The 67,320-nt window shown below is 34.2% G+C and overlaps 7 protein-coding genes and 1 non-coding gene across 9 annotated transcripts; 1 reads left to right on the top strand and 7 right to left on the bottom strand.

Moving 5' to 3' along the window:
* Positions 1-12,423: 12,423 nt before the first annotated feature.
* On the bottom strand, positions 12,424-20,155 carry LOC112521742 (protein HOTHEAD-like). The gene is made up of 4 exons (XM_025130739.1): positions 20,128-20,155; positions 13,679-14,314; positions 13,215-13,606; positions 12,424-13,065 (listed from the first exon to the last, which is right to left on the bottom strand). Exons 1-4 carry the CDS (start codon positions 20,153-20,155, stop codon positions 12,424-12,426), a joined length of 1,698 nt encoding a protein of 565 aa, XP_024986507.1.
* Positions 14,846-19,539, bottom strand: LOC112521497 (SPX domain-containing membrane protein At4g22990-like). The gene is made up of 10 exons (XM_025130392.1): positions 19,422-19,539; positions 19,109-19,229; positions 18,582-18,893; positions 18,396-18,500; positions 17,626-18,080; positions 16,854-17,152; positions 16,328-16,512; positions 15,724-15,914; positions 15,270-15,403; positions 14,846-15,185 (listed from the first exon to the last, which is right to left on the bottom strand). Exons 1-10 carry the CDS (start codon positions 19,472-19,474, stop codon positions 14,947-14,949), a joined length of 2,094 nt encoding a protein of 697 aa, XP_024986160.1. The 5' UTR covers positions 19,475-19,539; the 3' UTR covers positions 14,846-14,946.
* Positions 20,156-21,817: 1,662 nt separating the features above from the next.
* LOC112521948 lies at positions 21,818-27,828 on the bottom strand. Of its 2 annotated transcripts, none has more exons than XM_025130965.1 (9): positions 27,638-27,828; positions 26,887-27,032; positions 26,488-26,575; positions 26,129-26,378; positions 25,060-25,113; positions 24,449-24,546; positions 23,864-23,989; positions 23,267-23,356; positions 21,818-22,324 (listed from the first exon to the last, which is right to left on the bottom strand). In XM_025130965.1, the coding sequence occupies exons 1-9, from the start codon at positions 27,695-27,697 to the stop codon at positions 22,202-22,204; spliced, it is 1,035 nt and encodes a 344-aa protein (XP_024986733.1). In that variant the 5' UTR covers positions 27,698-27,828; the 3' UTR covers positions 21,818-22,201. The 2 variants fall into 2 exon arrangements, with proteins under 2 accessions (XP_024986733.1, XP_024986734.1); XM_025130966.1 differs by having other exon boundaries at positions 27,634-27,818.
* Positions 27,829-30,889: 3,061 nt separating this feature from the next.
* On the bottom strand, positions 30,890-33,919 carry LOC112522164 (UDP-galactose/UDP-glucose transporter 2-like). The gene is made up of 7 exons (XM_025131248.1): positions 33,771-33,919; positions 33,523-33,551; positions 33,221-33,422; positions 32,840-33,082; positions 32,582-32,683; positions 32,014-32,121; positions 30,890-31,129 (listed from the first exon to the last, which is right to left on the bottom strand). Exons 1-7 carry the CDS (start codon positions 33,894-33,896, stop codon positions 30,890-30,892), a joined length of 1,050 nt encoding a protein of 349 aa, XP_024987016.1. The 5' UTR covers positions 33,897-33,919.
* Positions 33,920-35,901: 1,982 nt separating this feature from the next.
* On the bottom strand, positions 35,902-45,192 carry LOC112521976 (THO complex subunit 1). The gene is made up of 21 exons (XM_025131003.1): positions 45,045-45,192; positions 44,824-44,907; positions 42,437-42,511; positions 42,067-42,160; positions 41,704-41,849; positions 41,485-41,556; positions 40,646-40,718; positions 40,492-40,557; positions 39,865-39,911; positions 39,619-39,690; positions 39,399-39,524; positions 39,229-39,294; positions 38,825-38,866; positions 38,551-38,667; positions 38,369-38,451; positions 37,812-37,878; positions 37,601-37,672; positions 37,421-37,471; positions 36,921-36,980; positions 36,686-36,835; positions 35,902-36,380 (listed from the first exon to the last, which is right to left on the bottom strand). Exons 1-21 carry the CDS (start codon positions 45,045-45,047, stop codon positions 36,120-36,122), a joined length of 1,827 nt encoding a protein of 608 aa, XP_024986771.1. The 5' UTR covers positions 45,048-45,192; the 3' UTR covers positions 35,902-36,119.
* Positions 45,193-55,144: 9,952 nt separating this feature from the next.
* Positions 55,145-58,550, bottom strand: LOC112522125. The gene is made up of 3 exons (XM_025131205.1): positions 57,775-58,550; positions 55,913-56,033; positions 55,145-55,816 (listed from the first exon to the last, which is right to left on the bottom strand). The coding sequence occupies exons 1-3, from the start codon at positions 58,519-58,521 to the stop codon at positions 55,314-55,316; spliced, it is 1,371 nt and encodes a 456-aa protein (XP_024986973.1). The 5' UTR covers positions 58,522-58,550; the 3' UTR covers positions 55,145-55,313.
* Positions 58,551-60,506: 1,956 nt separating this feature from the next.
* LOC112522330 lies at positions 60,507-60,609 on the top strand. Its single transcript, XR_003070164.1, has one exon. It is a non-coding gene; the product is annotated as a U6 spliceosomal RNA (small nuclear RNA).
* A 5,225-nt stretch (positions 60,610-65,834) lies between these two features.
* Positions 65,835-66,549, bottom strand: LOC112521152 (dehydration-responsive element-binding protein 1B-like). Its single transcript, XM_025129856.1, has 2 exons — positions 66,060-66,549; positions 65,835-66,029 (listed from the first exon to the last, which is right to left on the bottom strand). The coding sequence occupies exons 1-2, from the start codon at positions 66,547-66,549 to the stop codon at positions 65,848-65,850; spliced, it is 672 nt and encodes a 223-aa protein (XP_024985624.1). The 3' UTR covers positions 65,835-65,847.
* Positions 66,550-67,320: the final 771 nt, after the last annotated feature.

Here is a 67,320-nt window from a genome sequence, read left to right as displayed (position 1 = left end):
TATATAAATAATAATTAATAATTAAAAGAGTAATAAAAGATAAAAGAAAAGAATAACTAATAGATTATATTAATTAAATTTTAATACAAATATTTAAGTAACACAAAATAAAAGAATAAGACAATAAAAAGACAAAAAAAATTGTTTACCTCTTAATAGTTTCATTAAGAGTCAGCTTCTGAATCGTTAAGAGGTGAATCTTCTTTGGTAAAAAAATGTCTGTCTCTTAATGGTTCTAAAATCATCTGAATGATCTTGTATCATGGGTCTCCCTTAACCATTCAATGTCCTAATTTCATTGTAAACAATTATTAAACAATTATATTTTATTTCACATTATATTATGACTTATGAAAGCCTATTAATCATTCAACAACTAAGGGTGTCAATAGTTTCCTCTAAAAAAATTAGTTTAAAAAAAATATTCTATTATTTTTCAAATATTTAGAAAGACTTTTTAATTGAAAACAAATAAATAAATATATAACCGTACCTTAAAAAAAAGAAGGCTCGTTACACTGTTATGGCAGAAAAGCATGTAACGTTTCAAAATATCTCCAGAAAAATAACATATAATAAAAAATAAAAAATAGATTATTTTAAGATTAGTAAATGATAAAATAATAATGGAGGTCTAGTAAGGACTGCATGTTTTTAATAAATTAGTCAAAGGAGGCATACTATCACTATCCAATACACTCCCTCACCATTAGGGGTGAGCAACGGAATCGGGTACCCGTTTGCGGAATCGGGTACTCGTTTGCAGAACCGGAACCGCCTTAGAACCATCGGTTTCGGAACCAGAACCGTCGGTTCCGGAACCATTAGGGGTGAGCAGCGGAATCGGGTACCCGTTTGCGGAATCGGGTACCCGTTTGCGGAATCGGGTACCCGTTTGCAGAACCGGAACCGCCTTAGAACCGTCGGTTTCGGAACCAGAACCGTCGGTTCCGGAACCGGAACCGATATGAGTGGTTCCGGTTCCTAAAATACGGAACCGATTGAGAACGGTTCAGATTTTGGTTCTCAGTTTTTCGGAACCGTTACCCGTCGGGTACCCGGAACCGGCGGTTGTTTTTCAATAAAAAAATAATTGATTTTTTTCAATACCAAATTTATATTAAGTTACATCTTCAAATGACGCGGTCATCTTCATTCTTCATCTACTTTGTAGTTCTACTAAACTACAGTTCRTAATATGTAATCGTTAAGTTTTGAACATTTACAATTATAGTATATAATCGTTAAACTTTGAACATTTTATATTAGTATATTATGGTTTGTAATCGTTAAAACAATATTTGTAATCATTATTCCGTATAATTTGTATTCTTGTTGTATTTAATTTAGTGTTTTGGCAATATTTTATTTTTATTTCTAAATAACAAAATTTTAATATTTTAGGAAGCGGGTACCCGAAACCGGAACCGCTTCCCGGCGGTTCCGGTTCAAAAAATTCAAGAACCGCTCTAACCGGTTCCGGTTCCAATATCTCAAGAACCGCCGGTTCCGGTTCCGGTTCCTATCAAAAAGGACGGGTACCCGCCTATGCTCACCCCTACTCACCATTTGTTTTGATTTTTAATTATATTAATATTAAAAATATAAAGTCTTTAATGTTCTTCTAATTTATATTTAATTCTTAAATTCAATTATTCGCATAGATCTATAAGGTTGCGTTAGCCACCTCTACTATCACAACCGTTGGTTACCACTCAGACCACTATCACTACCACTGTCTACCATCTTCACATCCACTATCACTACCACTGTCTACCATCTTCACATTTTTCCTAGTCATCGTCGTCTACTAGTAGGACGGACCCATAAATTTTTTTAAACGGTGGCATTGTTTGACTATAATAAACAAATATACGGAATTTTTTTCACGGTACACCATTTGACTAAGAAAATGACATTAACATGATTCGAACTTGGGTTTGAGATGGAATAAAAGCCTTGAAACAACTCTACCAAATAAAACTTGTTCTCATTGTAGTTTCAAAATAAATATGGTAGCACACAACAAATTAATACGGTTGCACCGTTCACGAAACCTAATTTTTTACCTTTCGACGGAGAAATAATACGATGGCACGGGACACCTATACCACAAGCCTAGGTCCGTCCATGTCTACCAGCCACTATCGCCTCTATCTCTACCTCTGCCTCTACCTCTACCACCATTGTCGCTGCAACAACCTCCATCACGCCTCGTGTCTACTATATTTACATCCGCCACAGTCACCGTTGTTCACCATCATCGGCTACCACTTTCACCGTCCACCACCAACTCTATCTCCACAACATCAGCAACAACTACCTCCTCCACCACCATCCATCATCTCATATCCTCCATAGTCACCACCGCCTCTATCCCCCACCACCATTGCCGATTGGCAACATCCTCCACTGCGGCTCCGCCGGTTCAAAAGGATCTTCCCGAACGAATAAAACATGTTTCTCGTTTGTATGAACCAACTTTCCCCCCTTAATTACCATCAATTATGTCAATTTTTTCATTCAGATTTGATACTATTATATGTATATACATATACATATGCAAAATGTGTAAAAATGTTTATAAATTAAGTTATTTATATATTTACTTGATTTATGTCATTTATGACTATTATATGATATCATCAAACAATTTTTAGGAGTAACTTGTTTAGTCCTATCATATCTAGTCATGGTCGTACTAAAAGAACAAACAGACAACTTGTCATGTTCAGTCTCATCCAATCTTAACTTCTTGTTTTATCAATCATGTCTGTGTATCAAATGATACCTAATAAAATGATTTTAAAAAACCTTAAAATATTATTATTTTATTGTCAAATTAGTAAAATAAGAATCTAAAAAAAAAAAAAAAGCTCCATCATGGTAGGAATCTTCTCCAACCTCTCTGTGGGTTTCATAGTATCACCAACAACTTTTATTAATTTTTTTTATAATTAAACTAATTAAACAAGAATAGAATAAAATTAAAACTACAAATATCTTTTAAAGTAACAACTCAACTTCTTGTATAAGAACACAAAATATGTTGGTGATTTATATATAAACCCATCATTATGATTATATTTTACAAGAAACCTATTTTTTATAAGAATCTTTTATTGTGGATGTTCTTAGAAGTGTTTGTATTGTAATGCAGTATAGAGTTATTAATGTAATACGAACATATACAAGGTTTGAGCTTTTACCCAAAATGCGACGTCGTTGCAGGTTATTCTTGTGGGAAAAAAATGGGTTTTTTCATTTTGGAGCATAATTCTTGGAACTTAAATAATCTCAATTTTTGTAGATTATTATAGTTTGATATTCTCCTCCATATAATATCTTCGTTTCGAGACATTGAACGTCAAAAAGGATCTTCGTATGAATGAGAAATTAATCAACAAAGTAAGGTATTTGAAAGGGAATGTAAAGTGGGTAAATGGCTATTTGAGTCATCCCACATAGGAGGAAGAGTAAAAAGAAAGAAGGTTTATAAGTAAAAACAATTCATGAGATTGTAAGACTTGTAGCACACAGGCTCTCTCTTGCCCGCACATGAGGGTTACAAATGTGAACTGGAAATGGTTTTGGTTAACTGAACTTGTGTGCGAGTGCACGTCTTGCGGACACGAATGCACACCATTGACCAAATAAAGTTCAGACATATTTTGCCAAATCTTTTTTGTAACTGATATACTTATGGGGATTGATACTTCTCCAACCAGAAAAGATACCGAAATACATTCTGCCTCTTCTTCTTCTTTCTTCTGTGTTAACTACCTGTTGTCAAGGTAATTTTCGTGACTTCTCAGGCTCGACGGTCTCGAAGAACCATTCTTGTCGTTGTATCGTGGGAAACAAACGTTCATAGTGGGGCGAATTTGTTTTAAGGACACTGTGTTAAACACAGGTCTCGGTTCCTAATCAACCTTGTTCGTTCTTTTTTTCTTCGTCAACTAAATATTATATAACAATTCTTTTGTATTTTATACCCAAATGTGATGTGTGGAAAGTGGTAATACAAAGTTTTATAACTCATACAATACAAAATGATGAAAAAGTAACCAATACACATAGGGTCAACTTGCATTTTAGAGACCTTATGTGGAAAATTGAATTTAGCCTTTTTATTCCATATATTATTATTTATTAAAGTATTTGTTATTGAATTCAAGAATAAATCATAAGTTCGATTCGAATTTTCTAGTTGGAACTTGGAGACATCCTATTTTATAAATAATTACTAATTGGTTAAATTCAACCAAAAAAAGATATATCTACAAGAGATTTTGTTGATTTATTATGATTAAACGTTCAAACAAAAATTAGGCAAAAATTGTTATATGAAAATATCTACTATGAAGACATCATGATTCAAAAAAGTTAGCAAAGTCCATATAAAAAAAGTCAATTATGGAATGGACCGGTAACGGTGGAACTTCAAAATATAAAAGTTGTTAAAGCTTAAACATTAAGAATATAGAGTTGAAAATGTCAATTTTGTAAACCGGAAGTGGATGGCTGGTGGAGCCTTGAAAGGAGACGCTAAATGGCGATGGAGAAGGAATCAAGGAATGCATGAATCGACATTGTTATAATATATAACCAAATCATCCTTGAAAATAAAATACAATTAAATTGCCAAAAAATAACTCTTTAACTTGTTAAAATACATAAATGAGAATTGAACCCGAATAGACAAGACAAACAATATAAGAATTAGAACAGTTCACTGACCTAACTGCAACACAAGTTGTGAAAATTAATATATTTTTATACAATTAATTAAATTATTTATATAAATATAAACAAAAATGTCGGATTATGGGCTATTAGGTCTTGTTTGGTAAATGACGCTTTAATACTTACTATGGATTATGGACTATTAGGTCATGTTTGGTTTGCAAGAATGAAATGGATTTGGGGAAATTTGGATTTCAAATCCATTTCAATCTCATGTTTGGTTTGTTGAATTTTCCGGATTTGAAATCTTAAGATTTAGTCTAAGTCCTATAAACATAGGAATTTGAAATTCTTAGGAAGTGCTCGAGATTTCATGGGATTTCATAGAATTGTATGCAGTAAGGTTTTTATAATTATTTTTAATTTATTTATAAATAATGAAATCTAATTCCATTCTAGATCCTACAAACTAAACACACCAATCATTTCAAATCTATTCCAATCCAAATCCCTCCATGAAATTCAAATCTTTTAAAAACAATCTTGCAAACCAAACAGACTCTTAATATTGAATATACGAACAATAATGTCAAAATAATTACGTTTTAATTAATAAAAATATAACATATAAATTAATTAATATACATCACGATAAAATTTAAATCACGATTTATGTAATTCAAAACCATATGGTACGCTTTTAAATTAAAAATTAACCGAAGTTCTTTATCTTTTCTTTTTATAATTAGGCACCATATTTTTGTTGTTATTTTGCATATTTCATTGACTTAATTGTACATAGAAACATATGGACACCTCTGTTTACGCAACTGGTTATTGATATTTAAACTTGTGTTCGAGTCATAAGTTATCCAAACTTATACTGAAATTACTTTTTAAGTCATATATTTTGGATACAGTTTAATTTTTTTATAAACGTAAACCATTGTTTAAACAAACAATCTCTTTCTTTGTATTGAATTGCTGATTACATCCCACTTAAAAAAAATATAACTAAAACAACATTCAAGATTAATGTTATGGATAAAAATTAAATAATAATTTATATAAAAATAATATTTAAGAATTTTTTGTGTAATTCTATTAACGTATTTTTGGTAGGTCTTTGAATACGTTTTAAACTTTCAGATGAAAATGAAACCCACCATTTTTAATTTATCACGTGAATAAATTATAATCATTTAAGAAAACTAGATTAAAAGAAAAATATATACATGTTTAATGAGCACCTAGGTGGGACCATGATACCTTCGCAACCTGATTTGTTTGACCATATTCACTAATCATATGTGATTTGATTGTATAATCACATTTGACGCAAGTATTTTGTATTTCTTTTTATTTACTTTGACCTTATTATCGATTAGAATACAAGTTGGAAAAAAAAATCTAATATAAATTAGAAACTTCTCCGTCTCTCTTATCTGTGTTTTTCCTCATCTCTCCATAACATACATATAAACATATATAACTGAATATGAACTCAAGGTGAACGTATGGTGAACATTTTTTTAGAAATACTATTATAGTTTGTGAACACACTCTGAATCTACAAGATCTGGTATAGCTTGAATATATTGTAAACACAAGCTAAATTAATAAAACTATATTTGAACATACAACTTGTGAATACAATGTGAACCGTATAACCATCCTAGTAAATTTTTTATTAAGGTTGGTTATATTGTGTTCATAATATGTTCATCCTTGTATGCACGATGTATATGTTAATATGGAGATATGAGAGAGAAAGATACGATAATGCACTATTTTTTTGTTATTACATAACGATAATAATCTTCTTAATTATCTTAAACTAAGTAGTGGCTAAGAATGAATCTTACAGATCTTATGTATTTTGAAGTTCTCAAATGATTATATATAAGGGACCTTCTTTGAAGAACCCATGAAATTGTAATAACCTTGAGAACTATGCATCAAATGTAATTTCATATGATTTTTTTCCATCTAAGACTATAATTTATAATATTGATTATTATATATTTGTTTACCAATGTGTTTGTTTCAAATATGTTCGATTCACAATGTGAATCTCTTTGGCATGTTTATGAAACAAAAGTTCACGTAAAAAGTTTCACATTGTGAAACGAATACATATGAAACAAATACATTGGGAAACAAATATATGTTAATCAATACATTAAATATTATATTTAGATGAAGAAAATCGTGTGAAATAGGCCTCATTATAAAAGCTCTCATGGATTTTATAATTTTGAAATTCTCAAATAATATTCATATTATATTCGCCTCGGACAAACACCTTAATATACCTTTTAGCGATACCAAAAATTATTCTGGAATATTTCATTCGACAATCATAACAGAATATATTCAAACATATCAATTAAAACAAATATACATAAATCAATAGTAAAAAATACGATAATATTATTTACCATTAACAAATAATTTCATCATCATATTTTTCTAAACATTAGTTTGACTCAAGTGGTTTATTATCAAAATTCGAATACATTTTATGATGTTATTTGTTTGTTGTGATAATGTTATGATAAATCAAAAACTGGTGGTGATCACATCTACAACCATCGACTCTGTCTTTGTCTATTCATTATATGATTTGCAGTTTTTTTTTCCATTTTATTCTTGTACCTCTTCAATATTCCTAAAAAGGTAAATATTTATGTAATATTTAATGTTCTTTCAATCCTTCTACAACTATGATTTAAAACTATTGTAACATTTTTATAAATCATAAGTCTTCTCATTTGAACTGTTCAATATATATATATATATATATATATATATGTGTGTGTGTGTGTGAGAGAGAGAGATATTATTATGTTGAGGAGATATTTAACGACATCCCAACATTGTTGAATGGCTTCATGTACAATTGTGTGTTTCAATTTAATTATAACTTTTAAGAAAAGAGAAATAATTATGTAAAGGTTTTCCAACTGAATTATTGTATATATATGACTTTATATAACCTTTTAAAAATATACCAATTACAATTATTTTATTGTTAACTATATACTAAATCAATTAAAAATATCAAAAACAATAAAGTAGCCTTTTGTTATCTCCATTTAACACGGAAAACAATCTTGTATAGTTGTAAATATTGGTGAAGAATCGTGTGAGAAACGAGGTTATGGTGAGAAGTGTGAGAAGGGATCTGAATTTTAATCACTTTAATCTCATGATGATTCATGAATTACACTTTAAAAGAATTGATTCGATGCACCTCATTGATATTGACATTCAATTATGATTGATACATAGATGAGATGTCTTCTTACGCTTCTCATCATAACTTCAATTCTCACCGAAACCCAGCCCTATAAATAATTGTACATCTTTAATAAGGTATCAAAATCATAGAGTTTACAAACCGGAAAACACCCGAATTTGAATTTTGACCGTAAAAATAGAACTTTTTAGAACAACATAAACATTATATATGGGCTTAATCATTTGAGAACTCCATATATTATGGTAACCCTGAAATTTTTTAATCCTAATTAAGGTATTGTTTCACATGAATTTTTTTCTAATCTAAGACTAACATTTAACGTATTGATGAACATATATTATTTTACAATATGTTTATTTCACAAACAAATTAAAAAAATTCACATTGTAAAATAAATACATATAAATTAAAACAAAACATGTTATAAAACAAATATATGTTAATCGATATTTTAAATCTTAATATTAAATGAAAAAAAATCATACAAATATATATTAAATATATTAAATAAATACGCTTCTCACCTTAAATCTATACAACTCAAATATCATACAAATATATATTAATTATTAAAGTTATGACAATTTCATTATTTAAAAAAAAAAGTCTTTTCTTACGAATATATAAAAAGTTTGTTACCTACCTTATTTATGCATCTCTAATAATTTTATATTTATATATTTCCATGCCTTGACTTGGAGCAATAAAGTTAAATGGGAGTGGTAGTATTGTAATAACGAGAAGAATGAAGGGTAATAGTGAGCAAAAAACATATATTTATTTAGTTTTTATTTATTTATTTTATTTCTCACCAACCATGAATGTTGGGGTACATTCATGACTCGTGATTGGAAAAGTCAAACATTCCACCCAATCTTTTACGATTTTCTTTCAATATTATACCTTTTTTTCATACTAAATCATATTCTATTACAAAGTCGTACGTCTTATGAAGTTTAAAAAAACACAATTTTATCCAAAATTAAATATAAAAATTAAAAATAGTATTAAATAAAAGTAAAGAGTATTAAAAAAATACACCAATTAACACCGTAAAATACAGTAAAAAGATGGAAACATACAAAAAAAAAAAAAAAAAAAAATCAAAGCCAAGGAAGTAATCTTAGTTCACGGTAAGCCCTATTAATAGAAAGTGTAAATTGAAAATGCAAACACTCTGCTTACTTAATTTGTTGGGAATACGTATAATTGGTTTTTCAATCCGTAATCCTATAAAAATGGATCATTTTATAAGACGTTTCAATACCCACTTGAAAACTCAGACTTGAATCTTGACGAAACAATGTGTTTGTTTTACGTTTATGCTAGTACGAGGACTCCAAATTAGGAAACAAGTGGCCCAAATGGATGCTTGTAGATCTTGTTTCAGCCAATGTGAGGAAATATTACCCCAGGTCTCGAAAGCCTAAAATTTCTGATGTCGAGTCTCACAAATCAGTGATGATGTCTCACTATTGATAGAACCTGTCCCAGATTTATTTTGCAACCATACAATTTGCAATCGGTGGTAAACTATCTTTGGTGCTTAGACAAAACATATTGTCCAAATCCACGCTCCTGCTATCCAAAGCATGTGGATCAAGACCCTACTGTACATGTTGTGTCACACTAAAGTACGAGATTGTTCTATTGAGTTTTTAGGTTAAATTCAGTAACCATTAAACAAATATTTATAATGTTTGTTAAAAAGAACATAATATAAAAAACTTACTAGTAAAAATCAAAATTTATAACCATAAGTAATGTTATTTATAAATAATGAATCATAAATTATATATTAATAACAATTAAGATAATTAATATATTTTGTAAGACAACGAATCGTGAAAAAATATGAGTTAATGTGAGAAATGTAAAAAAAGATTTGACATTTGATCATTTTTAATCTCATCCCTACTCCATGAATTACGTTTATCATGGGAATTGATCTGATGCACCACCTTAGTTTTGATCTTCAATCTAAGGGTGTGAATCATTTTTTATCTTTCTCATCATAGTTTTAATTTTTGCCGGAACCCAACCATAATTGGCATTTTTTTATCTTTGTTAAAAAAGTATATTAAATAGTTAATTTGATTAAAATTACAAAAATATTATTTTTATATGTACGATTTTGCTAAGATTAGGGTTGCTCAAAAATTCAACCCCATCAACTAATCCTATCCAACTTCAAACAATTCGGTGTCTAATTAAGTTGTAAAATATTTAAATCGTAGGTAATGGATTGGAATTGGGTTACAGTGACTATTTGAACCCAACCCAAATCGATTAACCCGATATCATTTTATTTTTTGTATTTAATATGTACATTAGACAATTATATATATCATCAAATACCCTTTTCATATACATATATTTTTAATCTATTATCCATCTATATATAACTCCGTATATATGTTCAGTAAATGTGAACACACACATATGCCAATTAAGAAACGTAGTTGAATGTGATGTATTTAAGATTTAAAGAATATGGATAAGCTGTACCAAATGATTGATGATGAAAAAAGAATTACGAGTAGAAAAAACAACATATTTAAGGTTATAAGAATATTTTGATATACCAAATTATCAACTCGACCAACTCGTACAGTTTAGATTGTGTTAGTTTGTACTTTAATTTAGATCGAATTATGTTGGATCAAGATTTTTCAAACTATAAATATTAAATTAAATTATTGAAATTGGTTCAAACCGGTAAGTATAACCCACAAACACCTCTAATAAAAATTGACGAGTTTTAGAACAAAAGCGTGGTCCACGTGAAACATGCACACGATTAGCACGTGTATCACTTGCTTTCCCCACACTTAAAAGTTATGAGCCTTCTAATTTTTTCCTTATTTCTCCTTTAAACCATTAAATCCATAGAACAACTATTTGTATTGTAGATAATAACTAATAAATTATTTTAAAGAGAAAGTTAAAATAATAGGAAGCTACTCAAAACTCATATAAAAAGCCTAATCTATTAATTAAAAATCTTGCTTTAATATTATTGATACGGTACGAATTTTTAGTTAGAATTTTAATACTGATTTCCATTTTCAATATAATGTTTGTGTATTTTGTCCAGAGTTGAGCCCTGGTATTTTATGGCGGACTTAAAAAGCCACCTAGGGGCGCGATGCAACTCTCTCTAAGGAACTCGGCAAAATAGCCTCGTACGTTACTTCGGAATGTTTGTGTATTTTGTATATCCGAGCCACAAATTTCTGGCTGAACTCCAAACAATGATTTACAATATAATGTTTGTGTATTTTGTATATCTACCTCAAAAATGTAATAAAAAATCGGGGATTTTGAGATCATTGGTCCCAACAAGCTATAAACTTCTAGCTATAATCCTAAATATGATTTCCGATCACAATGTTGGCATATTTTATACATCTACTCCAAAAATATAAGACAATAAGGAAGTGTCTATATCATGGGGCAACTATACACCATATACAAAAGAGGGTGCAACACATAAAAGACATTTTTCTTCATCATACCTTTGACTTTGCACGATATACAACTGTACATGCTCGATATGAACAACTATTATTGATTGTAAACAAAGTAGTCAAAGGGCAACTCTCCTTTGGCAGTTAACTCTTTGCCGGAGCCGCCAAAACTTCTTGATTCAATATCAAGATTGTTCTTTATGTAACTCCAAGTATATAACTGCCATGAAGGAGAGGAACCCTGTAACTGATTTGCTTAATGGATCACAAAAGGTAGCATTCGTGTTATGAGCATTAAGAACTAGCACACTTATAGCTTGTTTATATGTGTTTCTTTCACCGTATAAACCACTGAAGAAATAGCATATGCCTATGCCATGGGTTCCTAAGGTTTATGCCATGGATATTATCCTCCATGAAAGCTAAAGCTCCTTCATTTAAAGAAAAGCGTTAGATTCTGTTTGGAGCATGATATTAACATTTAGAATGTTCTTCAAAGATGTATAAAGCAGATGGTAGGAGATGCCATTAAGAATCGTTGGTAACACAATTTTCAATACATAAATGCGGAGTTTTAGTTCAAAATAATTAGGTTATTATGAAAAAGCTTCAATAATTTAGATTACAAGCTATAAAACGCAAAAATCTACTTGTATGTATCAAGAATCATCTTTAAAAATGTTGCAACATGATTAATACTACTTTTAAAAGACACAAGAGCTACTATAAATACATATCGACTTTCAAATAGTTGTTTTGGTCTATTTAGTACTTGTCCCCGCGCCCTCCGCGGGACTTGTGTTCTGAACATGTTGTACATATGCTAAGACCCAATCTTGTGTATGCATAAATAACTTACTCTGGATCATTTACAAAAAATAAACAATAAACATTTTTCAAACTAATATACAAAAACTTGTTTAGTATGGTTGCAAATATTTACAAAGACCCTAAACTAATCGCTAAAAAAATTAATGTAAATAATGTGTTTCTAACAATAAATCAGGTTTTTGTATGTTTAGAAAATACTGTTCCATTCTGTCCAGGTCTCTCGTACAATATCTTCATGCCCATGTACCTTCCAAGCATCATCACGGTAGCTTGAGGATTAGTTCCTGGAGAATAATCAAAAGTTGATCCATCGATGACCCTGAGAGCATCGACACCAATAACCTTATAATCACGATCTACCACTTTATTAACTTGACATCCGCCGTGATAATGCCATATGGTCATTACCGTGTCTTTACAAAACTGTTCTAACGACCTTGATGCATTTGCATGTTTAGGCAACAGATTAACAGGTGCATTAGCCGTCATGTTAAGAAGAGTAGCGATTGGGAGGTAATTGTACCGAAATCTTGAAAATGATTTTGATTCTATTACTTTCTCGATGATTTTGATCCCTTGAACACATCTTTCTAGGTCACTAGGATCTTTAAAATAATTAAACGTGACTGTAGGATTGTCATTTGGATTCAAAGACCGAAGCTCAAGATGACCCCGTGAGAGCGGGCCCATAATCTTCTCCAAGATAAATCCACCCACGAAAGCGCTTCGTGGGAGGAACCTCATTGCCTCTATTGCTCTGTTCAATGCTTCTTCTGTTCTTTGTTTTGGTGGCACAGTTGAAAGTTGTCCGATCTGAAAATATTAAATGAAATTGCATTAATCTACATAATTCATTTCTTTGTTAGACCCCGATGTGACAATTACGGGCTCTAATATGCCCGATATGATACTGATGTGCTTCAATTTGGCTTATTATATGTTTCACAAGAAAGAATGCATACCTTCGGAGAAAACATCCCAAAATCTTGAGGGCTTTGAGTCTCGCTAGCAAAGTTTTCACCACTCGCACCCTCAATATAGCTTCCATTGTGAGTGATACCAACTACTTGGATGAGTGACACCTCAACGGGTCTAGGAGAAGGAACAAAAACGGCATTCATCGGATTATCGGACATCCCTTGGCCCACCAAGGGTTGGTCCAAGACCACTGATATGTTATGGGCCTCCAAGTGTTTCTCTGGGCCTAGCCCACTTAACATTAAAAGTTGTGGGCTTCCTAATGAACCAGAACAAACTATGACTTCATTATAAAGCCCTCTCGTTAAATAAGCCCAATGGCTCAGCCCACTTGCATCTGTAAAGATCACCCCATTTGCAGTTGGCTTTGGTTTCCCTACATGCAAAATTACCAAAAAGGTCATGAATGTACAACTCTTTAATGCATATTATATAACAAGATTCTTACCCTCCGTTGTAAATAATATTTTTTGAACAGGTGCATGAAGTAAAACAGTGAGACCATCAGGGTTTGCATGATGAAGCAAGTCAGCAGATGAATGCCTATGCCCATATCCATCAAAAATGGTGCCACCAACTTTTGTACCGTACAAGTGGTCAAGCGTGAAGCCATTATACGGCCGTATTCCGATCTCCACCAAACTATTTCTCACCGCCGACTGCCACTGTCTCAACGGCGGCTGAAACGCCACCGCCCGTTCAACCCACCGGTAAGATTCGTTGACCAACTTGGCATCCCAACCGGCGCTGGTTATGTATTCCGAACCGGCACGTGAGTAAAATCCGGCGTTCAGGGAACTACCGCCACCGAGCACGCGGGCCCTGGCGTTAATGACGCCGTCCTCAGAGACAAAGCGTTGAGAAGGGGATTTGTGGGAGAGGTCGGAGAGGGCGGCTCCAAATGCAGATAAGTGGGTGATGTTAGGGTTGCCGAATGGAGAGCCGCCGCGTTCGAGGAGGAGTACGGTGGAGGTTTGAGAAAGAGTGGCGGCTAATGGGCAGCCGGCGGTGCCTCCTCCGACGATAATGTAATCGTAGTATGCCACCATCGGGGCTACTGTTGCTTGGTGCATGAAAGTAAAGCCTGAATCTTTGAGTCAGAAACCAATTCATTAAAAAATCAAACATCTTTACGTTTTTAAAGAATGAAATTTGGTAAGATATTATATGTATATATATATATATATACCTTGGTGGGCGAAGCAAAAGCCATGAAGGAGAAGCAGTGCAGAGAGATGAGCAGCCATCTTTTCCGACCACCTTGAGGAACCCATGTTCAGTGTGTGTATGTGTGTGTGAGGGCACAACACGAAGATGCATCGATGAATAGGGTTTTTATGGAGATGAAATCCAAGAACGTTGACGGTTTTAAGTTTGGCAAAATCCAAAAGTACAAAGATTTCCTGGTTTTTTATGTTTGAATGTTGTTCACCAAAAACATATCCATATGTTTGTGTTAGATCCGATAATTCTCAAGAAAATCCAAGAAATGTGATACTACAAGCCAAAAATGATTTCATTATAATACATAATATTAAACAATTCAGTTGATTATGAACAATAATATGCCAAACAAATATACAACAAATATATATATTTATATTTATATCAGCTAATTAATAAATAAACCAAACAAGAAGAAAATCTATATATTTCCACATCTAAGACTCGTTGCATTTTAAAGATTTGGACCTCTATGTATGATTCAAATGATCATCAGTATTGAGTGTTGTAGGTCAAACATGTGCCGATGATCGCCAATATGCAGATCGCGAGTGCCGGTAGTAAAGTAACATTCAAGAGTCTATTCTGACCCGCATACCCTCCTAACGTTATGGTGGCATCTGCGATCACTCGAGCGATTGTTCCAGCTTCAGTCGACAGTAGTCCACCGTTAAACGTCCCACGAGATAGACGTGATGACATAACACGTGAGAGAAGCGACAGATTCACACCTGAATCAAGGATATAGGATTACTCATTAAGAAACAATCTTTAACATGTTTTAAGACAAATTCGACTTCAAAAGATCGATGTACCTTCTAAAACTTCAGCAGAAACGAACATTATGAGTCCTGATGTTACGTACTGAGTCACGGTATAAGGAACTATAATGTGAAAATTCGCGATAATCCCCAAACAAACCATGATTTCGGAAGCTAGTAAAATTTGTCTGAAACACAAATAAGGTTAGACGATTTGCATCGGTTTCCTACTATATGCTATTCAGAGTCAGAAATGTCAACAACAAAATTGGCTTTATAGGATGTCAAATATGTCTAGTGTCATAATGGACCGTCATATAGGTCTAACCAATTGCTCTATAAAAATGTATTTGGGCAGTCTAACAAAAAAGTTTAGACGCTTTTGAAAAGTATTATATTAGCTTTTTTATTTGGACATTTAGACATATTTGACGTCGTTTTAACTGGTATAGTGTTTCCATGAACTGGAAGTAAGTAATTGAAGGGTATAGTAGGCCATGAAATGTACCTGTCTTCGAACATGTTGCTGATATTGCTTCCGACAATCATGTTTACGGGAAGAACAGTTAGGCCGAGGCACACAAGAAATATTGAAACTTTACCGGTTGTCCAATTGAAGTAGTATGAAGTGATCACACTAGATTCTGCCAACAATATCTCCATTGCATACTTCAACATGAAATATATCAACAGTTGAACCTGATCATAATTAATATATGTATATATATCTTGTCAAAATTCATCAACAAATCACCATGTACGTAACGCCCCTAAAGGCTGACCCTATAGCTTCGTATCCCACAATTTAAGGCTTATAAGGAGCTCATAAATCCCATTTTCCATCCATGTGGAACAAGTTGTTACAACAATATATATGGTGTTTAACTTTAACTTTGATATATATATATATATATATAGACTTGGGATCATGTGAGACCAAAGGTTTTTCGTGAGACCCGTAAGACCAATTCTCAACCCTTGGTCAAGGTGTATCATGTTTCTTGAAGTTCATGAAAAATCTTTGAGGAAATGATCTCTTACTATGTTTAACAATAAACACACACACACACATATATATATATATGGTCAAGAAATTTGTATAAAGAACAAACCTTTACGGAAGGTGTGAGTAACTTATATGCTGCTCCTATGGAATTAACGGGTGCACGTGAGTCTTCTGAAGGTTCTTCGCTCCCATCGCATTCTTGATCATCGTTTTCCTCATCTTGATGTGCCTCTGAACCTAAAAGTAGTGGTTGTGTTGGACCTTTTTCAAGAGCATCACCCTCCGTTCGACCTGTAGTAAAGATCCAACCCCGTCAAAAATAAGTGGACATTAAAGTCCATTCGCTACAACAAAATCGACTTTATAGGACTTGTGTTATATAAGACGAAACAATTGTGCTTGATATAAAAAAGTGTTACAATAGGATGTATTTGAGCATCCTAACAACACATTTCTTTGACATTTTCTCAAATATATATAAAAAATTAATACAAAAGCGTCATATCAACTTATTATAAAACCTTTACATAAGACGCACAATTATTTGGTTTTATAAACTCAAATCCTAGTTTATTAGGACATTTAGACATGTTTGGGGTTCAAGAAGAAGAACTGGAATTGGGCGTATATACCTGCACTATATTCACGGTCATCATCCTCGAGAAACGGACGGGCAGGTTCCCTAAATGAAATCCAGAGCCATATCAAATACAATAACCATGCGACAGCCATAACCCAACCAGGTAGTGTGTTTTGGTTAACAGTGATCATGTAAATCTTGAATTCCACTTGTAGTAAACCAGCAAGTGCTGGGCCACAAGCCATTCCAAGAGCACTCGCACTCACAAAACCAGCTGAAGCCTGCATCCGGATCTTCAGAGGTACGCAATCACTGATATATCGCCGGTTCACTGCTCTAGCAGACCCCAGTCTGCAACGAAAACATCATTTTGAGAAAATATTACAACCATTTCGCATTCTCGAACGGGTACATGGGATTGAACAGTAAAAAAAGTTTATTGTCCCACGTTTGACGTGACATTAGAATGGAACATGGCAGGACCTGAGTTGGACAAAAATGCAATTTTTTCTATCCATACCAAAGTTGATGAAACAAAAATCGAGAAGATGTAACTAGTTTGGCAAATTACTAAATTAACCATGTCAAGTTAAAACTCTAGAACCTTCCACAATTCTTTCATCCACCTATCTCAGTCTCCTGTTGAGGTTAAATGGGCTATTAACTTCCAAATAGACTAACGTGTTTAAAGATCCTAACGATTCTGATCGTAACCACATTGAATTACATAAGTGAACATTCTGGTTTCAAAAGCTATAAAACAAAAGGGAGTGATGAATTTGGAGATCATTTGATTTCTATTTCTAGGGAAAAAGGGAGCGTACCCACAAAATAAGCGTCCGAGTAAAAGCACTGTTATGGAGTTCCAATCATAGGCCAACGCATACATGACATTGCCCACAAGAAGAACAATGCTGCTAAAGACTAATGGTTGGAAGTACGATTTGTTAGACCATGCGCTAAAATAAATGGAAGAAAAGATTTGGGCACCAGCCATTGCACCAATCACAACCCCACAAACAGTTGCTGCAGCTCCTAGGCTCATGGAGTAGTCATCTGCTGTTGGAACAATAATGTATGTATTCACCATATAAAGAAACGTATTCACCAAGTTCAAGAAAAGCGACATAAAATGGTATCTTTGATCATCGACAGGTTCTTCTGTAGGCGTTGGTAGTTCTTCGTGCATGATAAGAGCATGTTGTGCTAAAAACGTAAGGAAATTTGTTGAGTAAGATAATCTGTCTACTGCTGCTTTTATGGAATCGATCACAGGATCCTGCAAACGGGATTTACAAATAAGCATATGATGATACTCACATGGACAGACTGGATCTGAGTAACAAAATTGGCTTTAGAGTATGCCAAATATGTCTAAATGTCCTAACAAGCTACTTTATAAGGCGTAAGTTTATAGTGAACCAGCAGAATATGAAGTCTTATATAACAATCCATTAGAACATTTAGATATTATTGACGTCTTATAAAACCAATTTGCTTGTAGTGAACCAGCAGAATATGGTCTCGTTCTTGGTTTCATTTTTCTTAAATTTGTACAAGATTGAAATATTCAAAAATGTGGAAAACGGGGAACCTGGAGAGGACGAGTAGGTTGATCATAGATGGATAAAAAACTCCCTCGACGATCCTCAAGTTCTGCTAGATTTCGAGATATGGCTCCTACCACTGCCCCTAAACCCTGCAAGTTTCGGTAGATTTCGTTCACAATCTAATAAAATTTCAAAACAACCCTTTGATAGCATGGATCCAGGCCATTTACCACATGCTTGAACACTTGCTGAAGCTGGGAATAAGGATGGTTCGCTCGAGTCTTAACGTAGTAGTCGGTAAATCTGTAGCCGAGACGTTTATCAAACTTCTTAAGAATCTTTCGAAGTCCAATTGCATTTATTTCAACGAAAAACAGAAGCTTTAGTAGATCTCTTCCAATGTCTCTATAGGATTCTCGTAAACAGGCTATTTTTGGTAAATCAGGCTCGGTCTGTAGCAGATCTTGTTCTTCTCCAAGGTTTGCTATCCTGCTTGCAAGAAGCCCTTGTTGCTCCAATAAGAAAAGAACAATCTTTTCAATCTGCATCCATCAATTACATACCGAATACCATAAACGTTAACAACCCATCCCACATTGATAGAAAATTAGATTTGTGAGTTCTTTACCAGCTTCGACCATGGTTTTAAGTTGATTCGAAAGTTATTGGGCTAGTCTCCTCCTTTTGATTATGAGGGGTGTTACAACAAAATTGGAAGAAAAAGAATTATTTGCATAAATTAACCGAATAATCATACCTGGCTATCAAGCATTCTTGAGAAGTCTTTGAGAACGTATCTGCGTTCAAGATCTCCCATTTCAATCTGGCGAGCATATTGTTTTACTCTTTTCTTCATGAGCTTGTAATTGATGTAATATCTGATAAATGTATTACCATATAACACAGAATGCATACAGTTAAATCTTTGTGATATCTAATTAACAAACTGTATTTACAACCATTAGAAGTGAACAATTGTGTGTGTATATATATATATATATATATGCTTCGAATTTATCCTAGAAAATGGAAAGAAATGAGAGATCTTTTCATGGAAAATGGCAATGTACCCTTGCCATTCTTCGATTTGTCTGTCCTTCAACTTTTTCCCAAAAGCAACCATCTCTCACTGCATAAAACGTAATAGAAGATAGGGATCAACAATCAATATCAACTGCAAGAAATGAAAAGGAGAACATGGTACTTCCGATCAGAATTCAAGAATCACACACTAACAGATGAATGTTTCGGGTTATCCATCACAATAGTAAGTTCCAGTGATTCAACCAAACACATTTACTTCAAGAAAAAGTACACAAAAAACAAACCACTTGTAGCATTTGAAATTGCAATAAGTAACATAAAATACATTTGGGGATACTAATGCAAGTCCAAGAGTTCCTCATGACTTTGAGTAAAAGAAATCTACAGTTCTTAAAAAGATGTGACTTTTGACAAATTCGAGAAATGTAAATTCAAGAAATCATCCTTCACATGTTTCCTTTCTGCGCTCATTCTTCAAGAACGATGATCATTTATTTCTTAAAAGAAAGTAACGTCAACTATGAAAATTAAGAACAGACTAATAAACAAGCTAGCTTTCTTTCATTTCTTGATTCAAACAAAGAAATTAAACCCACTTAATTAGGGTTGAGATTGAAATACAAGAATCACCCAAAAGCTGATTAAAGAAAACGCATTCTAACACTGAAGAAAATAATCAATATATATATATATATATATATATATATATATATTTATTCAAATAACCGAAACCCAATTCATGAGAAATGATAATCGACATGCAATAACTAGAATTTAACGGAATAGAATGCAAAAGAAGCCTAACCCTCGTTTGGATGAACATCAACAGGAAAAAACAAGCAGAAATTTGGCAGGTTATTGGAGAAGGGATCTGCGAGTGTGTTGGTGCATGAAATTGATCAAAGGATTAGCATTGAATGGGGTTTTCTTTTTAAAGAATAATTGAAAATTAACAAAAGCTGCTGAGATTTGGGTGCATTAAATAGCATTTAGATTTATTAATTACGTTGGAAAGGAGGGAAGGGGATGAAATGGAGAATGGATTCATGGAAGGGAGGATGGCGGAGGTGGAGGTGGAGGTGGAGATGGAGATGGAGGTGGCGCTGATGCGGTTATTCTGTTCGCTGCCTTTTCAAACATTCATCAATCCATCATCACCTTTTGATTATTAATTTGCAATCATAATTCTTCAAACAAACAAAAAAAGGTATACGTTTTGTTTCTATTTAACTAAAATTAACGTTATTTCATGCCATACGAAATAAATATGCAAAGCATCGAAAAACGATTAACACTGATATAGATGATTGTTATCAAGTGACAGTAAGGGGTCGTTTACCTAAATATTTATCCGGTAAGTGCTTAACATTAGAAGTTAATACTGTAGTTTATTTTATTATATAGTACATCAAAACGTATCATATGCAACAATTTACCTATTAAGCGCTTACCCGGGTAAGAGTCGTCACCCTCACTTACCGGGGTAAGACTTTCCATCTTTATCATCGCTCTTACCGAATAAGATTTTTAGCCCTTGTCATATTAATGTATGATGTATAATTAAAATTAGTTAAAATTAATTTTTAATTTATATTAATTAATAATTATTTTTTAACTTTATATTAATTAATAACTAATTTATAATTTATATTAATTAATAATTAATGATTATTAATATTAGTAATATTTGAGTTTATTAATATTTATTCATAATTAATAGTAATGAATAATAATTAATATTAATGAGAGTATAATTGAAAAAAAATGACAATAAACTACCAAAACATTACTCCAAGTAGCGTTTCAATAAGCTAAGAGTCAGAACTTGACACCATACCATCTATATCCAAATAAAAATGAATGTTTTTGTCCAAGATTCCTTACGGCTGCCTCCCGCAGGAGCCCTGGCCATGTTCCCCCCTTTTGTTTTAGCAACTTAATCTGGATCTGTCCTTACGAGTCTCTTTGCATATTCAATTTCTTTTAAAGAATTAAGATACCTAGTTACCTACCATTGAAAAACTTTACTTCCATAACAATATGAAAGAAGATTACCAAAAGTCTTACCGGTTGTTACCTACCTTACCAGATAAGCATAGAAATGACCGGGAATCTTACACGATAAAAAGCATAACAAGGATCGAGAATCTTACCTCATAAGATACATAACAAGTTAAGATTACAGTAAGTGAGAAAAGACTCGTACCCAGTAAACCTTTATCGGGTAAAATAGGTTTACCAACAAATAAGGTAAATATAAGGATGGTGACTTGCAGATAAACGCTTATATGGTAAACATTTGATGAACGACCTTAAGTTGAATTATTATTTTTTTTTTGTAAAAAGGAGATTCAAATAAACATATAAAAATTGTTCATTTAAAATCACACCAGATGTCATCATTGGGTTGCAACCAAATATAACCGTTTAATTATTATTGAATTGCAATCAAATATTTGATTACTCACTCTCCATTATAGTTTTGATTGTTAGTGTCATCTGCAAACTCAACCACGATGCAACCATATAGTAGTACAACATTAAGCAATGAAGGTGCCTACATAAAGCATACGTCAAAAAACCTGGCTTTCTAATTGCATTCAGCCGCAACCGATCGATGGTACAATTTTGTATCTCATCCTAAATGATACAAACAATATGAAAGCGCGGATTTCCCAAGTCGTACATAAACTGACTTCGACTCCACTACCACCATTCTGCATACCTGGTCCATAACGTGGTCTTAGCCATTGTGAACGACATACCCACGTAAGTTATGCACATTGTATCCAGTTGATGGTGCAAACTATGAAGCAGCAGGAGCATATTCTTGAATCGTGGCCGCAAGCTTGTCCCTGTCCTCCTGGTTTTTTGTCCTTATCAAGAAGGTACGTGCAACAACTTTGCTATTGTCATTCCCGTTATCATCCTATAAGAGAAAGATCACCCAAAATTGTTCAGCTACATATGAGAATATGGGGAATCCATTAGATCACTCTCCAAAAAAGCCCTTCATGAGAGAAGAGAGGTTCCTCGGTATATGGAGGAAAAAGGGTCCAAGTATAGCTGATATAGGACTCCAACACACCCCCTCCAATGGAGTCTAGATGGGCACAGCACGTCCCAGAGGGTCTAGAGAGTCCCTCCAGTGGTACACTTTAGCTCTGATACCATGTAAGAAATATGGAAGCCCATTAGATTAATTTCCAAAAGAGCCCTTAAGGATAGAAGAGAGGTTCCATCATACATATATTGAGAAAGGGTCCAAGTGCAACTGATGTGGGACTCCAATACTGCCAACCACTCGTTTTTTAAAATATTGCAAAATTATGGCTGGGATCTATGTGGTCATATGATCAATCTATTTAAGCTGAATAAGCAGTCAATGCAGAAATTCCCAAAAGCAACCTAATATGCATGTTGTAAAGCACCCTTTTTACACAATACTTGCAAGATTTGAGTGACCATAGATCATTTAGGGGCTGTTTACTAAATGCTTCCCGGGTAAGCGCTTACCGGTATCACTTACATTCCCAATTGAGCATGATAAAAACCAAGAATCTTACCCGGTAAGAGGCATAACAAGGACCAAGAATCTTACCGGGTAAGTGAGGAAAAAGACTCTTGCCCAGTAAGCGGTTACCGGGTTTAAGACGCTTACCAACAAGACAACAATCCATTTTGATGACCAACAATGTTACATGATAAGGTAAGTGAGAGGTAATTTCTCTTGCCAGTAAGCGCTTACCCGGTAAGTGTTTGGTAAACAGCCCCTTAGTCCTCTTACAGGTTCAAAGGGGTACATAGTCTACTTGTAGATGGAATTTTGGCAAAATGAGAGAAGATAGTGGTGAAAGTGTATGCAACATACCGCAGTATGAAAAATAGCCACAATTGAATTCTTTTGCACGCTTGTCTTTATGCCTGGATATAACAATGCATTAAGCAGCAATCTTCCCACCTGCCAGAAGTAGCATATAAAATACATCATAACGAATGCAAAAGTTAAATTATAGACAATAACAACAACCGGTGGGATGAAACTAGGTTCAACAAAGGATAAAAAGGATTCAACACGAGCCAGCCATACAAAAGAGCCGATCTCAATAGAACACTTTGCAGATGATTTGAATAGATTTCGGAAGTTAATTAGTTTCGGTAACAAGGATTCATCAATGAAACATAGCCAGCGTGGCAATAACGACACAAAATTCTGACCAATCTTAGAAACTTCTGGGAAAAGGCACAATAAACAACAAAAAGGAAACAATCAAAAAAGAGAAATAAAAAGAAGTATAGATGCCTTGGGATTTGGATCTGAGGATATGAAGCTCAACTCAGCTAGCAGCATAAGAATACGTCAGAAAAGAAGGTACATGAAAGAAGTATAGATGCCATGGGCTTTGGATATCAAAATATGAAGCTAAATTCAGCTAAAAGCACAAAAATACGTTGGTAAATAGCATACATCATTTCTAACAAGAATCGTTGGTTTGGAGTCTTTGGTGCCTTTGGTAACACCTTCTTTGCATTTGATAGACAGTTGTCCTGTTCCTCTATCTTTCCATGCATCTTTATCAGCTGGATCAGTAGACTGAACAAGCAGATGGAAGGGAAAAATTAGAGATAACTACAAGAGCACATAAGGAGAGACTTTGTTTTGTAAATTATTTCCAAAGAGAACACTTTCACTTAGGTATTATATACTTTTGTAATTGTTTTACAAAAAAGTAACATTTAGGTCTTAAATAATATAAATATACATATAATACTCCCTCCGTCCCCAAAAACTGCAACGTCTATTTTAAGGATGTTTTCTATTTGGAAATATCCCCTTTCAATTTGCCTATTCACCCATTAGTAGCCATTTACAAGATATAGGTGAGGTTAATTTTGGTACAGAAGGGGTATTTAGGTATTTGATCTATAGTCGAAAAACTTTCACTAAACTATGTACCAAGTCAAACACCGCATTTTTTGAGGGACAGAGGGAGGATAATATTATATGCATTTGTTATGTCTGAGTCACAAAACTTCCTTTCTCGCTAATTACCTTGACATAAAGCTTACATTTGACTTCATGCACTACCAGGATGCCAGTCTCTTCGGTCTTTTTCAGAGATGGGCTGCTTGGCTGCTCAATTTCGTCATCTGTTTTATAGTCAGCTTGAGGATTAAGAAACCATAAAGAATAAATTGATAGGCCGATATTTAAGATTCATAATAAAAAGAACATTCAGGTTTATGAGTTAAAGTGGAAGAGGTGCAGAAAATACAAGCCAACTGAATAACGAGGTAGCAGGTAGTGAGAGTCTCATGTGATCATACAATTCTATTAAGGTTGAAGGGTAAGTTTTAAATGATGTCAGTAAAAATGGCTTGATGAGGTCAAAAATCTTTGAAGATTAAATACATCATGTACACAAGACAAGACCATCCATTCTTGATACATATAGTGCTAGCCCAAATGACAATTTGTCTCACAAAGCATAAAGAAGATTGATGTCACATGTTTTGATTTAATCAAATAAATATAGTAACAGACTAACAGCATTGGTGAAATGAGAAGAAACATAAATTATCACACACCAAGTTATAATGTGTTCATTATACTTTCATAAGATCTGTTACAAAAAATAAAGTAAATAACATTTCATGTCTTACCACCATCTGCATCATTTGAAGCATCTGGCTTTACAGAAATTGTACTTTGCCCGCCTGAGAGAGAAGGAAAATGAAACAACTTAAAAGTACTGAAACTGGCATGCAACAATAGCTAAACACTATAAAATTTTGAGCAGTTATTAACTGTATGCAGGATAGGTTGACAAGCATCCTTCCAACAATTTCCACATGTCCAAACAAAAATACAAGCTTGATGCTGTAATAACTTTCGACCTTCTCCTTCATGATGACATTAAAAGAATGATCACTACTCATTGTCCTAATATTTTAGAAAATTATTTCGTGAAGATTCAAATCAAAGCTATTCTGGAAATGTATAACATGAACCCCCCCCCCCCAAAAACAAAATGTTATTTCTTGAATTAATTAGTTACAAAATAAGTTTCTGGAATCCAAGAATACAAGCATTCTCCCCAATTCATTTGTACGGATACACAAAATGGAATCCTTGAAAGCATCATACAAGTTAAAAGTTAAAGTTTAAACTCTGGTCAAAGTAAAACACAGACTATCCAATGTCTATCAGAATAAATCCTCAAGCGAAAAGCAAGAAAAGTCATAGAAAATATAAAAAATGTTCTTGCAATTTGATATTTGACAGCAAGACCCTCCTACAACACTTGACCTGTCAAATGAAGAATTCATGCTTTTAACATAAAATCAATGCCAGCAACGTCAAGTCAGAAACTAAAAGACACTGCATTATTCTTATAAAAATAAGAATATCAAGTTGAACAAACTAGGCAATTAATGTGACTTATATAAAAGGTTTGAAGCCCAAAAACGATCACTTGGAACAAATACGAAATATATAATGGAGCTTTGAGGACACAGTTGCTGGTAAGACCTTAAAACTTATAAGAGTCTATTGTTGACTTTAAACTTTATGCCAAGCACTTGAGGTGCCATTCATGAACCATGCTCCAAAGATAATGATCACATAATAAGATGTCATACTACAATCACACCTACCCTTGCTGTAAATCATACTACAAATCCAATTCATGAACAATATAAGATACCACAGAATAATGGAAATAACACCTACCAAATGAAAAAGAGGATTGATTGCTAAAGAGAGACCCGGTACTCCATGAGGTTGCAAAACTTGAAGTTGCAAATACTGGGGTTGTTGCAGAAAATGGAGCCTTCAGAATTTTCTCTTGAAAGGATGTATTTTCATTGTCCTTACTTTCTGTAACAAGTTTCTTTTGAACAGCATGTGATCCATGTTCTAACAAACTTTCACTCTTTGTCGAATTTGATTTAAGCCAGTTGACAACATCACTAAATTTCTCCTATACCAAGATCAACCAAAGCGACTTTTTTAGTTTTCTAAAATAGAAGTCAATAATTCTAATATATGTCAAATACAAATTTACTATTTGCTATAAGTTCAGTTGTTACCATAATGTTTGACGCATGAGTTAGGTAGTCTTGTACTCCATCTTCCCAGAGTTCATCAGGGTGATTTTGCAACTGAGCATGGACCCAACTGCTCACAATCAAAACACAAACTTAGTCGATACTGCCAGTTTAGGAAGAATAAAGTTCATGAAAACCCCAAGTGTTGCTACAAAGAAAATCAAGAATAGCAAATAATATGGGGGAAGACTTCCTATGATAAACAACTAAATTCTAGTTATTGCTAAAAGGGGGTCATGCATGAACTCAACAAGACTGAATTATTGAAACAGTGCACAAATAGATGCTAGTTGCAACTGTCTAACACAGATAACAAATCGAATTATTGAAACAGTGCACAAATAAATGCTAGTTGCAAATGATACAGGGTAAATCACAGACCTTGCAAATTGGTTATTGAGAGCTCTCACATGTTGTCTTGATGACTCGGCTCGATGCATATCTAATGATGGAGCCCCCACTGAGTTCTGCTGAGTTGATGCTGCTCGTTGAAAATCAAATTGTGGTCCTACCATAATTTTTTTACTCTGGAACCACATAACTAGAGTCAGAAATGAAACCAAGATCCATAGAATGAGGAGACATGCATGATATCCAGTTACTCTTTTACATGTACAACATCTAACAAATACAGAAACCACACACTCTGCCTCATGTTACTTCCATTACAGGTAAAACATCTAACAAATCCAGAAACCACATTCAGTGAAACAAAGTTTTGCTACCATTGAATTCTAAGATTAGCTTAATTTATTTTGAGATATGAAGACGCTCACTAGCAAGGGCTCTTAGCAAACATTACATTACCAAATTACCAATGACACCTCCAACCTACAAAAACATGGAAGCAAATATTTTTACCGCATTCAATTTGCTAATTCTAAGTTCTAACATCTAACTCCAGCAAAAAGATTTCATTTCTTTGAAAGTAAACTCAGCTTTGGCATTCTGCTAAAAAAGCAGCCTCAAATTGCAAGAACAAAAAACCGTCGAGAACAATTGAAATCATAGAAACACCAACAAGATCAATCAATTAAATCGAAACCCAAAACTTCACCTGAGTTCACATAAAACCACTAATACTGAAATAAAACATACGCAGAGGCGAAAAAGGAACAAGGGTTTTACATACAAACAAATTATTGGTGTCTACAGTGGATTCTGATACGCCGAGACGCTTGGTTCCTTTCATGTATCAATAACAGATGCCGTTTCGAGAAAAAGAAAAGATTGGATGAATGAAGACGGAATTAGGGTTCTTGTGTTGCTAAAAATACCCTTTTTATTCGCCGTAGATCAAAATCTCGTCTTTCTAGGGTTTTCGTTTTTGATTTTTCAAATGGGCAGACTAATTATAATGTGCAGGTAGGTACATCGAAGTCAATGGGTTTTAGCCGTTAAATTCAGGTGGGGTATTAACTTTCAATTAGATCCGTCGGATCGACGAGATGATGGGCGGCATGCTCACATGCTGTTGTCGGCCCAAATACAAATTTATCATCTACATGGGCCCTTTATAATTAGCCCATATTCATCATGTGTACAAAAAGGAACTCCTCCTACTTTATCACTTTATTCTTTAAAACGGAGATTTTAAGGTTATTTTCAGTTTATTCTTTAAAACGGAGATTTTAAGGTTATTTTCATTAAATTTCTACAAATTGGAGAGAGACAACAGAGGTTGAAAATGAAATTCTTTAAAATTTAGAAAAATATTTAAAAATGATTTTTTTGAAAAAAATTTGATTTATTATTTCATTCTAACAATAAGAATTTTTGGATTTAAGTATTTAAGATAGAGAAATAATATTTTATGAATTATATTAAATATTTTAATAATATAATTAATATCGTAATCATTCAAAATGAAACTAATTTTTTTGACTTTTAATTTTCTCTTTAAAGAAGAGAATTTTTTTTTATTAACCTGGATATCCAACCCGCTATGCGAGCCGACTAATCCCAGGACGATCACCTGCTTTGCAGATTTCTCGGAGTCACCGCATTGAACCTCTGTGGCAACAAGAAGATTTTTATTCCTCCTTAGATTTAAACATGAGACCTTCTGATATTTTTGACCTTTGGAGTCAAACTCAAACCAATCAGACACCACCCTTGTGGACTTGTGGTTAGAAAATTTCTACATATAAAAAAAACAAAAAACCCGAGGAGAATGTCACATTATAAATTTTTAGTATTTTAAAATTTTGAATGGAATTGAAAAAGTATTGTTTGGTTAAATAATTAGATAGAATGAGATTGAGGTGACACTATAAGATTTGATTACTCTCGAAATTTAAGTTTGTGGTATTGATAGTGGTTATATCCCACGTCGACAAAATAAAAGATGGCATAGGGTGGTAGCACGTTTTCTATCTCAAGGGTGAATGGATATGTGGTTTTTAATGTTTTATACAGCTAAGGCCGGATGAAGCATTGATCGGCTAAAAGGAGAGTTAAGGGTGCGTTTGGTTTGCAGACAGGATAGGACATGACAGTTGTTCAACGTTTGGTAAAACATGACAGGACTGGACAGAACTGGTTAAAATGACCAATTTACCCCCAATGGGTTGTTTAGTGTTTTTTTTCCCACTAAATAATCAATATAAATATTAATGTGCAAAGTATAACTTACATTAAACCACTATTACTTGCAAAAATACATTTGCAAAAATATATTTACAAAAATACATGATTTCATAATCAACTAATGATATATGAAAAATGTAAATATAATACAAGCATCAAGAATCCATTATCGAAGCAAATCTATATGCATTCCATACTAAGAAGAAAAAAAACTATTACCAACAAGCACACAATCAATTAAAATGGATTAAATATCAAATAGTAAATAAAATATAAACATCAAGAAAACAATTTGGCTAGTGATCCTATATAGTATCATCACATTCACAAAACTTGGATTCCAAAAAACAAAAGAATTCACCTATCACATGTACAATCACTCATGTAAGATCAAAATCGAATATTTACTACTCTGATCAAGGGAAAACATACAAAACTCATCGAAAACAACAAATTGCGTGTGTGAACCTTACGCAATACGTTTGACGGTGATAAAATCAAGAAAACAATTTATGTAATTTATTAAATTATAATATAATAATTATTTTTTTATAACATAATATATCATTTGAAGTTTTCGTCAAAACAATTAAAATGACACCAAATAAAAAGTTTATGTGGTTTTTTATTTTTATTTTTATCTTTTTTCTACATTATTTTTTATTATTAATATATAATAAATTACATAAAATAATAAAAATATAGAAACCGTATAAAAATAATATTTTGAGGACAGTAAAATGAAATTTAAGAAACATAAAATACAATAAATAAAATTTAAAAAATGAATAAAATTTAAAAGAGAGACCTATTTAATGTTTTAGAAAAGAATTAAGTTTTATTTTGAGGTTATATTGGTAAAATATAAGTCTGTTCCACCTTGTTCCACCCTGTTCCATGGGATAGGGGTGGAACAGTTCTGTTTCACTTTGTTCCACTCTGTTCTTGTCTGTTCTACATAAAATTCATGCCAAACATGAGATAAAGATCCCTATCCTATTATGTCATGTCCCTGTCCAGTGTACCAAACGCATCCTAAAGGACTCGCCGGACTTTGTCATGATGGTTGGCTAGTGGCAGCGGTGACGGTTTCCCTATGGTACGATTGGTGGAAAAGGAAGGAGATGAAATAGGAGTTTTTAAATGAACTTTGATACCATGTAAATCGATAATTTCATTGATTATCAACAAGCGTACATACAAAATATTGATAGAGTTTCGAGGTTATTTTTATGAAACTACCAATTTTTAATTATCGCAAAACAATACATAATAATTAAAACAGTATTGGAAGGGGGTTTTGATTAATAAAAAAAAAAAGAATCTACTCCAATCGATGGGCCAGTTGTGGGTAAGGAGGGATTCGAACCCCCGATATCATGATTCATAGCCACGTGCTCTAATCCTCTGAGATACAGGCCCCACTCAGTGGGATGGGAACGATGATGTTATCATCGTCTATGATTATCTAACATTTTAAGTAAGAAAATTGCATCATGATATCCTTGTTTCGATGTAATTGTTTGATCTTAAAGGGAATCTTCTATAATTTCGCACATGAGGGGTTTTTTACATCCGGAAAACCCTATTCCGTAAGGCAATATTTCCCACCAATTAAACTTCAAATCTTTCTCACTACATATTCATATGAACAAAAACACCAAAACAAGATGAAGCAAACCATCATATATTCACATTACAACCTACCAAAACCTTCTTTCGGCTTAATCTAAAACCAAAAAAGAACGAAAAAAATCAAGAGCCCCCACGGTCAACCCACATTCCGTCACCATTTTTACACCAGAGGTCTCTTTTCATCCTCGCTTTCACTCGTTTCTTCTTTAGGAAAAGATTTTACTTGTTTTACAATGGAATTCGACAATCTAAGCTGTGGGGGAATCTTGTGATCCGGCAACAACTTCATCATGATACCCGCAGCTATCAGGATTAGCCCGATCCCATGTTGTTCAGACATGGGCTTTGTGAATATCACATAAGATAACAATAAAGTTACCGCCTTTCTTGCAGTTGTTACCTATATGAACCATAGAGTCAGGATCACATGAGAAATCTTCATTTTCATGAGAAGGTGGAAAAAGGTGAAGGTACCTTTGTATCAATGTTACGTTATAATGTGTGAAGGCTGTAACATTCGCATGACCTAAAACTGTGTATTGGAAGGTTACATTACATACAAGGATATATGTACCACAAATTCTCTTTAATTTCTCTAAATAGAGGACCAAAAGTTAATATCTCTAAAATAAATTACATTCAACTCAACAGATTCTCTATTTTAGAGATTTCATCATTAATTATATTATTTAAATATTATATAATTTTATAATCTCAATACACTTTAAAGAACTTCTATATAAAATAGTATTGATTCTATCTCATGAGTAAAAAACTCATTTCTCTCTCCTATATGAAAGTTTTAGAGAATCATCTATATTTGGAGTTTCTCTATCTTAGAGAACAAGACAGAGAATCTGTTGGAGCCATATAAAGAACAAAAACTCAATTTTTTCTATTTTAGAAAATTTACCGAAGATGCTCTAAGGATATATATATATACTCTTGTATATAAGGGGTTGGGTCCGGTGAGAAGAAGAGTTAAGGTGAGAGGGATCTCCACCCCTGGATGCACATTAGGATGAGATGCATCGAGATGCACCGGATCAATCTATGTATCAAGCGCAATTCATGGGTGGGTTTGAGATTAAATATGATCAAGGGTCCAAATCTCTTATTACACTTCTCATTTTAACTCTCTTTCTCACACGATCTTTCGCCTATATATAAAGGTACCTTCACAAGAGGGGGTTGTTTTCACCCGAACCCAACCTATTAACCATAAAATGCAACTTTAACATATCCAATTTCACTATGATAAGGGAATTTAGAGAAAGTAGTTACCAAAGCAGTGGTTGCAGCCCCAAAAATGGCAATGAGCGATAGAACAGATACTTGACCGACAAATGTAGCTACAGCTTCAAAAATCAAGACGCCATATACATAAGGATGCTGCACGTTTAAGACCGAAAAACTTGTCAAAAAAGATGATCATGAAATAGTGTAATGACGAAAAATGGTGGTCATTGAGTTGAATTTCTTTAGAACTTTCTTGATATGATAGTTGTTGGTTGATAAGCTAGTTGTTAGCCGATATACTAGTCATGTTGGGTAAAACTAGCTGATAATGTAAAATGACCTACAAGAACATGTAGAAAAATTAATTGGAAAAATATAAGGGGTATAATTGGAAAAAATGTAGCAAAAAGCCCATGGAGCTTGTTGAAGCAGCATTACAAAAGCTAGTTTATGCCTAACCCAAACGGAGCTTTTTCAATAAGCTCAAAAAATAAGGCAGCTTATGGTTGCTATATGCGATGTTTGTATATAAACACTAATCTATTCAGAATATCAGCTTGTACCAGGACAGGTGAATGGGAACATATTAATACCAGTACTACACAACACTTACATCATAACATGATTTCCATGCTTTGAACAGTTCTCCTGTTACAATCATTGGTGGCACCAAGAAAGGCGTGCCCACTATCGTTGAACAGAATAGCATTTCCATCTGAAAAACATGTCAAGAATGCCGAATAATCGTAACTGATTACCCAAGAAGGACTAGAACTCTGCTTGGTTTCTGAACATCTCCAAATCCCATATGCATTTCTAATTCATCTAAGACCCATGCTCAGTTATAAGAATCAAGAAAGATAACACTTACCTGAGTAGTTTCGCGATTAATGGTAAAAATTGCTTCTTGAAAATTACCCAAAAAGGAATCCATGATTAGAGCTCCAGAAACCATCACAACTCCAATAATGCTAAAATTTGGAGAAGACTGGGCATCGGCTAAGGTGAAGAGTATCAAACCAACAACTAGAAGAACAGCAGAAAGGTATTCACGTGGAGGGTACTTCCTTCTCAAGCCAGGAATGAAGGCACCCATGATCATAACAGGCAAAACCTGTGAAAGATTTCATTTGAAGATTAAAACAATAATTTTGATCCAAGTTTCTTGAAAGGATATATTTTGATCCAAAAATATTGTGGGTTTGAAGATCAAACAACTAGATAGTTAAAAGAAAACTATTAAGACATATACCTTTGTCGATTTGAACATGAGTTGTGCAGGATAATTTAGATAAGCCAAGGACCCTTTAGTCAATCCATGAGAACCCATAAGAACCGCTGAGAGCTTAACGTACATATTCCATGGATTCACCATTTGTTTGGGGGTGAATCCCTGTAAACGAATGAGTGTCAAGTATACAAAGCCTTGTATGAACGTGAAGTACCATCCATAGCTGAATTAATTGTAATGAAAATATGTCAACTTTTTGGGATAATATATATCACATATCATAACATTAACTCAGGAAATAAGTTGTTATCTCTTTGATGTACCTGAATTGAAGCCTGTTATATACATATTCCTGCAATAAGAGAAGATATAGGCTTTCTTGAATTATACAATGAGTTTTCATAGGAAACCAATAAGAATGAAATGATGAAACATATCATATCAAGATTGTTTAAAGCAGAAGCCTGGATGGGAATTCAAGCACACAAAGATCGTTGAAGAAATCCCTAAATGTGCATAAATGTATGATTCTATGTGCATTTGTGCGTCATATGAAAGAAATAAAACCAACCTCACAAATGCCATTAACAAGATACCCAAAGAAAAACCCAGAAGAGCAAATGAAAAATTGTTGCCATATTGGTTTATCTGTTAGCGAAATCCCAAACAAAGTCCTTACTTGCTCTTCTCCCTTCATCTCTGTGACAATTTATCAAACATCTAGACTGCATAACAATGATCAAGACCGGAGAATACCCATTTTGATTCCCATACTTCTGACCATAAAAATTGAAAAATCAAAACGTTGTTTCCAAACTAAACGAATTCTTTCAAGTTATTAAATTTCTAAAGAACCACCATCAAGTTTTCTCCTTTTTGCAACCCTCATAAGGAACTCTGATAGGTGGAGGGAGAAATGAAAAATAAACTCAATTGAATTTTCACCTAATTTTATCTCCTCTTTAATCGCTCTTTCTATTGCGATGGAGGGATGATTGCTTGAAACAAGGAGAAAACATCTCCTGTTTTGAAGGAATTTTCATGTTGCATGAACAAGAAAAGAGAGAGAGACCCTGTATTGTATATACATGATCTGGAGGTACGAGAATTTAACATCAAATTAAGAATCTTGGAGTTGGTGTTTTACTTCATATTCATCTATTTTACCTTCAATAGATATAAAATCAAACATAATTAATCAATTTTTTCTATAAAAAAAACTTGTGATATATAAACTTTGTTATAAATAATTGAGGTACACAAATGGATGAATGCATTTTTAATAGTCTTAATAGTACTCGAACTACCTTTTGAGGCAATTATAGATCCTGGGAGACAATTCTGATTGGTCAATAAAAATCGATGTTTTAAGAGGAGGATCCAAAAAATCCAAGTTTTATTGTCAGTTGAATTAACCCCACAACCAACTAGTTGACTACTACTTAATCATATTAAAAACAAGTTATCGCTGAATTTTTTATTAACAAAAGCATGTTTTAACAAGTATTATATGATGAAAAGTGTGACGGTTGATTTTATACAAGCAAGAGTGTGCACAAAACCAAGCCATTCATCAAAAAGATTGACGAGCCTAAGTAAACGGTCTACTGCAAACATTTCATTAAGTGAAACTTCAACCCCAAAAAACAACATAAACAACCTCTGACGAGTGGTATAGCCGGTAGTAGTGGTGCTCATGGGTTGGGTTGATCGGGTTGAAGACATATGAATAACTCAACCCAATGTTTGCGGTTTAAAAATCTTAACCCAACCCACCCTTACAGGTTGGTCGGGTTAGTCAGGTTGGTCGGGTTGATACTTTGGTACATTAAAATATTTTTCTAACCTTGAATATGTAATTTCTCTACTCACAATTTCTTTTTCATCATTAATCATTTGATACAACTTATTTATATTTCTTATGTATATTACATTCAGTTAATTTTCTCAATTTACATATATATGTTCACAATTACTGAATATATATACGAATGAGTTATATAGATATATGAATAGATTGAAAATATAAAAAACATACATGATAGTGTGATTGTCTAATGTATATATCAATAAAAATTAACAATCACATTAAATCCATGATATAAAAAGATATCGGGTTCATCGAGTTGGGTTGAGTTCAAATAATTGTAACCCAATACCTATAGTTTAACAATTTTACAACTCGATTAGACACCAAGTTGCTTCAGTTTGGGTTATTTCACGTTGGGTTGGGTTGATCGGGTTTTTGAACACCCCTAGCTAGTAGGAAAGCTGTCTGATTGGTGATCTTTTTATTTTATAAATTTATTTAAATGATAATCTTTTTTATTGGAAAGTTTTTATGTTTATGTTTTCATCGTCAAAAACATTTTTTTTATTATATTCTCATTTACCAACATTTTATAAAAATATTATTACATTAAAAATTAAAATAAAGTAATTCTATATTAATATTATTGTATAAAGTTCAAAAATATGCAATTTAAGATTTTTTTTATTATGTTATTTTTTGGATCACAGAATTTTATGATATCATTTTTATGGTCAAGGAGTTGTGAAATCTTTTTTCCGTTCATGGTGCATGATACCATATTGATCTTATTTATGTTATAGTAACAAATCAGTAAAACTAAAATAAATTATGAGCTTCATTTGACAGTATAATATAAAAATATTATCTCATTTCAAAACAAAAGCCATAAATCAAAAGCAAGCTCAAAAAGACAACACTGCAAGGGTAATTACGTCCTTTTAACTTAAAAATCTGGTAAACCCCCAAAAAGATGTAGCAATTGGATATGATACATCATATCCCCATCTTGTTATCTTGTTCATCCCTGCAATGATGCTACATGCAAAGAGGGGAGGGGGGGATTCATAATATTACACAGGTTTCACACAAGATAGAAGCTGTTTTTTCTCAGCCCACTACAATTGTATCAACTTCAGCATCGGTTTCGCCTTCGATCATTCCTGGTTCTGGTTCTTGGTCTGGCTCGGGTTCATCGATTTGACCAGGCTCCTGACCACCATCTGTGTCAGGGGTTTGTTTCTGTTGCTCTTCGGGAGTCGGAGTTCCACCTAATGAAACATTTGCAGCATCGGTGTCCATTGGTGCTGTTGATGCTTCAAGATCTGGTCTATTCACTTCACCATCAACCTCACTTGCTGGTGTTGCAATCTTGAAAACACCAAAAATCAGTTTCCCAGAAAAAATGCTCTAAAATATGGGGCTTTGAAATTTCTGACTTTGTACTTCCCTATGTTCCAAGAAAATAGTTGACTTTTGTGGTCAACTTCAAAAAACTGATTGAATGTTTAACTTTCAGGAAACTTCATATAGCATCAAACTTTATGACAATACTCTACAAGAAGCAAAATCCGGGAGTTGAATTTGCTAAACAAGTTATACAAATATTGAAACAACAAAGCACTAGGTTTGACCTGAAAAGTCAAAGTCTGTTCTAATGGGGGGATATATTTCACCTGATTCTCTTCTGCCTGATTTGCAGTGATTTTTGTTTCTTCCTTTTTAGCGCGTTTTGACCTGTCGCTTGGTTTAGCTTGATATTTTGATCGGACATCAGGTGGCATAAGTTCCATGGGCACAACCCCTTCGACGCCAAATTCAGTGAACTGCAAGAAATTTGGCTCAAACTTCATTCCAATATAAAAAGATCATAATTCACAATGTATTTGATTTTTAAACATTAAATCTCACTCGAGAAAACCCCTCCAAATCCTGTCTTGCTGAAAACCGCAGACCTTTCCAGCAGTAAACCTACACAAATAGTTGAGCTTACGGTTTCATACTTCTGCATACATCTCTTCAAGAATAATTAAAATGCATAAATTTACAACAATTTCCTTTCTAAGATGTCCCCTGTTGATCACATTGTTCCCTTCTTTGGCAAAAGTTGAAACTAAAGTTATTCTTTTACCCTCTTACATCATTTTAAATTACAGATGGTGATTGTAATCATGATCCACCAGAGTTTTCCCATTTTTTAACTATTAAAAGGCGTTTTAGGCATCTGATTAGTTGGCTTAACCATCGGATACTTCTATAAAACTGCCAAAAAAACAATGTAATTTGCTGGAACAAACAATTCTAGACAAATTGTGGAAAAGTAAATGCAAAAGAAAAAGAACATCATACTCGACACTTTTTGTTGAAAGCCACAAATTACTATTTACGCTCCATTGGAAACAGAGACTAACCCGGTTGTTTTTGTGGTGGTATTCTGCTTCAATTCCAGCAGATGCATCCATCTGCAATCAAGCAAGAGAATCCTGATCAGATTTATGCACGTAAAATCTCCGAGAATTACTTGTATGAAACAAAACCGCTGAAAATAAAACTTCTTAGGTAAATAAAACTCTGATAATTCGGGAATTTACGTCTTCGGCTAAGGGTTTCCAGTATTCTGTGACAGCAGGTGTGCGTACACGTTGAGAATCAGTTAGAGCATTCTGCAGAAGTAACAAATGAAGATACAAGAATGGTTAAAATCAGAGAATAAATATGCAGTACTCCATAAAATTATAAGATCTAATGGCATTGAAAATTTGTATAAAATGTAAATGATAACAAACTTATATTTTAACGCACCGGATTTTGATCTGCCCATTTCCATAATTGAGACAGTTCTTTATTCCCCAGTCTCCATCGTGGACGACTGAAAGTTACCACAAGTTCAGAAGCTATTCAATATATGTATTGTAGATGAATCTTGTGTACCACCAAGACAAAAATACGACAAGAAAATAGGGATTCTTTACTCAGCATTTCCCGACCCTATCTTCATAGTATAATTACACGAATACCATTATTTGATGCTAAAGCTAGCAATTTTATAAAATTAGCTCTAAAAAGAACTGGGGAATTAATTGGGACTACCCCTAGCTGATATTGAACCATGCATAAAATCGAACCCACTCCATAAATTAAAACAACCCACACTACAAATAACAACAGGAAAATCATCTACGCCTTCACCATGCTTTCAAGTACAGGCCTACAGGGTTTCTAAAAGAACAGAAAAACATTGAAATGGATGAACCTATTTAATTAATGTAGATCATAAGAATAAGGAGAAATCGATGCTACAGTAGGCTGTAACATAGGCGAAGAATGGTCAATGCAAATCATCATTAAAAATCCTGTACCGTTTTTTTCCTCCATCTCGGACGGTTTTCTTCTCCGTGGGCTGTTTCTCGAATGGAGCGCAACCATCACGTTTCCACCATACCTGAAACAGGTTTAGCGTAGGAGCAAAGTAAATCAAAACAAACAAAATAGATCAATTCAAATTCACGCGGATTCAAGGAGAACAAAGAGGGATGCACACCCAATTCCTTTCTCGTTCTAATATATGCTCAATGCTGTGAAGAAATTTTTCTCCTTTGGGTGGAGTCATAACAAGAAGTTGCTTTACTCGTTCTTCACAAGATTTTATCTCTTCCTTCTGCAGTTAGAAATAGCAATTTGTTGTGATGTTTATAAAATGACCAACGCAATTATTACTTGTCACATTTATCCAAATCTCGGAAAAGAATTTGGCAATCCATAAAGATGACCACACCTAATCTAAAAGAACATTGTAATATAAAGGGATCACTAACCATTGTTTCAGACGGCAAATCTTTGTCATTTTTCCCTGGAGCCTAAAACAAATTAGAAACAACAAGATTGATAAGTAAAAAGCATGAGGTTTTACTACATACTAAGATAAAATACTCAACCTACCATGTGTTCTGAAAAGGTCAACATAAGCTAGAACTTGACGGTTGAATGAATTTCTAATGCTTAATCGTCAAACAAGGGATGCAGTTTTCATGTTTCAGTTTTATGTCACCTATTGTTAATTTTATATGATAAATGTTACTTCATTTTCCCTCTTTATTATCTTTATTCTTCCTTTAATTGAGATACCACACACTTTGTGTTGATCTTACCACATGTTCATGTTGTATACGCAACTTCGTAGCTTTTGAGAATGAACCAGTAAATGAAATGCACGTGTTACCTTAAGATAATCAAACATAATAAGGCACTGAACAAGAATATGGCGTCGAAAACTTGGATCCTTTAACTGTAGTAGACGAGAAATGATAAAAGATCAGTGTAACCGAGGTTGAAGTATTTTAAACTGAAAATGCCAATAAGAAAGTTCATAGTTGGATAGAAAGCTCCGACCTCCAGACCCATTAATTTACTGCTTGTAAGATATTTTATGCTGAAGGTTGCTGCTTCATCCTCAAGATTGTCAGCACTACCCTCTTCATCACTTAAAGGTTGAGCTTCGAATGTATTCAGGACTACCTGGATATCTCATTGCAAAATGGAAGAAAATTGAACAAAAATGCTAAAAAGTCAAAAATACAAACAGAAAAAAAACTTATCACAGAAATAATACCGTCAAACAGGAAGAGAACTTATGCCACTTGGTCGTAGCAAGACTAATGGAAGCAGGGTTGCTAAAGTACTCCTGAAATGATAAAAAAATCAATTTATTATAGAAGGAACTGTTGGCATTTTGTATAAATACTACGACAAAGGGGTTGCATACAGATTACCATGGTCGATAGAGAGATGAGAAAATTACGAAGTTAATAATCCCGTATCCAGAAATTAGTTTCAGATAAGGCATCATTAGACTGACCTGTAAACTCCAAAAGGTTTTGTAGAAGTTGAAGTCAATAGAAATTCCTGAAAACCATAGAAGTCTTTTAGCCATGTACTTGAACACCTATAAAGATTGTTAACTATTGATGTCACTGAAAAAATGGTCCTATATAATTGTTGATCCGTATCAGTTTGTATGACATTTGTTGCAACATTTAAGCCTAGTGTTGCATCACATTTTCAAAGACAATGCAAGAAGATCATGTATGCTTGGAGGAGTGTTGTACATCCTGATTCTTGCATGAAATTCTTCTTAGAAGCATGATTCAACGGGTTGTTAAGTATTATCATGTTTAGTATATAATTTCATCTCCTTGTATCCTATTGCACATTATTGTAAGTTGACATTAGCAAACAACTGTGTGATTGTTAGTTTAGCTTAATTAATAGGCTAAAATAACATTTATCATTGATCTAGAACAAATAGAGACTTGATATGTGATATTCAATCACATTCTATAGGAAAATGTATGTGTAATGTACAAACGAAATATTACACATACAACATGAAAACCCCACAATATCCATCAATTATAACAGGGGTGTGGTAATCAATAGCATCAACACTCAAAATCCGTAAGTAATGCGAGTCCATGATACTTACCATCCGGTGCTTGCTTCTCATATTTTGTCTCATTTGAAACATTGAAAACTCCCTTAATGTTTACAGCTGTAGATGCAAAACATGCCATTTGACTATAGAATTAGAGGAAAAAAAAGTAGATCACAAAAGAATGAGAATAGATAAGAAGAATTACCCGAACGTTCAGACAATGGGAAAAAATGAGCAAGGAACATTATGATACGTCCACAAAACACCACATCATTTGCCTGCAATACGCATCAATGGAAGAAAACCCAAGAGAGACAATGAAGATGCCGGTCATGATTAAGTAATTGTAGATTAAAACCAAGAATCTAACAACTCAACTTCAAAAAGTTTGGATTTACCACCTCCGCAGTACCCTAACATTAATACACCCATTCTTATATGTAAAATGTAAGCCACAAACCAATAAGAAGCACTCCCTTGGTTCTTTAAAAATTGTAATACATTCAATTTTTTGATGTCTAAAGAAATTTTAAAGATTTTCTTTCGTATAAGTTTAAACTAAAAGTAAGTCATAACTCATAACAACAATGATTAGGGTCTAGAAGATATCTCTGTTAATCATTATTGAAGGTATTTGAAATGGCATTTGGTTAGTAGTCAAATATTTCTCTTAAACTATGTGCCCGCTCAGGCGTTGAGATTTCCATGGGACTGAAGGAGTATAGCATGAAAAGCACTGGTGATATAAGGTAGTTGTCGAAACATATGGCTGCTAAATTTCAGAAGCAACTGCAAAACCCCAGACTATCTTTTTGGACATGATAGCTCCCAGGCTACTATTTACTACAAATAGATTGGAACACCTTAGCCTGATGTCAAAGGCACATATACTTTCCATGGTAGTCATGCACGATCTAAGTTCGAAAATAAAGCCAACACCAAAATAATTTTAGCACCCACCTTAACTAAATGTGTCATTAAAAACAACTGGCAAGCACAAATATCCTTGGAAATCTAGATCATATCACTTCCAAATGAAAATACCTTTGACAGACGACGAAGAAGTTGATTACAAGTCCTTAACATCACAAGCTTTCCCCTTGCAAACAGCTCTGGCTATATGGAAGCAAACGCATAGTAGAAACCAAAAAACCATTTTTAGGTTCAAGTGACATGCATTCAGTATGGTGATGCTAGTGCCAAAAGGTTAAATAGGACGAAGATATTAAACACTTGAAGAACCCTAATAGAGATTATACATACCTTCCCCAAGATGTCTTGCTTACTTTCTATATAACCAAAGACGTCTTCACAGTTTCTCATTGTAGACATCTCTGTCAAATCTTCCAAAAGTTGGAATATCATGCCCCCTTCAATGTGTTCATTTTCACAAAGATATAGCACAATGTCTGTCAAGAAATTGCAAACATAAATGCAAGAACATTGACCAATAACTGATAAGAGCTAAACATCAATGTACTAACCAAAAATATAGTTCATGTCTCGTCCCAACTACCAATTATAATTTAACAAGATTCAGTTTTGTGTTTTTTAATGGGCTAAGTGAACCATATACTAAACTGCAATACATTTACAGAATTTCATAAGCAGTAAAATATAACTCACCAAGAAGACGAGGTATTTGCCCTTGTGTGCTTTCACCATCGCCAATCAACTCCCCATACCTCATGGTATTTTCCCCTGATTGAACTGCAGCTGACTATGCCATTGAAGAGGGGTGAGACGATAAAAAAAGCGATCAATAAATTGAAGCTACTAAGTTGTCAGCTTTGATCCCAATAAAAAAAAATCCTGATAGCCTGCTTCAATCGTTGGCTGAATAAAAGGCTTAGAAAAAATAATGAAGCTATTATATGCATAACTGGGTTGGTGGGAACCAAACAACATCACATAAATCAATTATCATGAGAACATATTGACTTGTCCCTTAATTCACGGTGTGACAATTAAGAAAGTATGCAAGAGAGGAACCTACCACCAGCTCCTGAAGTAGCGTTCTTAAAATGTTTTCCAACAACTGGTTCTCATCCTGGACTAATTTTGTTTGCCTCTGCACAAGATACAATTTTTGGTGAATGCTTTAAAACATACTTAGTAAAACTAAAGCATATACACCCACATTGTCTTAAGTATACAAGTTTCTTTTTGGCAATCATTGAAGCAAAACTTGTAGGACGGGTGTCTGATGGGATATCCTTTGAAATTGATCAATCAAGTTATTACTAAATCAAACAAACCCATTATGTCCCACCCATAGCTGGAGTAGGAGGGCGAGATGTATGCAGACTTGACCTCTACCCCGAAGAGTAACAAACGTGGGGGTATGGGGGGTGAGATGTACGCAAACCTGACCTCTACCCCAAAGAGTAGACGGTTGTTTCCAAGAAGACCCCTGGCTTGAGCAAAACGTGTGAAAAGAAATGACAAAGCTTGCCCAAAAAAAGTACACAAAATGGCAAAATAAGAACTTGAAAAAAAGAAAGGCAACGCTAAAAATTGAAAATGCATCAGAAATAAGCAACAACATTCAAACAGCCAGATAAACAAACAAACAGGACACACAACCAGAAGCATGAACAAGAAAACATAACCAAGGTAGAAAGACCTACACACCCTCTAACTTAGGACTAGGGAGATCTAATTGGCCACCCACTAACCATCTTATCCATACACCTCTACTTTACCCCTCCAGACCCCTTCCTCCTGTCTAGCCTAGCTACAAATTCCCATCCCTAGTCAGCTACCTTAATATTGTGTTTCCAAGAACTCCCATCTGAAGTCATGTCCTTGGATATGCCTAAAATCGCCATGTCTAACCTCGGCTGATCATCTCAAGTCCTCTGCCGCCTACCCTTTCTCTAGACTCCCTCGACCATCACACTTTCTACTCTCCTCGTTGAAGCTGCTGTATATCTCCTACGAATGTGACCAAACTCATCTTATTTCTGATGGTCCGACCTCAGGGCCATCTAAGAATCCTCATTCCCGCCACTTCCAACTTCGTGGGCCTTCCTTATCGCCTAACATTCCAACCCATACCATATAGCCAGTCTGATGACTACACAGTAAAACTTGCCACCATTTTTAGCACTACCTACTTGTCAAAAGCACCCCCATGGCAGCCCTCCAGTTTAGCCACCCCGTCTTTATGTGATAGTTATGTCATCCACTCATACTAGACCTCACCCCCTTTCTGAGTCATGGAACCAAGATATTTAAAACTATCCTTCTGGGGTATACTTAAAACTAATCAATCAATTTATTCAATGCACTAAATAAAACTCAAAGCACACTCCATTTTGATGGATGTAATTCAAATCTATGACCAAGAGTCAAATTCAATTTTTTCCTTAAAAATGGACTTATATGCCATAATCGTAGGCTTATCTTATCTTTCCAATGAGGAGCTTAACTATAGCTCATCTACTCATTTAAAAGTTTATGTGGATAGATGACACTAAGAGTGAAAACATATAGATTTTAAAGATTCACCAGATAGGGCTATGTACAAGCCAATGGCAAATGAGTACAACCATATAGAGAAAAATACAAAATAAAAAAGAAAAGGCGATGTGCTTTGCATTTAACCCTAATGCACATGGAGTACTTGCAAGCTCAAATACATATGTAATCCTACTAGGACCAACTCAAATATAGAACACTCAACGGATAAGGATAGTGAAAACATCTATCTACCAAAGATGTTGTAAAGCCAAAACACGAGCTTTGCTCCCGCTCCCCCAACTGAAGAAGACTCTTTCATGTAGGAGTGCAGAACTAGATAAGGACTTCCCATTTTGATTATGATGCAAGACATTTCAAATTTAAAATATCCTTCTTTAAGCACTCCCTTTCAAGTTAATCTCCACTTGCACGTATAGAGTCATGTAGATGGAAAAAAAAATTAAAGAGTGTAAACTGCACTAATTACGTAAGGGTTAGGGTGGGGTATGCCAGAAGACTGGGACACGATATGTTGCAGAACTTAAGCTCTGATACTGTGTCTATGCACCGGCTCATCTAAAAGCTTAAAAAATAGTAGATACCCAATAGTTATATCTTATCTAGACCTAATAATCAAATATCTCCCAATGTTTTAGTTTCACCCAACTCCCATTATACTCTCATTGATACGCATCAACAATGTCCAAAAATAGCTTCAAAATATGTACTCTATAGTTCCAGTTATGTACAATCAACATGTATGGAATTTCTACAAGAACAAAGTTCAGAGATTGAGAGACGTAAATGATGAAGATATACCAATCAAATAACTAATAATAAAGCTAATGCCATACTTCAAAGACATATTGGGGAAGCCGGAAAAGGGTACATACAAAAAAGGGGGGTTAAGAAGCATACCTGGGGTTTGATAGCTTCTTGAACTGTTTGAAGAGCAAAATCTTCTGGTTTTCCGGGTTGTGTTATTACCTTCCTGAACAAATCCTGGGCATACAAAACAATTTTGAAATATATACATGAAAACTACTCGTTCAAGGACGCAGCTACGTTCGAATTTCTTTAGTTTAATTCCTTTCCATCTTCTCTGAAGTAAACGTAAAGAAAGCATGATTAGGGATTACCATTTCGATTTGTGAATCGGATAAACTCAAAAGAAAATTCGATACCCCCTTGGATTCTTTAGTAGAGAGAAATTGAAAAACTTGAATCTGTCACAAGTGCTTCATGATTTCCACATCTTGGTATCTCTGCCTTCGTCTGTTCTTCCCCAAAGAAACGCATGAAAGAGTTTGCGCCTTTGTTTACTTGATCCTTGATTTTGATCCGAGATGTATTGGGGCTAATGGATTGGGCTTAGTTGAAGCTTGAAACTACTTACTCAGAGCGGGGGTGTTTGAGATGTACTCGAGCTAATGGTTTGCTCAATGATTTTTTATTGAATAAAATTTGTTATTTGGATTTGATTTCGAATGAATTGGAATAGGATTTTGTCAGGTTTGATCGTCTATTTGGTTGACCGACATTATAATAGAATTTGTCAAGGAATTGGAATTTGTCCGTTTGGTTCATATAATACAACTTTGAAATTAGAATGAAATATTGATAAATGATCAAAATGCTCTTTTTTGAAAATTTTAATTTTTTTAAAACTAAAAGTATTTTAATAGAATAATTATTTAATATGTAAAACAAAATAAAATATACAACCCAAATATAACCATAAACCAAATCATGATAATAAATCAACGGTTGTCGGCGGTGGTCCACAGTGGTCCACAGTGGTTTAGATCGATAGTGATCCGCAGTGATTCAGATTAGTGATGGCCAAAATCCGGTCCAGGGGGACCGGGACTGGCCGAAGCCGATCCCGGGCCGGAACAGGCCGAAGCCGATCCCGGGCCGGAACAGTGATGCTCATAATCGATTCGCTGTAAACGGTCCCGTCAGAAATACTAATGCCCGGTTAAATGTACTTGTAACCGGTCCCGGTCCATATTAAAAAAAAAACATTTTCTTTTTATATTTTTTTTAAATTTCTTTTTGATAAAAATTTAAAAATACTTCAATGTTATTCTAATACACTTTAAAATATCTAATTAGGTCAATCAAATACATTTAAAAAATACGTTTTATTGTAATTTTATAATTGGTTTTCTATCAAATACACTTAAAAATCATGTTTTATTATAGTGTTATAATTGGTTTTCAATCAAATACAATTAAAAAATATGTTTTATTGTAAATTTGTAATTTGATTTTCAATCAAATACACTTAGAAAGTTAGAAATACATTTAAAAATACATATAAATTACGGGCCTTTGGATGAAAACCATAACCAGTGGTCCAAACTGGTCCCAATCGGTCCCAGGTCAGGCTGGTCCTAGTCGGTCCCGGTCTCGGTCCTCCGCTGGTCCCGGGTCGAGCCCATTTGGCCATCTCTACTTTAAATGGAGGTGGTCAGTAGTGGTTCAGATGAACGACGGTGGTGGCAATGGTTTAGATCGATGGTTGTTCAAATTGTTGGTGGTCAGCGGTGGTCGGCAGTGATTCAGATCGGTGGTAGTCGCCGGTGGTCGGCAGTGATTCACATCGGTGGTAGACGTCGGTGGTCAGCACTGGTTCAGATCGGTGGTGGTCCGTGGTGCTTCAGGAGGTGATGGTTGGATGTGGTTTAGACCGGTGGTGGTTCAGATCGACGGTGGATCAGATCGGTGGTTGTTCAAATCGGTGATGGTCGGCGGTGGTTCAAATCGGCGGTGCTCGACGGTGATTTAGATAAGTAGTAGTTGGCGGTGGTTTCAGATCGATGGTGGTCCGTGGTGATTCATATGGCGATGGTCGACAGTGATTCAGATTGATGGTGGTCTATGGTGGTTCATATCGATGGTGGTTCAGATCGGTAGAGGTCGACGGTGGTTCAGATCAGCGATGGTTCAGATTGGTGGTGGTCGACGGTGGTTCAGATCGGTGGTGGTCGGCGGTGGTTCAGATCGGTGGTAGTCAGCGGTGGTTTAGATCGGTGGTGGTCGGCGGTGGTCGGCGGTGGTTCAGATCGGTGGTGGTCGACAGTGGTCGGCGGTGGTTCAGATCGGTGGTAGTCATCGGTGGTGGTCGGCGGTGGTTCAGATACGTGGTGGTCAGTGGTGGTTCAGATCGGTGGTGGTCGGCGGTGGTTCAGATACGTGGTGGTCGGCGGTGGTTCAGATCAGTGGTGGTCGGTGGTGGTGGTGGTGGTCGGTAGTGGTTCAAATGGCGGTGGCCGGCGGTGATTCAGATTGATGGTGGTCGAAGGTGGTCGGCTATGGTCATATTAGGCTTTATGAGATTAGGGTATATCAGGTTATGGGCGTACTTGGCATTATGAAAATAGAGAATTTTATTTCATCAAAGACCATGTAGTTGCTAACGAATGTTCAATTTATTTATTTGTGGAATTCTTAGGATTTTCAAGATTTCTTTCATGAAAAAGAATGAACCAAACCAGGGAATGGAATTTAGTCAATGAAATTTAACATTTCAATTCCATCAGATTCCTTCAGAATCTACGAACCAAACGCCCCCTTATGCTTTTTTTTTTTAAAAGTGCTTGTAAACTTATATGGTATTAAATCGGAGTTTATAATTTGGATTAACTTATGATGGTACCAAAACGTAATAAGCAGATAAATTATTTTTTAGTGTTTGACTAATTTTGCTTATACATGTAAAATGTCCAAAAAGACATTCTTTTATATTCCTAATCAATTGAAACCACTCCTCTCATCGCCACTGTTCTTCTCCTATACCGGAGATGATTTTTTCTTCTTATGCCACCAACGACGGCCCAAGTAGGTGGCAGACTATTCCTCTCGTCTTCACGATTTTGATTTCATTTTCTTGCATCGTATGATTTTGATTTCTTACATTGTATGATTTCTATTTCTGTAGGTCGATTTTGATTTTGATTTCGATTTCTGTAGATGAAGGTCGATTTTGATTTATGTAGGTAAAGGTCRATTTATGTGTTCGATTTCGATTTCTTGTACTTGAAGGTCGATTTTGATTTCTGTAGRTGAAGGTCGATTTATGTGTTCGATTTCGATTTCTTGTACTTGAAGGTCGATTTTGATTTCTGTAGGTGAAGGTCGATTTCTATGTTCGATTTCCATTTCTTGCATTGAAGGTCAATTTTGATTTCTATAAGTGAAGGTCGTGAACTGTGTTCGTGAGGAAGGAGGAATTGGTTCGTGAGTAGTCTGGATGACCGCCGGGGAAGCCTGAGGACATGGTTGTTGGCAATCACATGGGATGAGTTAGAGGGTTAAAAGAAAAGGTTAAAAGTATAATTTGGTTTTCAAAGCTAATAAGGTGTTTCTGATAAGTTAGATGAGAGTAACTTATCAAAAACTTCTTATTACCCATTTGACACCGGTATAAACATTTTTTTTTCATTCAAACACTAAAAATTATTTATCACTGATACTACATCAGACTAAGTCAATAAGCACTTTAAATATCTAGCTAGAGGGGTACAAACAAAGATTGCTGAGCAATCCCCAACACCCCCCTAGTAATACGTGTACAACTCTTATTGCAGCACAAACAAGTGTCAGAACCCGGTCACGACATGTTGTTGATATTGATTGAGTTGGAGGGACTTCCGTAGATTCGTAGTGAGATTGACTGAATTCAGTTGGATTTTTTAGCACATACAACCATCAAACCAGGACCTTGCTGGAGCTTTAAGAGATAAGAGGCTTCAAACACTCACTAAGCCCCTGAATCAAATCTCCAGTATAACTTAGAAATACCTGGAGGGAGGACTCGCGGAAGAAGCCCCGGCTAACTCCGTGCCAGCAGCCGCGGTAAGACGGGTCATTGCCATTGTCACTACTGGTACCTGACCCCGTCGGCTCGATATTTTTGCAGAACACATGTATAACCCCTAAATTATTCATGTTTAATGATATGAATTCTTCTTTTATTTTATAATTAAAAAAATTTACCTCCTTATTTTGAACTAAATTATCTTAAGGATTAATAATATTCTTAATAAACAAATTATATAAAAAAAATGTGAATCTCATTTCCTTTAATATGATATCCATCTCGATTTAGTATTTTTTTTCCCAGTTTTAACAGGTTTTTATGTGAATGCTATATATGTGTAATATTCAATATAAATATTCATGTATGTTCATGTGTACACAATAGTTCGACACCGTAAGTCCGTAACTCGACATCATTTTCTTCAATACTTTCTTCAATGTTACAAGTACGTAATATGACACCATGTTCTTCATCAATATGACCCAACATCGATCAAGATCAATCGAGAACCCATCAAGATCGAGCAAGAACCTATGGAGACCGATCGAGATCATATTGAGACCCGTCAAGAATCCATTTATTGACTTTGTGACTAAAAACTATAACTTACCACCTTCATTTTCTATCGAAAACCCACTGATTGATTTATTACGTGTGTAAAACCATAGTCTACCACTTTCATCTTTTATCGAGACTAATCAAGAACCCTTCTAGACCAAACGAGACTAATCAATAACCCATCCATTGACTTGGTGTGTGGTGTGTGTAAAATCATAACCTAACACCTTTAAATTGTCATCGAGACCGATTGAGGTACTTGTCGATTAATTTATTATTTGTTTGTTTGTGTAAAACTATAACTTACCATTTTTAGCTTTTATCGAGATGAATTAGTAATCCTATTGAGATGAACGAGAACTCATCAAGATCAATCGAGAACCCAATAAAGAAAAATAAAGAAAAACTAGAGTATGTAGAGTTGAAATTGTAGTATATTCATGACGAATATTACGATGAAAATCAATATTTTTTTTTTGTAAATATCATATACTAATATGAATATTAGATAGTTGTTGTATATACGTCATTATACATAAATTCATGATGAATAGTATGTATATTCATGATGAATGCTATAGTGAAAACGTATATTCATGATGAATATCTTACTACTATATAAATAATGATTTAAAATTCTTTTAGGAGATAAATTTTATATAAACCATGAACACGGTGAGTGAAGTTCTGATTATAGCATGCAGTTCAAAACTGAAGGCTCATAGGGAATAGAGAAGATGTAGCTAGTCTTAGGGGCTGTTTGGTTGCGACTTAATGGTTGTATAAGCTATGTGGCTTATTCGCACAACCATATCTAGCTGTTCAAAATGGGCTTATTCGATCAACCATGGATGAATTGCGCAACTAAATAGCTTGTGTCGTTTGTATTCAGCCTTTATTTTTTCGCAACCACCCCTCTCCCAACTTTTTCTCAATCAATGGTCGCCTGTATAACTTGAAGCTCCCACCTCCTCCATCCCTTGAAGCTCTATGACACATGCACTGGCTTCGTCGAATTCCTCCACTGTCGACGTCGTCGTAGACGCACGAGCGGCGTAGAAGTTGCGAGGATCTTTGCTCTCCACTTGTTGTTCTCTTTATCTCTCCTAACTTCAGAAACAGTAACGTCAACGAGGACTACTTATCCGATTCCCAACTTCAGAAATTGCAGTCGTGATTCCAACCACCATCGGTGGGAGGGATGGTGACAAACAGAAGCAGATTTGGACTTTCTCGTTGGTGAGCGGATGGGTCACAAACGGAAGGAAAAATGAAGGAACATGGATATCGCTCAAATTGCATCTTATGGGTTTCCTTTGTGGTTTCCTCCCTCATCTGTTCTTCATTTTATGGAATCTGTTCAAACCCTCACTCGATGAAAGACACCTTTAGGGTTCAAATTCAGTTTTTGATTTTATTTAGGGTTCAAATTTAGTTTTTCTGATTTTGAATTTATCGATTGGTTTATAATTTTGGGTTTTGAATTGAATATGATTTATTGTCAGATATTGGGCATTTATGGACCATGTTGTTTTATCAGCTTGGTTGATATTTGATGTACAAAATCCTGTTGTTGAGTTTGTGATTTTAAGTTAGATTTGAATGAATCATGTCATTATTTTTTAAGTTGTCTCGACTCCTGAAAGTTGGATTATAATAGTTCATCATGTGAAGGTGATGAGTGTTAATTTATTAACCTTATTACATCATTTTCTTAACCATTTTCCGTTGTTTTATTTGCCCTTTAGTGTCCTAATTGAGTCTTTTTATATCTTTTTCATATATTAGTAGTTATATTATATATCTAATGTTAATCCCCTGTTTTTGCAGGTTTTTGAGCATTTTTGGGACCGGTCCTGCANATTTGCTTACCTTCCTCCTCAATGCTAAATACAGTTTAGGATGTATCATGAGAGGACAATGGCACTCCCATTGTCCTGTTCTATTTTGATCTTCTTCATGGCAAAACAATGGCAGTCCCATTGTTTGGATTCATATGGTAATCTTGTCTGATACTACAGTCCTCTGGTTGACTGTTTTGATTCAAAGCTCATCCTTTGTACCACATCTTAACTCTAGGGTCAACTTGACTTAGAGTTGGACTGTTGGTTTTGTTTAAATTTTTTTATTTTGAGTCTTTGAGTCCTTTTATTTTCACAAAATGACCAAGTCACACTTGTGACTTCTCATCTTTGCTTTTCTGTTTCATCTTAGGATTTTGGGCACTGATTTTGAGTAGCATATCTTCCTTTAGCCTTATATGTACCAAAAATAGCATAAAAGATGAATTTGCTGTATAAATGCTTGAATTGATGCCATAGCCACAATAATCCAAAGCCTAACCATCTTTGTCTTAATTTGAGCCTCTAGAACTAGCCAACCATTTCCAATGCTTTCACTTGATTCAACTTGGGCCTTTATTTCATTTTGGCCAATTTGTAGCCTTCATACACTTACAATGAGGACATTGTTTCCCTTAAGTTTGGGGGAGGGTCCTAAAAAGTACCAAACACCTTATACATCATGAAAACATATGCATTAAGACCAAAAGACAAACAAAGGAACATAGTTCCATGTCTTGTGCATACAAAAGAGTGTCAATGTACACCAGAATGTTTGAAAAAGGACCACAGTGTCCAAAATACCTCAATATGAGATGCATAGCAGTAAAATTGTGCTATGGAGTGAAAAAGTGAGATGAGGTAAAAGGCATGCATTGAAAAGAAAAAGCCAAATGCAAAACCCAATTCAAAGWCCCAATCTATCTGTTGAATCTAGTATAGCAAAAGAAATGTAGGCTAGCTTATGGTTTGGTAATATGAAAGATTTAAGTTTGGGKGAGCTAGGTTTATGAAGGGCTATGGATATTAAGCATCAAGTCATGAGTATAACACTTTCATTCAAAAATTTTCAGAAAAATGCATATTTTGGCTATGGAATGTTTATGCTCATTTTTTTTWAGAACTTTGAGTCTTTTAATTTGTCATTTTCTGTTGTTTGGGGACAAACAACAATTCAAGTTTGGGGGTGTGATRAGTGTTAATTTATTAACCTTATTACATCATTTTCTTAACCATTTTCCGTTGTTTTATTTGCCCTTTAGTGTCCTAATTGAGTCTTTTTATATCTTTTTCATATATTAGTAGTTATATTATATATCTAATGTTAATCCCCTGTTTTTGCAGGTTTTTGAGCATTTTTGGGACCGGTCCTGCAGCAGTCCTATAGGACCAGGAGTGGCAAGGTCCTATAGGACCTGTCCGAGAGCTGGAAACTGCTTGGGCCGTGGATTAATGGGCTAATTCAAGAAGAAGGCTTGGTCAACACCCTTGGGCTTAGTCAAAGCCCAGCTTTGAAGAGGCTTTTTGTCTTATTAGTTGGCACCCACTTTGGGACCTTCCTTGGACTATAAATACATGCCTTAAGCTTTGTTTTAATTCACCAATTCACACTTTTTTGGTAACCAACTCTCTAATTCACAAATACTTTTGGGAGATTTATGTATAATCTTTTGTAAGTTGCTCCCAAGAATATTACTTTCGGTTCTMAGCCTTCGGTTCTCGTTAACTTTTCACGATTCGATCTTTGTAGTTGTAATTTCTTTCTCAAGGTTTATTTTAAGTACTCATCTTTCAATCTTCATCTCGTTTCTCGTTCCAAGTTATATTACGTTTTATCGTTTATAAATTAYGTAATCTAAATAAATCGCGTTTTCAAGTTTACAAGTAACTTTACGGCTTTTTGTAACGTAACTTGTTTTACAAGTTACGTTACTTGACTTGCAAGTTTTCTTTCACGTTTCCCAAGGTTTTCTCATCATCCATCCATCATCCATCCATCATTCATCCATCATTCATCCATCATCCATCCATCATTCATCCATCAAAGAATTTGTCTTCCCAATATGTACTTTCCTTTTTATTATTATTATTATTATTATTATTGTTATTATTATTATTATTATTAGATTAATATAATTAATATTATTTAATTATTAATAATTCATATTTATGTCATTTATATTTCAGTCCTTTACATTTCTGTAATTTACATTTCTGTCTTTATATTTCTGTATTTATATTTCAGTCATTTATATTTCAGTATTTACATTTCAGTCTTTTATATTTATGTCATTTATATTTCAGTCCTTTACATTTCAGTCTTTACATTCCTGCAATTTACATTTTTGTCTTTACATTTCTGCAATTTATATTTCTGTCATTTATATTTCAGTCATTTAAATTCTAGTACTTTAAATTTCAGCATTTTCATTTCCTGTAATTTACTTTCTGCAATTTACTTTTCCGTCTCCGTTATTTACTTTTTAATCCTTACATCCTTCGAGAGAAGAAACCGAGCGATGATGGGCTAACGCCTTAGCTTGGGGTGTAACGGGAAATTAAGACCAAAACCGATGTGAAAGTACAAAGGTGTCTTATTAGCATTATAGTCTGCTATTTATTTCAGGTGCTTAATATTTCATTTGATGATTACATTAAAATTAATTGACAACTAATTTTGTGTATAAAAATGTATTGACTTTCAAGACCTGAGGTAATAGGAGAAGGCTATAAATAGCTTTAGTGTCTGACAAACGCTATACTCCTACGGTGTAGGATGGTAACACCGTGTTGTGCTAGGATTCACGACGTCTAACATAAATGATATCGTATCGATAGCACGTTGACCGGTGTGTGCTCTTGGGAGGCCGTCTGACCCGATAGTTGATACTGTCATAGTAATATAAAATCATTTCTTGATTTTAGATAATTATGACAGGAATGCTATGTCACCTTTTTACTGAATCATTTGTTTAAAGTCTTAATCAACTGTTGCACCMTGTGCTTCTTTTTACGACTGATATTTTTCTTAGTTGATAATCAAACCTCCTCGTTTTAGATAAATCAAATCTCTCGTTTCGCCATCTGAAATTAGTTTTTATAAACTGGACTTTTTGAATGAACTTTACAAGCTATCTCTATGGGAACGATAAATCTGGTACTTTTTACCATTATTACTTGTTACGAGACGACAATAGTTCGAGGTGTATACTTGCGCCGAGTTCTATTTTTGTGTTGGAATCTAAGGTTGAATAAACCGACGAGCAGAAGGTTTGCCGTTGAACAAGTGTGCTCATAGAGTCATACTTAACCATATCAATCTCAATTTCATTTGCTTTCTCGCACCTAAACAATAACATGTGCACATATGACGAATGAACTCTATCATTTCCCTTGCCAATTGTTCTCCATACAGTTGCCACCCTTCACCCTTCAAAGTCGCAACTTCCATTGCACATTCTTTTTTAACGTGTTTCAGGCACTTCCAAATTAGTCCACGATCTTTGGTTTTTTCTATATCATCCCCGATATTTCATTTTCAAAATTTTATAATGCCCAGTCCTTGTATTTTACATGTTTTTAAATTTTGGGGTATTACGTAAATCTGATGTCGTTTCTATCTCTTATTAATTCCATCAAGATACGTTTTATATCTTGTGTGTTGATTATTGTTTCCGACGAGAGTTCAGGTTTATTATTTTCAACATATCAACACGTTTGAGTTCATATTTGGTTCTTGGGTAATTATCGACTACTTTTTTGCTTGATTCGATCTTGTTTTTCTGGGTTGTATTCAAGATTGTATGATCGATTTTTCTACAATATATGCCTTCGTGATGAGTGTGTGTGTTCCAACGTCCAAGATCAATTGCAAATTAAAAACTCAAGCAAGCGTAGATGATCAATAACGATGATTTGACACTAAGAAGATTGGTGTATATCAATTGTAGCATCGACATATTTGGTGTGCAAAAATGGAACGCTAAGCAATGGTAGCAAAATCTCTTCAACTAATTGACAAACAACTGATAGTTTGAAAATTCAACATATTCTATCATAACAGATTAAAATACTCTAATTTGACGTTCAAAACATTGGTCTCTACAAGTTGTAGCATGACCATTTGGCATATAAGAACGAAACTTTCCCAATTGAAAATCTCAATTCCAAATGCCAAACACTTACAGATGAAAATCTAGCAAAATATCATCGACGAGTGAAGTAAAAACCTCATGCTCCAACTCCAAACCAATATCCTTTTTCTCATCTTCCTCACCATAATCTGACCATTTCACACCTTTCTCCATTGCTCTAGCATACGTTTGCCTATTCTTTTGAGACTCCCAATCTAAAAACAACTCTTGTGTTTGACCGTCCATCCACTCTCTTGTTGTATGCAACATTTCATAATCTGATATGTTTTCTTCAAACATTCTCTCTTTAAAAAACCCTAATAAGAGGCTCTTCACGGCTTCAGATTTGAAAAAACGATGAGAATTTGTTGATATCATCAATTGAAGTAATGCAACTGCTTTATTTTCAAGTTGTTTATCTTCTTGTTCAAACTCATGACATGCATGTGTTGGTTCAACAACCAATCTAGTCATCCGATCCTCTAATTTGATAGGCTCAAGTTGAGGAACACCCTCAATTCTTCGAGTCTTATGCATCAATCTTTTTGTTCCTGGAAAATCACATAATAACTCTATTATAAGTTTTGCTACCAAGAAAATAAAACGACAAAGAGAGAAAGATCAACCTTCAACATTAGAATGTCTACGTTGGAATATCGAAGAAACTTCATCTTCATCTTCACCAGCCACATCATTGTCGTTATTAGATGGAAAATCCATCACAGAAACAGGACTAAATTGCTCAACCAAATCGTTTTGCTGCTTGTCCTATGATTAATATCATTTTAACAATAAACAAAAGCAAACGTAAAAGGTATTAGCATATATTAAACAAGTAAAGCTTATTCAAGATTATTTGGGAATCTTTATAAGTCCAAATATTTCGCTACAAGTCATAATCTTATCATCATATGTCAAAATGTTGTCAATTACACTTGAACAAGTTTTCTATATCGCCCATGATGATATGATTTGTTTCCATAATTAACCTCGATTATTTCCTAAACAAGATTTAACAATTTGATGTATAAACTTTTTAATATATAATCATAATAGATGGTTTAATAAATGAAATCATTAACAATAAAAATTAAATGTTACTTAAATACACTTGCTATGATGGATAATTAGGTAGCATTTGGTACACAGACATGACATGATAGGAATGGACGAGACTAGACTGATTGTCTATCCTATGTTAGGGACAAACGAGGGGAATTGACCCGAATAACAAATCTCTCCTATAAAATTCATTTTTTTCAATTAAATTCTTATTTTAGCTAGATTTTCGTAAATTCAATTTTTAGATTAAAAAAAATCTTTATATAAATTTGTGTAAGAATCCCCATTTACATAAATAATTTTTTTTATCTGAAAATAAGTTTTATGCAAATGTATAAAACATTTGTGTGAACTCGGACTAAAATAAACATTCGATTCCAAAAATGACTTGGTTGAGAGATTGACTATTTTGGCCATATTCTTTTTTTTTTCTTCCCTAAATTGTACTTAGCGTAAAAATATAATATATTGACAAAATCGGGGTTTAAATGAGAACGATAATGAATAAAAAAACACGAGAACGACTAATCAAATGTGATTTTATATTAAACTTACATGAAAATTCACATATGACGACATGCAATCTTGTCAGCCGGAGTCGTTCACACACCTTGTATTACTTATGTTCTATAATCACGTGAGATTTCAGCCATGCTCTCGTTTTATTCTACCATTATATTAATATGTGTATAAAAAGCTTAAATAAAAATCACTATAATTGTTTTTTATAGGAAATACATTTTTAATGCATGTGACACGCATGGTCGCCGACATGAAAGCTTAAACCACACTACTAATTTCCGAAAGTACCCTTAATTTTATTCAAGTTAGTAATTGTGTATACCATACAAATTATTGGTACTTAGTGGAGGAGGGGGTCCAATGTTATGAGGAAGAGGAGGAGGGCGTTTTAGTAATTAAAGAAATGATTTACTATTACAAACACCCATTCTATACTGCATTGTTTCATCAAATTTCACGGCGTGGATTCCGCCACGAAATTACACGTAAGCAGAATCTACGGCGTGGATGCAAAGAACTTGAAAACCACGTGAGTTGATAAAGTAAAGTTAATGACTGTATTTCCTCCTCCTTCATTGCTGTGAGAATTTAATGCTTCTATCTCCTAATATTAATTTTTTTTATAATAATTCAAATTTGAATCTGCCTTTCAAATTCACTACTTTCCGGTAACCGGTAGGAAAAACACATCAGGTTTCCGGCAGGATCATCTAAGCTCATTTACAAGCAAACTAATAAATAATGATCTTGTTTTCTGTTAATTTTGTGTTTTTTAAATTAATTTTTAACAGAGCATTCGAATCGTACCAATTACGATTAATTAAATTCATATTATTTAAGAAATTTGAGGATGAAGTGATCGAAGGTGGGAAACAGAATCTACATGGTGTTATTGTGGGGTACTAAGCATTGAATTAGGTCTCACCTTTACGTTTTCGGTAGTGGAAGAATAGGTGGTGGCCATGGCGGTTGCTCCAACGCCCTTTCCGTTTGCTATCTTCTTTTTCTCCTGTATATCATTCACGACGTCGTTTTGAGATGTGTTAACATCCGAAGAATTACCTGTGGTGAAGCTGTCAGTGGTGGTGGTGGTGGTGGTGGTAAAGTCGCTATCGGACCAGCTGTCGCTGTTACTGTTGCTCGTTGAGCTGGTGAGCTCCGCCGTGGTTGTGGTCGTAACGGCGGTTGAGAATTTCGACGGTGATGGAGGCGGAGGAGTTTCCTTCTCTTTGATCAAATCGCCAAACGATTTCAACCGTTTGATCTCGTTGTTATGATCGGTTTTCTTCCAGAAGCCATGCTTCAAGAGCTTCCGAGAGAGACTCCTCGGCAGAAAATTAGTCTTCCTAGAATTCCTAGCGCCGGCGAAGGGAAAATGCTTGAATGCATTAACCATCACAGCAGAAGCTCTCTGGAGCACCGACAATTGTTTTGGTTTGGTTTCCACAGTCGACGGTCGTCGCTGCTTCGAAGGCAGCTTACTGTTTTTGTTAAGATCAATTTCCACCAGGAATCGAACAGTGGTGCAACATTGACGACGAGGATACGAGCGGAAGCCATTGGAAGAACAGGAGCTCATATCATCGAGTAAATAGTCCCTGAGCAGCAGAGATTTTGGCATTGTCTTCTTGATCATCCTCGAATCATCAGTAAATGAAGCTCTGGAAGCCATTGAAAGGGTGAGACAGAATGATCAAGCTCTAATTAACAAGGATCCCAATTGAAGATCTCAATGAGAGAGAGAGAGAGAGAGAGAAATTTGCAGCAATGGCAATGGAGGGAGGAGATAGGAATGACGATTGGTTGGGTGTTGAAAAGGGGGGAATGGCTTGTAATTTGAATCCTTGAGTTTCATTAATTAATGTTCGTAAATATCCGAATTTATACAACACGGTGCACCTACTATTGCTTATCTCCAACAGACCTGTTTTACAAATTCTAAAGATATAAAAGAAATTTTACTTAATATCTATGTTAAAATGAAGATATTTGTGATGTGGTTTAGGGGCTGTTTACTTAAATGCTTACTCGGTAAGTGTTTATTGTTAAGAGTCAATGATATTTATACTATATTATAAAGCATTTGACAAAAACTCTTAAAAACAATTTTTTATGCATAAAATACTCTATATTGATGCATATTATTTAAAATTCAAGATTACAAGTAAACTATGCATACATACAACTTATTAAAGCTTTATATTTGAATTCGTGTAACTAACTGCGGATAAACATAATCAAATAGAAGATAAACATCTCATTTTTAAATATAAAAAATCTAAAATATAATTAAGATAATTATCAAGTTCTAATAAAATAATTAATTATTATCTTTATAAGAAAATTATATTATCAAACTAAATATAAATTATTTTGTTATTGAACCTAAATTAAATTATAACAAAAATTTGAATTAAAAAATTACACAAAATATGAGAAATTTTAAATAGTTAATTTGATACTAATATCTATATATTTTTGTCAATTTTTTATGATATATTCAAATTTATATTTTATTCAAAATTAAAAACATCGTCGCTTTTTCAAAATCACATAAGAGCATATTAAAATATCGACTGAGATAAAGAATAAAATGAAATATTAAAATTAATATGTATCTCGCTGCATTACACGAAAACCCTTCTAATAATAAAAAAGATTTTCTAATCAACTAGGTTTTGTTCTAACCATTATGAAATTTCAAACTTAGTTTTTTTAAGTCTCATGTAAACTTTAATAATTAATTATTATTTATCTGTATTACAATAATTTAAAAAGGGTCACCCCACCTACATGTTAAAACACTCCTTTACCAATTATTTATCATAATCCAATAATTATATCAACAAATTTATTTGTATTTTAATTATTTTTTATTTATAATCATCATTATTTTTATTTCATTTAATCAAACTTTTATTATTATTGTGAATCTTCAATTAGTATTATGTTAAATACTTTTTTATCTAAAATTAATTTTATCATTATTTTTTATATTTTGTTTTTGTTTCTTTGTATTAATATTTAATATTTATGATAAAAATAATATGTTGTTTTAAACAAGAATACAAATATAAAGAATAATTAAAACCAAATTGTGACGATTTTTTTTGATAAAAAGTGATGAGTACCGATAGATTATTGATAAATAACAAATAGATTATTCTTTCAATATTTAAAAACTTAAATAAAAAGAATGATGAGTTATTTCATGAATTTCAAAAGTTGCAGAATGATGGATGAGTTATTTTGACGTTATATAAAAAATAATTATAAAGTAAAATGTTTATACAAGATTTTTTTTTGTATTTTTTTTACTTTTTATTTAGTTTCTTTATAATTATTTGATATAAAAAATATGATCATTGTCTATCTACTTGACAAGATTTATCTAATTAAGATATATGTTTATTATATAAATGTGGTTTCAGATAGCACTCGTAGTTTCATATACGTTAAAAAGATACAAGCTACTGAAGAGATGACAACCATATATTCGCATGCTCAATTCATTCATTATAATTGTACATAAAATGGTCTTAAGCAAACGTTCTCGAAAATCCAATAGCATTTTTCAAAATTTTATAAACAAACATACAAATTTGGTTACATTTTGCCAAATAAATGTATTGCTTGTTCCATATTAATAAGAGTTAAGTCCCTTTGGGGACATCCGATAAAATTGGAACGATACAGAGAAGATTAGCATGGCCCCTGCATAATGATGACACGCACAAATCGAGAAATGGTTAAAAAAAATTAACCACAAGCGTGATGCCTGATTGGTTTGGGCTTGGCTCCAAATGTCAAAAGTACCTGGAGGTCCCAATTTCAAATCCAAGGAGAAATAAAAATCCCTTTTGTGGCCACGGAGGTTCAAATGCGGTGCCTTCGGACTATATGCAAAGCAAGCGGTCATTCTGGGATTAGTCGGCTCACATAGCGCGTTGGATGTCCAGGTTAATAAAAAAAAGAATTAAAATCTGAACCCAAAAAAATATAACTTTTAGGCATCAGTTCAATTTTTTTTTGTTCTTAAACGCTATCTATCGAATAAAAAAAGAAATTACAATGCAGACAGATTGTGGAAGGAGCCTTAAAATATTTGGTGATCTAGATATTAAAAAAAGGTAATAATTTCATTAAATTACCATATTTACCTTTGGTACGACAATCTCGTTGTACAATTGTGTTATTGTCATCGTATTAAATTTGATGCGATAGGACGACACGAAATTAATATAGGTTGTAGGACCACGTACAATTGCACGAGAGGCTATATGTGTGTATGTATACATGTGTATGTGGGAGCAAAAAAATGTTTGCATTAATAAATACGGTTACATTTTGAGTTCAACCGTAATTGGAATTTTAGTGAACACCGAATTTATGACAACAACTAGATAAGAAAAAATCTTTGGCATGCCCAAACTAAAAAACAAGATTAAATTGCTAATCAAAGGTTTAGATATTAACGTCTGTCATGTGAATATCAGTTAAATAGAGACTTCTAAAATATACTTCGCTTAATTTTTTTGAAAATCCATATTGCATTGAAAACAGATAACACATCGAGTCGTATGGCTATGACAAGTGATGATTCTCCCACTGTTGCATCAACATTAAAACGAATGGCTCAATAATGTGAATCGAATTCGATAAATAACTGGTACCAAGGAGTAGAGAGATTCTTTCAAAGAAAACCTGCGTTTACAGAAAAAATATATGCAAAAAACAACTGACAGATTGGCACAAAGAAAGCAAGATTAATGTAAGAACAAATAGAAGAACATGAATGAATGTATGACCTAAAACCCCATCAATTAAGCTTTCATAAAAGGCTACTTGTCTCCCAAAGGAAGCCCCTACCTATCCTAGGAAACTGATATCTAGCGGTACTAACACCAACCACACATGAGTCACGTTTGTGTTGCCTTTCCACAAACTCTTACTTGAGGTCATATCTTCGAAAAATGTCGTCATTTCCAATCTCAATTGCTCATCCCACATCCTCCACAGTTTGTATCTCGTAACCTCATCGACTGTTGCTCTCTTGACCTTCCTACATTGGGCCAATATCTGCCTCTTACAAATATGTCCAAACGTAGCAATATTTTCTCCCTTTATTGCATAAAAAACTTAGATGTGCAAGTAATAATCTATGCACACAAAAAAGGTTACAAAACCACCATAAATATCCATTAAATAGTCAAAGACCTTCCAGCATAGTGGTAAAGGCTTGGGCATGACATAGTCATGAACCCGAGTTCGAGCCCTGGGAGGGGAGTGTTGGCGACATTTAAGTGGGGTCATGTTTAGCCTCCAATTTTGCCGGGGATTAGTCGGGTTTTGGCCCGGACACCCTTACAAAAAAAAAATATCCATTAAATAAATTACAAAATAGAAATACATGTTATGTATCTTCTTCATGGGGAATGAATAATGGCAACCAGTTGAAGGACTATAATCACGATTAAATTATGTACCCAAGGATCTTAATTATTATATATGGTAAGGAACCGAGACCTGCGAGAAATATAGTGGGACATTTTTGTAGCTATAAAGATGATAAGATAGAAAAATAAGGTATTTTCTCGGTTATATTGTGATTAATATGATAATTATTTAACACAAAAATAAATAACATATAAGATAAAGTAAATGAGTGAAAAAAATCATATTGACATATAAAATAGACGCCTCTGTTAAAAAAAGCAATTAAAAATATTTATCCATTTAAATAATTGTCTAACAATTAATGCCTCGATGACTCGATCTGCATTATCAAATTCTATACTGGTCCAAATCTATGACCGTATGCATCTTTATTTTATTTTTTGTACTTTATATATAATCTAATTATATCAGACAAAAGATCGTGTGAGAATATGAATTAATATAAGATACATATATAACTTTTTAGTTCAGTAGCGATATATGAGGCCGATGACAGGGCATCATGAATGAGTTAACGAAGCCAAAAAAGTTATAAAAAATGAGGTGAAATATCTGAATCATTATACTATAAAATTTAAACATTTTATTGGTTAAAGAAATTGGAAGTGGACAAGTACACTTGCTACTCCATCTCTGGCTTTGTCAATACCATTGAATATAAGCATGTGTAGCAACATTAAACATCTGATACGTAACATCTCAAATAAATGCCTAAAGCCAAAGATAAGGGCTAATTATAAAGCCATTTCTAGAAAGCTAAGAAGTGCAAGGGGGGTTATATCATATATGCTTAGTTAGTTATCAAAGTCATTGGCTTAATTGGAAATGGGGTTAAACACGTTCGTTGAGGTGTCATGTAACACCGTGCGACGTAGGTCAAAAATACTGTAAGTAATATTTATGCACTTCATGGAAAGGGAAGTGCTAAACAGGTAAACATAATCTAGACCTATTTTGCAAGTTGAATCATGCGTTCAAATAGAACGTGTGAGGTAGGGAACTGAAATCATGGGGCGGAAATGGTTTTGGAGGAGTTAGAGAGGCAACTTAGAATCAAAATGGCTGGAATGGAATCGGGTTGCCATTCCTCCGTTCATAAACCAAGTGTAGGGAGAAAATCGGAAAGAAAAAACAAGGAAGGAAATATAGAGAAGCAGAGGCAAGAGAAAACAAAGAAACATTTATGTAATATGAATAACATCCATCGATTAAGGAAAATATATGTATCAAGTTACTTTTTTATACTTCTCCGATAGCAATGCATGTAGTAATCAATTAATATCTAAATGGGGATAATTTTTTTGGATTGAGGACGGTACCTCTATCAATATTATTAAATAACAAAAAATACACCTAAATAGCAAAGGGATTCTCACCGAAGCATAGCCATTTGAGTTATTATGACAGGCCCCGGTGTTAGGATGGAGCGCGCTACACCAAATTATTAAAACACAAATGGTTGGAACATTCACTCTACCATAGTAACTAAAGGGCAAAAGTTAATAAAGACTAAGGAGTCCTTTACCGAACGTTTACTGGGTAAAATTTAGCCACCAAGAGTCACATTTCTCAGTTACCTTATTGAATAACATTATTGGCCATCGAAATAATTCGTTGATAAACGTCTTTTACCTGTTAAGTGCTTACTTGATAAGAGTATCATTCCTTACTTACTGGGTAAGATTCTTGGTACTTGTTATACCTCTCACACAACAATATTCTCGGTCCTTGCCATCAGAAGCGGCCCTAGGGTTGTGCCAGTAATGCAGCTGCATGCAGGGACAAACCCTGCTTGGTGCCACCGCATTATTCCTCCGTCAAAAGGTTGAAAAAATTTAGGGTCGTGAAAAGTGACATAGTATATATTTTGAAACTACAATGAAAATACGTTTTCTTTGGTATAGTTGGTTTGCAAGACTTTTGTTCCACTCCAAACCTTATTCTGAATTCTGTTAGTATCATTTTCTTAGTTAAATGATGTCACCATTTAATTTTCTTATATTTATTTTTATAATTAAATCGAGTTATTCTAAGCGTTGAAAGAAATGAAAATTTAAACAATTTGTTTAAAATGTGTTCGTAATCATCGGAGTCCGGAGATTTATAAGCATTAATTTAATAATTTAAATGTTTTATTTTATTTTAATTGAATTTGGTTTATATTTTATGCTTCCACGGTTTAGCGTGCGTTTGGTGCACAGATAGGACAGGACAGGACAGGGTAGGACAGGACATGACAGCTATTCAGCGTTTGGTAAGACATGACAGGACAAGACAGAACTGGTTAAAATGACCAATTTACCCCCAGTGAGCAATCATAAACAACAATCAGAAACAACAAACATGAATCAAAAACAACAAACATGAATAAAAACAGCAAACAAAATGCAGTAGCAAACATGAATAAAAAACAACAAACATGAATAAAAACAGCAAACAAAATGCAGTAGCAAACATGAATCAAAAACAACAAACATGAATAAAAACAACAAACAAAATGCAGTAGCAAACATGAATCAGGTGCTGTCGAGTTCTTCTAAATCAGTAGAAACATTAATCAAAAACCAGCAAACAAACATGAATCAGATGCTGTTTTAGCAGATATGAACAACTACAAGATGCATCAGATTTTAGGTAAAGATGAATTGAGGTTGAATCAGGCACATTTCAGCAAATATGAACAACTACAGTCATCAAACCCAGCTCACGAATTCAACAAAACAGCGAACATAGTCATCAATTAGTTGAAATTGCAAGAAACCCACTTGATGAAATCAAGAACGAAAGCGATAAACCTCTGCTAATTTGAAGAAGCGATAAACCTCTGAAATTACAAGTAGATGGTTTTGAATCAAGAAAATCTAGGTTTTCAGCACAAACCTCTGCTAATTCGAAGANATTGGAACTGGAACAGTCGAGAAGAGAAGAGTCGAGAGGTACCGTCGATTGGAACTGGTTTTGAATCAAGAAAATCTCTCGGATGAGGTACCGTCAATTGGAACTGTCGAGAAGAGAAGAGTCGATGGTCGCCGTCGATGGAGTTGATGAAGGAAGCGATGGAGGCGGATGAAAAGGGGAATGGAACTGGAAGCGAGGTGATGAGCAGGGTAGGGGAAGAAGGGGTAATGAGGGAAAAAGTTGTGTTCCACTTAGTTTCAGGGATAATAGTGGAACATGCGTATCTCATGCTTGTCCAACTTAGTTCCACTTAGTTCCACATTTAGCCACACCAAACGTAGGACAAATGTGTTATGTCATGTCCTCTCCCACCTTGTCCAGCGTACCAAACGCACCCTTAATGATTTATTTTTTACTTTAATAATAAAATTTTAATAAATTATTACAATTACAAAAAGTATTTTATAAATAATAACGATTTTCTACATTTTATTTATCAAATCCGAACCTAGCAAACATAAAAAAAGAAGAAGATTAATTGTAATTAATAAATTCAATTAATTGTTATGATTGTATAGGGTTAATTGAATTGCCACTGTATGAAATATATGTGCGTGTGTGTGAGAGAGAGAGAGAGAGAGATTCAAAATGAGAAATCCCAAAGCGACACATCAGCATGTGGACTTCCCACGTCATCCGAACTCCATCCACCTAAGCAAGAAGGTGGAGGGAGCATCATTCCTGCTGCCATATCCGATATTAATCTAGGCATGTGAAACACCGCTTCTTCATCCATATAACTTCCCACCTCCACCTCCACCGCCTCTGCTTCCATGGTGGCCGACGTCGCTTCACCCTCCACCATCGACTTACCATCAACCACATCTCTCTTCTCTTCACCATTATCGACCTCCATATCTACATGTCGAAAAGCCTCCGCCGCCTCAGCTGCCGCCTTGCGGATGCCGGCTGCATCCGTGGTGGCTGGCACAGGCAACCGCCAACCGGAGTCAGCAAAATTTAAACAAGCATGGTTGCCACGTAATGCAAGTGCAGCAACGTCATGAGCCCGGGCTGCCATCTCAGCAGTCGGGTAGGTTCCAAGCCATATTCGGGTCTTCTTATTTGGCTCACGAACCTCACAAACCCACTTATTCGGATTCCTCATCCGAACCCCTCGATAAACAGGGTGTCGGGTCTCCTTGAACTTAGTTCGACCCGCCCGTTTCTTGGGTTTAGCTGAAGCGAGTATGACTCCATCGTCTGAGCGGGTGGTCCGATTGGGTGATTGACTTGGGTGGGAACCGTCTGAGTTCGGGTCAGAAGATGGGCTTGGAGTATCCATTTGACTCGACATTGGAACTTTAAAGTTGGAAAGGGTTATAATTGGGGTTATATATTGAGAGTGCAGAAAGGGTGGTACTATACTACTATGTGCATACGATACGTACGCGCACACGGATAAATGTCGGCTTGCCTGCACATGTGATTTTTGTTGTGTTTTTTTTATTCCTTCGCATACAAGATACTAAACCATTTCAATAACCGTTATTTTAGTTTCCTTTTTCCTTTTTCATATCTATATCAATATTATATATATACTTCTTTTTTATTAATCTGGATATTCAACTTATTATGTGAACCGACTAATTACAAAACGACCACTTATTTTGTAGGTAGTCTGAAGTCACCACATATGAATCTTCATGGTTACAAGGGAATTTTTATTTCTCTTTGGATTTTAACCTGAGACATTCAAACACTTTTGATCTTTGAAGCTCAAGCTCAAACCAATTATACACCACCTTTATGATTATTCTATACACTTTTTTAGATCAAAAGAAATCAACCTTATATAAAAGAGATTTGATATCGATCGGTGTAAAAAGAATAAAGTAAGGTGTAATTTTTCATATTTTTATGGTAAATAGTTTTAGAGCATTTTTAACAAATTTGTTATATATATATATATATATATATATATATATATATATATAGACTTGGGATCATGTGAGACCAATGGTTTTTCGTGAGACCCGTAAGACCAATTCTCAACCCTTGGATTAGATTTACAATCGTCAGATCTGAACATTTATAAACGCCACGAGACTTCTCA

Source organism: Cynara cardunculus (assembly GCF_001531365.2).
Source record: "Cynara cardunculus var. scolymus isolate 2C chromosome LG 11, CcrdV1, whole genome shotgun sequence".
Classification (NCBI taxonomy): domain Eukaryota; kingdom Viridiplantae; phylum Streptophyta; class Magnoliopsida; order Asterales; family Asteraceae; genus Cynara; species Cynara cardunculus.
Note: the sequence above shows the minus strand (reverse complement) of the source record. Positions and strands in the feature narration are given on the sequence as shown.

Coding starts and splice junctions, on each gene's coding strand:
- LOC112521976 (XM_025131003.1), bottom strand. Junction 41,850..42,066: donor GCAAATACCTCGTCTTCTTG/GTGAGTTATATT, acceptor ATTTCTTGACAG/ACATTGTGCTATATCTTTGT. Junction 39,295..39,398: donor GTAAATTAATGGGTCTGGAG/GTCGGAGCTTTC, acceptor CGTCTACTACAG/TTAAAGGATCCAAGTTTTCG.
- LOC112521948 (XM_025130965.1), bottom strand. CDS start 27,697: ATGAAAGGAACCAAGCGTCTCGGCGTATCAGAATCCACTGTAGACACC. Junction 25,114..26,128: donor TCAATCCTCTTTTTCATTTG/GTAGGTGTTATT, acceptor CTTCTCTCTCAG/GCGGGCAAAGTACAATTTCT. Junction 22,325..23,266: donor TGGCTATTTTTCATACTGCG/GTATGTTGCATA, acceptor TTTCTCTTATAG/GATGATAACGGGAATGACAA.
- LOC112522164 (XM_025131248.1), bottom strand. CDS start 33,896: ATGAAGGGAGAAGAGCAAGTAAGGACTTTGTTTGGGATTTCGCTAACA. Junction 33,083..33,220: donor TCATGTTCAAATCGACAAAG/GTATATGTCTTA, acceptor AATCTTTCACAG/GTTTTGCCTGTTATGATCAT. Junction 32,122..32,581: donor CATGGAAATCATGTTATGAT/GTAAGTGTTGTG, acceptor TTAAACGTGCAG/CATCCTTATGTATATGGCGT.
- LOC112521497 (XM_025130392.1), bottom strand. CDS start 19,474: ATGGTTGCTTTTGGGAAAAAGTTGAAGGACAGACAAATCGAAGAATGG. Junction 17,153..17,625: donor CTCGGACGCTTATTTTGTGG/GTACGCTCCCTT, acceptor TTTTCGTTGCAG/ACTGGGGTCTGCTAGAGCAG. Junction 16,513..16,853: donor TGACCGTGAATATAGTGCAG/GTATATACGCCC, acceptor TCTTTACTACAG/GTCGAACGGAGGGTGATGCT.
- LOC112521152 (XM_025129856.1), bottom strand. CDS start 66,549: ATGGATACTCCAAGCCCATCTTCTGACCCGAACTCAGACGGTTCCCAC. Junction 66,030..66,059: donor TGGTAAGTCGATGGTGGAGG/GTGAAGCGACGT, acceptor CCATGGAAGCAG/AGGCGGTGGAGGTGGAGGTG.
- LOC112522125 (XM_025131205.1), bottom strand. CDS start 58,521: ATGGCTTCCAGAGCTTCATTTACTGATGATTCGAGGATGATCAAGAAG. Junction 56,034..57,774: donor CCACTACCGAAAACGTAAAG/GTGAGACCTAAT, acceptor TATTAATCATAG/GACAAGCAGCAAAACGATTT. Junction 55,817..55,912: donor AGTTTCTTCGATATTCCAAC/GTAGACATTCTA, acceptor GTGATTTTCCAG/GAACAAAAAGATTGATGCAT.
- LOC112521742 (XM_025130739.1), bottom strand. CDS start 20,155: ATGTCGATTATCATTTCTCATGAATTGG. Junction 14,315..20,127: donor TATCATTTCTCATGAATTGG/GTTTCGGTTATT, acceptor TCAAAGATTCAG/GCTTTACTTTCATGCACCAA. Junction 13,607..13,678: donor AATATTATTTACAACGGAGG/GTAAGAATCTTG, acceptor TTTTGCATGTAG/GGAAACCAAAGCCAACTGCA.